The sequence below is a fragment of the Lolium rigidum genome, chromosome 7 (assembly GCF_022539505.1).
Source record: "Lolium rigidum isolate FL_2022 chromosome 7, APGP_CSIRO_Lrig_0.1, whole genome shotgun sequence".
Lineage (NCBI taxonomy): Eukaryota > Viridiplantae > Streptophyta > Magnoliopsida > Poales > Poaceae > Lolium > Lolium rigidum.
Window position 1 is genome coordinate 105,409,579 of NC_061514.1, and position 72,089 is coordinate 105,481,667.

A 72,089-nucleotide genomic window follows, 5' to 3' on the forward strand; every position below is an offset into this window, starting at 1 on the left:
ATAACATGTATATCTCATGGATATTGTCAACATAAAGTAATATAACAAGTGCAATATGCAAGTATGTAGGAATCAATGCACAGTTCACACAAGTGTTTGCTTCTTAAGGTGGAGGGAGATAGGTAAACCGACTCAACAATAAAAGTAAAAGAATGGTCCTTCAAAGAGGAAAGCATCGATTGCTGTATTTGTGCTAGAGCTTTTATTTTGAAAACATGAAACAATTTTGTCAACGGTAGTAATAAAGCATATGAGTTATGTAAATTATATCTTACAAGTTGCAAGCCTCATGCATAGTATACTAATAGTGTCCGCACCTCGTCCTACTTAGCTTGGACTACCGGATCTTTGCATGCCATGTTTCAACCAAGTGTCACAAAGGGGTACCTCCATGCCGCCTCGTACAAAGGTCTAAGGAGAATGCTCGCATTTTGGATTTCTCGCTTTTGATTATTCTCAACTTAGACATCCATACCGGGACAACATGGACAACAGATAATGGACTCCTCTTAAATGCATAAGCATGTAGCAATGATTATTATTCTCATATGAGATTGAGGATATATGTCCAAAACTGAAACTTCAACCATGATTCATGGCTTTAGTTAGCGGCCCAATGTTCTTCTCTAACAATTTTGCATGCTCCAATCACTAAAATGATAGATCCTTCGGACAAGACGGACATGCATAGCAACTCACATGATATTCAACAATAGTTGATGGCGTTCCCCGTAAGCATGGTTATCGCACAACAAGCAACTTAATAAAAGATAAAGTGCATAAGTACATATTCAATACTACGATAGTTTTTAAGGCTATTTTGTCCCATGAGCTATATATTGCAAAGGTGAATGATGGAATTTTAAAGGTAGCACTCAAGCAATTTACTTTGGAATGGCGGAGAAATACCATGTAGTAGGTAGGTATGGTGGACACAAATGGCATAGTAGTTGGCTCAAGGATTTTGGATGCATGAGAAGTATTCCCTCTCGATACAAGGTTTAGGCTAGCAAGGTTATTTGAAGCAAACTCAAGGATGAACAGGTGCAGCAAAACTCACATAAAAGACATATTGTAAACATTATAAGACTCTACACCGTCTTCCTTGTTGTTCAAAACTCAATACTAGATATTATCTAGACCTTAGAGAGACCAAATATGCAAATCAAATTTTAGCAAGCTCTATGTATTTCTTCATTAATGGGTGCAAAGCATATGATGCAAGAGCTTAAACATGAGCACAACAATTGCCAAGTATCACATTATCCAAGACATTTTAGAATTACTACATGTAGCATTTTCCAATTCCAACCATATAACAATTTAACGAAGAAGAAACTTCGCCTTGAACATTATGAGTAAAGCCTAAGGACATATTTGTCCATATGCAACAGCGGAGCGTGTCTCTCTCCCACAAAGTGAATGCTAGGATCCATCTTATTCAAACAAAAACAAAAACAAAAACAAACCGACGCTCCAAGTAAAGAACACAAGATGTGATTGAATAAAAATATAGTTTCAGGGGAGGAACCCGATGATGTTGTCGATGAAGAAGGGGATGCCTTGGGCATCCCCAAGCTTAGACGCTTGAGTCTTCTTAAAATATGCAGGGGTGAACCACGGGGGCATCCCCAAGCTTAGAGCTTTCACTCCTCTTGATCATAGTATATCATTCTCCTCTCTTGACCCTTGAAAACTTCCTTCACACCAAACTTCAAGCAAACTCATTAGAGGGTTAGTGCACAATTAATAATTCACACATTCAGAGGTGACACAATCATTCTTTACACTTCTGGACATTGCATAAAGCTACTGGACATTAATGGATCAAAGAAATAAATCCAACATAGCAAAAGAGGCAATGCGAAATAAAAGGCAGAATCTGTCAAAAACAGAACAGTCCGTAAAGACGAATTTAAAGCTGGCACCAGACTTGCTCAAATGGAAAAACTCAAAACTAATGAAAGTTGCGTACATATCTGAGGATCACGCTCGTAAATTGGAAGATTTTTTCGAATTTTCTACTAAGACCTGTGCCCAGATTCGTGACAGACAGCAATGCTGTTTCTGCGCAGCGATCCCAAATATAACATCAACTTTGACATAGAAACTTTACTTGGCACAAAAACATGATAAGGAGAGGTTGCTACAGTAGTAAACAACTTCCAAGACTCAACAAAACAAAAAATTGCTGTAGTAAAAACATGGGTTGTCTCCCATAAGCGCTTTTTTTTAACGCCTTTCAGCCTAGGCGCGAAAGTGCAAATCAAGTAACATCGAGAGTAGAAGCATCAACATCATAACTTGTTCTAATAATAGAATCAAAAGGCAACTTCATTCTCTTTCTAGGGAAGTGTTCCATACCTTTCTTGAGAGGAAATTGATATTTAATATTACCTTCCCTCATATCAATAACAAGCACCAACGGTTCGAAGAAAAGGTCTTCCCAACACAATAGGACAAGATGCATTGCATTCGATATCCAAAACAACAAAATCAACGGGGACAAGGTTATTGTTAACCGTAATGTGCACATTATCAATCCTCCCCAAAGGTTTCTTTTTAACATTATCGGCAAGATTAACATCCAAATAACAATTCTTCAATGGTGGCAAGTCAAGCATATCATAAATCTTTTTAGGCATAACGAAATACTTGCACCAAGATCACATAAAGCATTACATTCAAAGTCATTGAATTTCATTTTAATGATGGGCTCCCAACCATCTTCTAACTTTCTAGGAATAGAAGTTTCAAGTTTTAGTTTCTCTTCTCTAGCTTTTATGAGAGCATTTGTAATATGTTTTGTAAAGGCTAAATTTATAGCACTAGCATTAGGACTTTTAGCAAGTTTTTGTAAGAACTTTATAACTTCAGAGATGTGGCAATCATCAAAATCTAAATCATTATGAGCTACAGCAATGGGATCATTGTTCCCAAGGTTGGAAAAAATTTCAGCAGTTTTATCACAAGCAGCTTCAGCAGTTTTAGCAATTTCAGTGCAGTTTTGTATCGCTTTGCACTAGGAGTAGAAACATTGCCAACACCAATTATTTTACCATTGATAGTAGGAGGTGCAGCAACATGTGAAGAATTAGCATTACTAGTGGTGGTAATAGTCCAAACTTTAGCTACATTATTCTCTTTAGCTAGTTTTTCATTTTCTTCTCTATCCCACCTAGCACGCAATTCAGCCATTAATCTTATATTCTCATTAATTCTAACTTGGATGGCATTTGCTGTAGTAGTAATCTTATTATCAATATCATTATTAGGCATAACTTTCAATTTTAAAAGATTAACATCGGAGGCAAGTCTATCAACTCTAGAAGCAATAGTATCAATTTTATCAAGCTTTTCCTCAACAGATTTGTTAAAAGCAGTTTGTGTACTAATAAATTCTTTAAGCATAGCTTCAAGACCAGAGGGTACACTCCTATTATTGTTGTAAGAATTCCCATAAGAATTACCATAACCATTACCATTAGCAGAAGGATATGGCCTATAGTTATTACCGTAGTTGTTCCTATAAGCATTGTTGTTGAAATTATTATTTTTAATGAAATTCACATCAACATTTTCTTCTTGAGCAACCAATGAAGCTAAAGGAACATTATTTGGATCAACATTAGATCTACCATTCACAAGCATAGACATAATCACATCAATCTTATCACTCAAGGAAGAGGTTTCTTCAACAGAATTTACCTTCTTACCTTGTGGAGCTCTTTCCGTGTGCCATTCGGAGTAATTTATCATCATATCATCAAGAAGTTTTGTAGCCGCCCCCAAAGTGATGGACATAAAGGTACCTCCAAGCAGCTGAATCCAATAAATTCCGCGAAGAAAAATTTAGTCCTGCATAGAAGGTTTGGATAATCATCCAAGTAGTCGATCCATGGGTTGGGCAATTCTTTACCAAAGTTTTCATTCTCTCCCATGCTTGAGCAACATGTTCAGTATCTAATTGCTTAAAATTCATTATGCTACTTCTCAAAGATATAATTTTAGCGGGAGGATAATATCTACCAATAAAAGCATCCTTGCATTTAGTCCATGAATCAATACTATTCTTAGGCAAAGATAGCAACCAATCTTTAGCTCTTCCTCTTAATGAGAAAGGAAACACTTTCAATTTAATAATATCACCATCTACATCCTTATACTTTTGCATTTCACAAAGTTCAACAAAATTATTGAGATGGGCAGCAGCATCATCAGAACTAACACCAGAAAATTGATCTCTCATGACAAGATTTAGTAAAGCGGGTTTAATTTCAAAGAATTCTGCTGTAGTAGCAGGTGGAGCAATAGGTGTGCATAGGAAATCATTATTATTTGCATTTGTGAAGTCACACAACTTAGTATTTTCAGGGGTATTCATTTTAGCAACGGTAAATAAAACAAACTAGATAAAGTAAATGCAAGTAACTAATTTTTTTGTGTTTTTGATATAGAGAGCAAGACAAGTAAATAAAGTAAAACTAGCAACTAATTTTTTTGTGTTTTGTTTAGGTGCAGCAAACAAAGTAGTAAATAAAATAAAGCAAGACAAAAACAAAGTAAAGAGATTGAGAAGTGGAGACTCCCCTTGCAGCGTGTCTTGATCTCCCCGGCAACGGCGCCGTAAAAAGAGCTTGATGGCGTGTAACTCACACGTTCGTTGGGAACCCCAAGAGGAAGGTATGATGCGCACAGTAGCAAGTTTTCCCTCGTAAAGAAACCAAGGTTTAATCGAACCAGGAGGAGCCAAGAAGCACGTTGAAGGTTGATGGTGGTGAAATGTGATGCGGCGCAACAACAGGGATTCCGGCGCCAACGTGGAACCTGCACAACACAACCCAAGTACTTTGCCCCAACGAAACAGTGAGGTTGTCAATCTCACCGGCTTGCTGTAACAAAGGATTAAGCGTATCGAGTGGAAATGATTGTTTGCAAAGAAAACAGTAAACACAAGTATTGCAGTAGATTGTATGCTATGTAAAGAATAGGACCGGGGTCCACAGTTCACTAGAGGTGTCTCTCCCATAAGATAAAAGCATGTTGGGTGAACAAATTACAGTCGGGCAATTGACAAATAGAGAAGGGCATAACAATGCATATACATGATATGATAAATATAGTGAGATTTAATTGGGCATTACGACAAAGTACATAGACCGCCATCCAACCGCATCTATGCCTAAAAAGTCCACCTTCAGAGTTATCATCCGAACCCCATTCAGTATTAAGTTGCTAAGCAACAGACAATTGCATTAAGTATGGTGCGTAATGTAATCGACAACTACATCCTTAGACATAGAATCAATGTTTTATCCCTAGTGGCAACAAGCACATCACAACCTTAGAACTTTCCGTCACTGTCCCGAGTGTCAATGAAGGCATGAACCCACTATCGAGCATAAATACTCCCTCTTGGAGTTAAGAGTAAAAACTTGGCCAGAGCCTCTACTAATAACGGAGAGCATGCAAGATCATAAACAACACATAAACAATAGATTGATAATCACCATAACATAGTATTCTCTATCCATCGGATCCCGACAAACACAACATATAGTATTACATATAGATGATCTTGATCATGTTAGGCAGCTCACAAGATCCAACAATGAAGCACAACAAGGAGAAGACGACCATCTAGCTACTGCTATGGACCCATGGTCCAGGGGTGAACTACTCACTCATCACTCCGGAGGCGACCATGGCGATGAAGAGTCCTCCGGGAGATGAATCCCCTCTCCGGCAGGGTGCCGGAGGCGATCTCCAGAATCCCCCGAGATGGGATTCGCGGCGGCGGCGTCTTCGGAAGGTTTTCCGTATCGTGGCTCTCGGCATCGGGGTTTTCGCGACGGAGGCTTTAAGTAGGCGGAAGGGCAACGTGGGGGCCACACGAGGGCCCCACACCATAGGTCGGCGCGGCCGAGGTCTCGGGCCGCGCCGCCCTATGGTGGCGGCGCCTCGTGGCCCCACTTCGCTTCCCTCTTCGGTCTTCCGGAAGCTTCGTGCAAAAATAGGACCCCGGGCGAAGATTTCGTCCAATTCCGAGAATATTTCCTTACTAGGATTTCTGAAACCAAAAACAGCAGAAAACAAAGAATCGGCTCTTCGGCATCTTGTTAATAGGTTAGTTCCAGAAAATGCGTAAATACGACATATAATGTGCATAAAACCTGTAGGTATCATCAATAAAGTAGCATGGAACATAAGAAATTATCGATACGTTGGAGACGTATCACCAGCTCTTATTGCAAAATTATTGAATAAGCGGATGTGCCACTAGTCCATTGGTGAAAGTCCGCCCAACAAGATTGAAAGATAAAACACCACATACTTCCTCATGAGCTATAAAACATTGACACAAATAAGGAGTAGTATAGTTTGAATTATTTAAAGGTAGCACATGAAGTATTTACTTGGAATGGCAGCAAAATACCATGTAGTAGGTAGGTATGGTGGACACAAATGGCATAGGTTTGGTCTAAGGTTATGGATGTATGAGAAGCATTCCCTCTCGATACGAGTCTTTGGCTAGCAAGGTTTGATAGCAAGCATAAAGGTTGAGGGAAACAAACAAATATACATATGATAGAGACAATCATGCATCTTTCTCATAAGCACAAGCAATTTTAACTTCGAATACTAAACTCATTAGCATAGAGATAATAGAGTAATATATCTAAGTGTATTTCTCTCTTCTATTTAAACATCATGGTGTTGTTGCTATTGACCAATGCTAAGTTTGCCAAAACCAAATAGATTTACTTGATGCTCCCAAAGTGATATCAATACTCATGTCAAGAGTAATCATATAATGGAGATTGCAAACTAAAATAAGGTGTGCAAAAAGTAAATGATAAGACTTCTCATTAATATTCCATAACGATAACTCACACCAACGGATACATAGATAACCAACTAAGAGAGATACTTCCACATTGCATACTATTCCATATGATAACTTCCCTACTCATGATATGACACTACTTGATAGTAAAAGATAAAGGTAGTGATGATGTGATACCGCGGCACTCCCCCAAGCTTGGAACAAACCAAGGGGATGCCAATACCGATGATGAATTACTCCTTCGGTGGTGATGGTGATGGATTCTTCTCGACAAGCTTCTTAACAAGCTCCTTTAAATCTTCAATCTCATAGGTGAGGTTGCGAATCAGCTCTGAGTTGTGCTCAACGCGGCTCATAATCATGTCAGGTGGTGAATCCCAACTCCTAGAGTTGTTTCCCCATCCTTCAGCTTCAGATTTCATCTCTCCTGCAATGTTAGAACGATCTATATCCCAACCACTTGGCAACACTACCTTGGGGGTTCTTTCAGTTTGACGATCGTAGATTAGGTTGCGGAAAGGGCTGTAATTGCTCGGAGAAGATGTCCTTGGAGCCAAGTAATGACGTGGAACCGCTCCTCCGGTAGCGATTCGTGCACTCCTCTTGGTGTTGGATGGATTTGATATCACGCCAATACTTGCAATGGTGGCACGCTGGTGTACTCGCGGAGCTTCCTCCACTTCTTCCTCATCCTCTCTTGCGTCTTCTTCCTTCAGTTCCGGGTCTTGAATATCTTCCTTCAAAGGTCCCTTGTCCTTGTTGTTGGAGACCATGGTGCTTCTAGATCAAAACAAATCTGGCAGAAAACAGCTCGAAACAAAACACAACGAGAAAACGATATACGGACCTCCAGGGGTCCGGGGGATTATATAGCAAATATTTTTACGACAAAAGGAAGGTTCCAGGCCGAAAACGAGTGGAAACGGGACGCCGAGGGGCTGTCACCATAGGTCGGCGCGGCCGGGTGGGGCCCGCGCCGGCCTATGGGGGCAGGCCCTCGCGCGTCTCCTCCACCCCGTTTCGATCTCGTAATTTTTCATATTTTCCATAAATAGCAGAAATATTGTTCGAAAGTTAAACGCGGAGTTTTTATTACTAGTATCGTTACCTATTCAAAGTCGAGTTCTGGCGGACTGTCAATTTGTCCTTTGATGAAAGCCTCCGGTGTTTCCACTTGAATAATATCAATATCAACATTATAAGAATCACCCGAGATATAATGCTTGAGTCTTTGTCCATTCACCACTTGTGTGGCATTGCCTTGGAGAGAGCTAATTTTAATTGCTCCCGAACGATACACCTCCTCAACAACATATGGTCCTTCCCACTTCGAGAGTAATTTCCCGCAAAGAATCCGAGACGAGACCGATACAATAGAACTTTATCTCCAATATTAAACTCTCTTTTGATAATCCTTCTATCATGCCATTTCTTAACTTTTTCTTTAAAGAGTTTAGCATTTTCATAAGCTTCACTTCTCCATTCATCTAGAGAACTTAATTGCAGCAACCTCTTATTACCGGCGAGTTTAGGATCTTTATTTAGTTCTCTAACAGCCCAATAAGCTTTGTGCTCTAGTTCTAGAGGTAAATGACAAGCTTTTCCATAAACCATTTTATAAGGTGACATTCCCATAGGATTTTTATAAGCAGTTCTATAAGCCCATAGTGCTTCCTTCAATTTGCTAGCCCAATTCTTTCTAGATTTATTAACAGTCTTTCCCAAAATAGATTTAATCTCTCTATTTGATAATTCTACTTGACCACTAGTTTGAGGGTGATAAGCTGAAGCAATTCTATGATTAATACCATACTTAGCAAGAGTTTTTCTAAAACCTCCATGAATAAAATGAGAACCTCCATCAGTCATAATATATCTAGGTACTCCAAATCTAGGAAAAATAATATCTAAAAGCATTTTTAAAGAGGTCTCACCATCAGCACTTTTTGTAGGTATAGCTTCTACCCATTTAGTAACATAATCAACGAGCGACAAGTATATGAGTGTTACCTTCCGAAGAAGGGAAAGGACCCATGAAGTCGAATCCCCAACAATCGAATGGTTCAATAACAAGAGTATAATTCATAGGCATTTCATTGCGTCTAGAGATATTACCAACTCTTTGACATTCATCACAAGATAAAATAAACTTCCTTGCATCTTTGAAAAGTGTTGGCCAATAAAAACCTGATTGTAGAACCTTTTGCGCGGTTCTATCTCCAACGTGATGTCCTCCATAAACACTACCATGACATTTACTCAATATCTCCTGTTGTTCATATTCAGGAACACATCTTCGCATAATACCATCCACTCCTTCTTTATATAAGTGTGGGTCATCCCAAAAATAATGCCTCAAGTCATAAAAGAATTTCCTCCTTTGCTCGAGCTGAAAAGGTTGGAGGCAAATACTTCGAAACAATAAAGTTAGCATAATCTGCATACCAAGGGCTCTCTCGTGAGCTCACCTTTATTACAGCCAATTGTTCATTTGGAAAACTATCATTAACAGGAACAGGATCATAAGCAATATTTTCCAATCTAGACAAATTATCAGCAACAGGATTATCAGCACCTTTCCTATCTATAATATGTAAATCAAATTCTTGCAACAGAAGTACCCATCTAATAAGCCTTGGCTTAGCATCTTTCTTTGTCATAAGGTATCTAATTGCATGATCAGTATGAATCATAACTTTTGAATCAACAATATAGGGTCTAAACTTGTCACAAGCAAAGACTACAGCTAACAATTCCTTTTCAGTTGTAGCATAATTTCTTTGAGCAGCATCAAGAGTCTTACTAGCATAATGAATAACATTTAATTTTTTATCTACTCGCTGTCCAAGAACAGCACCTACAACAAAATCACTAGCATCACACATAATTTCAAAAGGCAAATTCCAATCGGGAGGTTCGACTACAGGAGCAGTTGTTAAGGCTTTCTTTAGAGTTTCAAAAGCTTCCTTACAATCATCATCAAAAACAAAAGGTACATCTTTTTGAAGAAGATTAGTAAGAGGCTTTGAAATTTTAGAGAAATCTTTAATAAATCTCCTATAAAACCCAAGCATGACCAAGAACACTACGAATACCTTTAACATCCCTCGGATAGGGCATCTTCTCAATTGCTTCAACTTTAGCTCTATCAACTTCAATACCTCTCTCGGAAATTTTATGTCCCAATACAATTCCTTCATTAACCATAAAATGGCATTTCTCCCAATTAAGAACAAGGTTAGTTTCTTCACATCTCTCGCAAAACTTTATCGAGGTTTCGCAAGCAATTATCAAAAGAATTCCCATAGACAGAAAAATCATCCATGAACACCTCTACAATACTTTCGCAAAAACCATGAAAAATAGCAGACATGCATCTTTGAAAAGTAGCAGGAGCATTACATAAACCAAAAGGCATACGCCTATAAGCATAAGTTCCATAAGGACAAGTGAACGTGGTTTTCTCTTGATCTTTAGCTTTAACAGCAATTTGTGAAAACCCAGAATAACCATCAAGAAAACAAAAGTGAGTATTTTTAGATAACCTTTCTAGCATTTGATCAATAAAGGGTAAAGGGTAATGATCTTTCTTAGTGACTTTATTAACTTTTCGGAAATCAATGCACATTCTATACCCTACAACTACTCTTTGAGGAATAAGCTCATCATTATCATTAGGCACAACAGTCATTCCTCCTTTCTTAGGAACACAATGCACAAGACTAACCCATCTACTATCGGCAATAGGATATATAATACCAGCTTCAAGAAGTTTTAATACCTCGTTCCTTACCACCTCTTTCATCTTCGGAATTAGACGACGTTGATGTTCAACAACAGGCTTTGCATCATCTTCCATATTGATAGCATGTTGGCAAATAGAAGGAGAAATCCCCTTCAAATCATCAAGAGTATAGCCAATAGCTCCTCGGTGTTTCTTCAATATTTCCAATAACCTTTCTTCCTCAATCTCTCGAAAGCTTAGAACTAATAATAACAGGATATATTTTCTTATCATCAATATGAGCATATTTAAGATTATCGGTAAAGGCTTTAAATCAAAAACAGGATCTTCCTTTGGTGGCGGTGTTGTACCCAAATCTTCCACCGGTAAATCATGCTTGAGAATAGGTTGTCGACGAAAAATTTCCTCAAGCTCATCTCTTTCTTTCCTAAAAGCTTCACTTTCACTATTCTCCAAATGTTGCTGCAAAGGATTATTAGGAACAAGAACAATAGATGCACACTGCTCCATTTTAAAATCATTACTAGGCAAGTCAGCTTTATAAGGAGTTTTAGTGAATTTAGAAAAGTTAAATTCATAAGGTTCACCAGCAAATTTAGTCAAAATTTTCTCTTTCTTACAATCTATAATAGCTCCACAAGTATTTAGAAAAGGTCTACCAAAAATGATAGGACAATGATCACTAGCAGCAGAACCAAGTACTAAAAAGTCGACAGGATATTTAATCTTACCACATAGAACTTCCACATCTCGAACAATACCAATTGGTGAAATAGTTTCTCTATTAGCCAACTGAATAACCACATCAATATCTTCAAGTTCACAAGAATCAATTTCGTGCATAATCTCCGTATAAAGCTCATAAGGAATAGCACTAACGCTTGCACCAATATCACATAAACCATAATAGCAATGATCACCAATTCTAACAGTATAGCATAGGAACACTAACTTGTTTGGGTTTATTAGGATGTGAAACAATATTAGAAGCATCTTCACAGAAAATAATATGACCATCCTCCACATTTTCAGTCACAAGATCTTTAACTATTGCAACAGCAGGTTCAATTTTAATTTGTTCTTCAGGTTCTATGGGTTTCTTTTCACTTTTATGAACCGCACTAGATACGACAGAGTACTCCTTCATTTTAGCAGGGAAAGGAGTTTTTTCAATATAAGCTTCAGGAATAACATGATCAACAGTTTCAATCACTACACATTTGTTTACAGATGAATCAATTTTATCTTTATACGGTTCATGATACTTATCAAAATTCTTCTTAGGCAATTCATAATAAGAGGCAAAAGCTTTGTAAAGATTTGCAACAACTTGGGAATCAAGACCATATGCAGCACTCATATTACGAAATTTATCAGTATCCATAAAAGCTTCAATGCATTTATAATCATAAATTATACCTGATTCTCTATCTTTGTCGTTCTCCCATCCTTCAAGTATTTTCTTGGATCCGATCAAGAAGGTCCCTTTTAAACTCTTCTTTGTTGCGTGTAAATGATCCAGAACAAGAAGTATCCAAGCAAGGTCTTGTCTTGAAAAGAAAGTCTTGCATAGAAATTATCAATAATAACATTACCAGGAAGCTCATGAATGGGGCATTTGAGCATTAAAGACTTCAATCTCCCCCAAGCTTGGGCAATACTCTCTCCATCATGAGGCCAAAAATTATATATGCGGTTCCGATCTTTGTGAATTTCACTTGGAGGATAAAATTTGGAATAAAATAAAGGCACAATGTCCTCCCAATCAAGAGAATCACCATTCTTCAAGCAATTTATACCAGTTGCGCCGCTTTACCGTACAGACGATATAGTGAATAGTTTCTTTCTAACTTCATTCATAGCAATACCCGCACATTTGAATAAACCGCATAATTCATGCAAAAACAAGTAAATGATCACCAGGATGGACAGTTCCATCCCCTTCATAGCGGTTATCCATAACACGTTCAATAATTTTCATAGGTATTTTATATGGTACTACTTCCTCACCTGGCGCTTCATCCACTACCGTTGCAGTAGTAGTAGATTTCCCAAATAGAAATTGAAGAGAAGATCTCTCCATAATAACTTATAGCAGCAGGCAGAAATAAAATCAGCACAAATAGTAAAGGTTTTCCTTACCAATTCCACTTACCAATAGCGCTTCACTCCCCGGCAACAGCGCCAGAAAATAGTCTTGATGACCCACAAGTATAGGGGGTGTATCGTAGTATCTTCGATAAGTAAGAATGTCGATCCCAACGAGGAGCAGAAGGTGTTGACAAGCAGTTTCGATGAAGGATTCACTGTAAATGCTCACAGACAAGTATTCAAGGGGTTTTGATGTAACAGATGAATAAAGTACGAGTAAGTAAAATGCGAGAGAAATAATTGCAGCGAGTGGCCCAATCCTTTTTAGCACAAAGGACAAGCCGGTTTGTTTACTTATAATGACCAAACGTTCTTGAGGACACACGGGGATTTTAGTCTAGTGCTTTCGCTTCATGTAGCTAAATAATCTTCATTGTTTTGATAAGTGTTGTGTGGGTGAACCTATGCTAATGCACCGCCCTTCCTAGGACTAATACATACTTGTGATTATACCCCTTGCAAGCATCCGCAACTACAAGAAAGTAATTAAGATAAATCTAACCACAGCCTTAAACTCCGAGATCCCGCGATCCCTCTTGCATCGATATACTAACGGGGGCTCAGGTTTCTATCACTCCGGCAACCCCGCAATTAGCAACCGAATACAAGATGCACTCCCCTAGGCCCATAAATGGTGAAGTATCGTGTAGTCGACGTTCACACGACACCACTCGAAGAATGACACCACAACTTAAATATCATAACATTGAATATTACTCAACCATAATTCACTACTAGCATTTAGACTTCACCCATGTCCTCAAGAACTAAACGAACTACTCACGAGACATCATATGGAATACAATCAGAGGTGATATGATGATGAATAACAATCTGAACATAAACCTTGGCTTAATGGTTTCACTCAATAGCATCAATAACAAGTAGAAATTAACACCGGGAGAGTTTCCCCTATCAAACAATCAAGATCCAACCCAAATTGTTACAGCGGTGACGAGGTGCAGCGGTGATGATGGCGGTGTAGACGGTGGAGATGATGATGATGATGATGGAGATGATGTCCAGCTCGATGACGATGGCGATGGCGTCGATTTCCCCTCCGGGAGGGAATTTCCCCGGCGGATTCCCGCCCGCCGGAGAGCTCTTTTCTCTCTCGGTGTTCTCCGCCCCGCGAGGCGGCCGTAACTCTTCCGCGAGGTACCCCCGTGGCTTAGGTTTTCGGGACGAAGGAGTACGCGAAGAAAAGGAGGCGAAAGGGGCTGTGGGGCCCCCACACCACAAGGTGGCGCGGCCGGGCCATGGGCCGCGCCGCCCTATGGTCCGGGCCCACCTTGGGTCCAGCTCGGCTCCCCCTTCCGGCTTCCTTCGTCATCCGGAAAAATAGGATTTTTGGTATAATTTCCTTCCACAGCTTGATCTTCCGAAATATTGTGTTCTGGCGGTGCTTTTTCCAGCAGAATCCTGGCTCCGGTGCTCGATCCTCCAATAATGATGAAACATGCAAAATAGATGAAATAACATAAGTATTGTGTCCCAATATGAAATATATCAATGAATAACAGCAAATTATGATACAAAATAGTGATGCAAATTGGACGTATCAGTATGCCGGTGGTGGGTGGTTTCGATGCTCTTGCGGATGCGGCGGTGGTGGTGGGGCCACGGCGGTGTTTACCGGTGGGTTGGGGAGGTGGCGGTGCTTGCCGGCGGTGGAGAGGAGTGGTGGTGGTCGGCGATGGTGGTGGTGGTGTGGCGCCCGGCCTGGGACCCGGTTGGCCGGCCCTGGGGCCGGTTGGGCCGGTCCGTCGCCCGGTCGACCGGGTTCTGGGCCGGTTTGCGTTTCTCTCTCTTGTTCTTGAGCCAAACCAAACCAAATCGACCCAAATCGAAAGAAACGATGGAATTGGAGGCTAAAAGGTGGGGGAAATAGTAGATCAAGCACAACAACACCGAATCCATGGACCAAAACCACTCAAAACGCAACAAAATCGCAGATCCATCAAAAGGCAAATTAGGGCTATTTTTGGGGAATTTTTTGGGAAATTTTTTAGAGACGAAATTAGGTGGGTGGGGGTCAAATTCGCGGTAACCAAGAGTTGCTGATACCATATGATGAGGTCTAAGACCTAGTTTGTGGCCCGATCTCGCGATTGACCCAAATCCAAAAGGGGAAAAGAGGGAGAGGCCGAAGAACGCGAAGAACACGAATAACAAACACACGCACGCCAACCCGATACAATCGAATCTTACCCCCGTGGTTCGATGGACCACGCCAATAGAATCAACCCGGAAGAGACGTGCGGCAGAATTCCGATGTGAGAGATCGGTGTAGAGAGATGAATCAAGGAGTGGGAGAGAGAGTGGGTAACACTATAATCTCACACATCCAAATGCATACATCCTACAAGGGTAACCTTGATACAAAGGGGATCTAACCCTAGGGAGACAAAGCTCAAAGTTATGTTTAAGCCTAAATCTTGTCTAAAGAGTAAAGGGGGCGACCTAGGTGCTTATATAGAGGTACAAGGCGACTTGGGTCGAACAGGTATGCGGTGGACCGACTCGGGCAGATCCGGTCGAGTCAAACCCATGAAATCCGGTCCAGGGGCCGGTTTGACCGGGTCTGGGGCCGGCCCATCCGGTCCAAACCGGATGCTGGGCCGAACGCTGACCGGGTGGGGCTCCCGGAGCCCCGGGAATGCTTCCGGTTGGCACCGGTGCGCATTCCGGTTGACACCGGGGAGGACCCGGCCCAGGGCCCGGTCTGACCGGCCCTGTGACCGGCTGGTCCGGCCTGGGGCCCGGTTGGCCGGCCCCTGGGCCGGCTGGGCCTCCTCCTCCCGCCTCTTCTTCCTCTTCCTTCTTCTCTCCTTTCCTCCTTCTTCTTCTCTCTTCCTTGCACCATGGGAGTTCCTTCTCTTTTGGTCCTTGTCGACGTCGGTACCTATAAACACCATGATGATAGGCATGAGGTAGCATACCATTCAAGTTGGTGTTGAGGTCGACCATAGAGAGGATAGGGTTCACCTTGACATATATGGCGGGGTTTTGCGTTGTTGGTCCACTTGGGGGACTCCTTGGCCATGGTGTAGCATCGACGATAGGCTGGGCTGCATCATAGTGAGTCTTGATGTGTCAAACACAAGCATACATGACATGTTACCAGATTGGTTTTGGATATCAGCTTCCTCGGTACAGCATCTGAATATTCGAAATAATCAGATTACAGGAGTCCTCCCATCAACAATGGAATTTATGAGAGGAAAAGAAATGGATTTCAGTTCTAACCAGCTTGGTGGTCCAATACCTAAGCTTCCCATCAGTCTAACCAGCTTAGATCTCAGTCGGAACTATGTAGTTGGGCCACTACCGTTGGACTTTGGGGCGCCAAGGCTTACAACACTTCTTCTATATGACAATATGATCTCTGGTGCCATTCCATATTCTTTGTGCAAGATGCACTCATTGCAGTTGTTAGATCTATCAAGAAATAATCTCAACGGATCAATTACCGATTGCCTAGACAATCAATCCAGCGCCAACATTACAGGTCTGAGTATCGTTAACCTAAGCTTAAGCAACAACAACCTCTCTGGTGAATTTCCATTGCTTGTCCAGAAATGCCCACGGCTCATCCTTCTTGATCTGGGACATAATCAATTCTCTGGGACCTTGCCAACATGGATTGGGGAGAAGGTATCGTCTTTGTCATTCTTACGACTCAGATCCAATATGTTTTATGGTCACATTCCAGATGAGCTTATGAAGCTTGTTAATCTTCAATACTTGGACCTATCCGGTAACAATATATCAGGAAGCATACCGAGATCTATCGTTAATTGCACAGGCATGATACAAACAAGAGACTACTCTTATGATCTTCAGTACGCATTCACTTCTAGAAATTTTGTATGGTGAAAATGAACTAGTTGATTATACTGAGAATTTGGCGGTACTGACAAAAGGACAAGAGAGATTATATACCGGAGAAATCGTATATATGGTGAATCTTGACCTATCCTGTAACAGTCTGACCGGAGAGATTCCTGCAGAAATAAGCACTCTTTTCACATTGAAGAGCTTGAACTTATCATGGAACAACTTCAACAGAAAAATCCCTGAGCATATTGGCGCCTTAATGCAAGTCGAGTCACTTGACTTATCACACAATGATTTGTATGGTGAAATCCCTTCAAGCTTTTCAGCTCTCACCTCATTGAGTCGCTTGAACCTGTCCTACAACAATCTGAGTGGAAGGATTCCTCCTGGAAATCAACTGCAAACACTTGAGGACCAGGAATCTATTTATATTGGCAACCCTGGCCTGTGCGGTCCTCCTCTCTCGCGGAAGTGTTCATCCCAAACCGAGACAACTCCAGAACACCATGAAGATGCAAGTGACGATGCGGTATCGTTTTTCCTCGGCACAGGTTTTGGATATGTGATGGGACTCTGGGTGGTCTTGTGCACCTTCTTATTCAAGAGGAAATGGAGAGTTCTGTGGTACGCGCTCTGGGACCGGTTGTATGACCAGGCTTTTGTGCAAGCGGCTGTTACCTGGACTTCCTTGAGATAAAATTATTGGGTAGAAGCTGCGGTCAGCAGCACTAATTCTTTGTTTGCTCTCATGTTATGCTCTGGAGATTTATCATGTATCAATCGATGTTCAAATGTATTGTACCAGAACTAGTCACAGATGTGAGATATGTATTCAAGGTGCATGCCATCGTCTGAGCTATGCATTGGTGTTTTGTATTCGTAACTTGTTGGTATGATGGCATACCAGTTTGATCAGTAATGCGCAATTCGAGGCTACCAGACCAACAACATCGAGCACCGGAGGAAGATGTTCATTGTGCTGGAACGAGTCAAGATGTGTATTCAAGGTGCACGCCATCGGCTGTAATTGGTATGATGTTTTCTGTATTGTACTGGAATTGGTATGACGTTTTCTGTATTGTACTGGAACCAGCAATGGTTCCTGGTTTGCTTTGGACGTGCAGTACTCTGAGTCTGTGTGGAGATCTAAGGATTTAGTACTGTCTATTGCCATCAACAGTAATAGTTTCTGGTGTGAGATCACTTCAGGTGAATCTCCGGTGCAGTTTATGTATTTGTTTTGTAAGCGACTCAGCAGAATTAATAAGCTATAAAATAATCGCAATACAAATCATGTCATCAGAGGTTTCGTGGTGTAGTTGGTTATCACGTCAGTCTAACACACTGAAGGTCTCCGGTTCGAACCCGGGCGAAGCCATAATTTTTTCCTCTTTTTTCCCAGACGCAAAGATGTAGCAGGTCCTTTTTTATGAAAACGAGCCGGTCACGGCCACCGCTTCCTGGCATCTCCGTATCATATGTACCGTGGATGCTATCGCTTCTGCAAATGCCAGCAGCCCAGTGCCATACCACTGCTGCCCCGGCCACTGGCTGAAGACATCATGCTCACCCTCACGTTTTTTTTTTGGAGGAACAGTTGCTGACCCTTCAATCTCGGCCCATAAACTCGCGAGTAGGGGGCACTGATTTCCGAGCGCGCAAAACTGGAATTAAGAAATCATTTTGCTTATATGTTGGAAGTATTTATACCCAAACTGGCCTGCACCAAATTCAGGAGTTTTCCGCATTCAGGATGCCATTGCTAGATTAAGAGCAGCCATTCTCCATGGACATTGTTATGCTTGTTTGCTGGGCTATCTAGACTAAAAGAAATGATTTCATTTTCTAGAGCATTCCACCTAGCATTTACAGATGCAGAAAGAAGTTTGAGATGACTTTGCTAGTTTGCAAGGCCAAGATGAAAAATGATGCTGGATTAGCAACTTGGGTGCAAGCTTTCATTTAACTTGGGAGTAGTGGCCTGAGTCTTGTATTAGCTAGTAGCTCTAACCCTATACTTTGATGGTTTATAAATAATAAAAAATACGCAGTATGGAAACCTACTGTATATATATAACTTAAAAATTGTTTGGTATTCGGCTCGGTTTGGTCATTCTATCCGTGCTATTTGGGTATTTGGTAGATTCAGAAACCAACCGACCGCCGACACAGGGCATGTAGGTAGGCTACCAGAAGTCCAGAACGCTGTGCAGGTTCTCAGTTTTCCGCGCACCGACGGAGATGCAGAGGACTGCGCACCTGGATTCAAGGCCCAGCATTCGCCGAGAGACTGGCATCGAACTGCTGATTTTAATTAGTCAGCGACAGCAACAGGTCGCTACCATGTTAAACCACAGAGTTTACACAGACACACACAGGTCGATCGATCGATCGTTCGGCGGTGCGTCGTTTCGCTATATACTTAGGATTACACATTACTACTGGCGCCAGGACAGGGTACGTTCAGGATCAGAGAAACGATTTGGTGCTGCCGTCGTCGTCCAGGCTCTATTCTTGGCCGGTCTGCGAAGATAGAAGCGCGCTAGCTTGGGTTTATCTGCGCCTGGTGGTGTTGGCCGGCGCCCAGAGGTCGGCGCCGTTGCTCTGGGTCAGCTGCAGCGTCTCTTCCACCGGCACCAGGCAGAGCCCGCGGTTCCGCAGGCTGTAGTGGTCTGGGTCCTGCATCAAGCATCGCAAATCGATTACACGACGCGTTCACTGAGTGCAGAAGAATTGGGGTATGCACTTGCAGTTTATACTTCTCTCAGAGTATGCAATGTTCATATTTTTTTCAGTAGATTTTCGGAATAGTGTGAAACAATGAGCTACTGATCTCACCTCAGGCTCGGCGCCGGGCGCCGGCGGAGCGCGCATGTACGGAGAGCTAAGAACCTGCATCGCATTGCGATCAACAGAATAGAAGGATAAGCAAACGCAGGATCAAAATTGATGCGACGTGCCGCGAATGAGGATAACTAACCTCCAGCTGCTGGTGCAAGAACTTGATGTAGCCTGACGCCTCCTGAAGAACAGAAGCAGTGTCCGTCTGCCAAACGTGCCAAAGAGGGTTAGGAACACAATTTCGCAGAGCTGAAAATGCTCAATCTTTCATCTCGAATGATCTGCTACTCTGCAGAGACGAGAAGTGAGAAAGACATTGCAGAGCCAAACAAGCACCTTCCCGAAAGGCGACACCAGCTGCTGCAGCGCCGCCACTCTCTCGCCGACCTTGTCCTTCTTCTCCTGCTCAGTCAGCCATAGCAAAATCACTTCAGCACGGTACACCATCCAACTCACAGGCAAAGAGCTCGATGCGCAAGCTTAACAGTGAAGAATACCTTTGGCGATATGGGACCGCCGCCGCCCCTCGGGCTCGCGTTCCTCGGCTTCTTCGACCCCATGCCCACGAACTCCTCCGAGCCGCTGCTGGTGGCGACGGCCTGCTTCCCACTGAAGTAGCTGTCGGTGTGGTTCCTTTTGCTGTGGTTGGCCACTTCGGTCATCATCATCTTCCTCTTCTCCTGCGACCACTGCTCACAATCCCCTTGCCCTTTTTTCCCTGCTGAAAACCAGGAGAGTTGATGTGTGAGCTAGCTAGCTAGCTAGCAAGCATTCGGCCCCGAGTAAAAGGCGACTTTTACAGCTGTGGTCGTCGGTTCAGAAGTCGGTTTCATGGAAAATCACTCTCGCCTCTTCTATTCAAATCAGAAGGCTGGTCTCAGACAAACAAACATATGGAGTGGTTTTATGAGCTTCTACTCAACTGCTACGGATGTACCAATAATGGAACGGTTGTGACAAGACACAGTCAAAGGTATCATGAGCACCAAGAACACTTATTTTTTTCCGGCCGAAAGCCAGAAATTTTCTGTTTCTGGCCTTCTGAGGAAGTATTATTATATCCAAAAACTGACAAGAAAAATGGAATCTGTTGATTAGTAGCTGCCTCCAGATTGCTCTCTTGTTCTTTGGCTGAAATGTTTTCTCTCCCATGCAGCCGCGTGCAAAATCTTTCGTCAATTGACAACTTTGTCTGTTCCCAGTGCTGCCAGTTGGGCCTTATCCGAAGGTTCTTCTTTGTGAGATAGAATAATAGTTAGACGCCATCGTATTGAGTTTGAGTCATAGAGGGTAGGACAAAGATCTATACATTGCAGAGAAAACAATGGTACCTTGCTTCCAGTTGAGCTAAGAAATGGTACGTACAGTCTACATAGCAGATTGGGTCAAAGCAAATTTATAATCTACTGTAACCCTTATCTATGAGCATTCGAAACGTGTTGGTTACAAACACTTGCAGGGGCATCACGAGCCTTTTTTGGTTTCAACGGTACATGTCATTAAAGCCCAGGAAACCAAGGGCGACGATATGGAACCTGAGCTCTAGGAAACATACTTCCTCCGATCTAAACTAATTAACTCAATTTTATCTAAATACGAATGTATGTAGATACATTTATTGACTAGATACATGTATATCTAGACAAAGTTAAGTCAATTCATATGAATCGAAGGGAGTATTTAAAAATTCAGAATTATTTTATAGATACATACAACTGTTTTCTATGAATTTTTAATTTTAAATAATACTATGTAATTTACCTTAAACGTAAATCATAAAAATGTGGTTCTAAAAAGGAAAAAAATACTCGAATCTCACGTTCATGTTTGTCTTTTTGTGTAGGTCACATCTGGAAAGATAATTCTACCAAACTTAAATTGTACATGCCAGACATCTATGTGTACTCGCATAATCTTTTATAGAGTTTTTTGAAATGTAAAAAAATGAAATATTGACTTAAAAACAGTCCCATTGTAGCGAAGATTTTGCCGGGACCCACCTTATTAGAATAGTCGCAAGAAACAAGAAAGAGTTTCATCTATGACACAAAGAACTTGCGCAGATGGTCATCACCATTTGTAATTTCCAGCTTCCGAATAGGCCAGAAAAATCTTGCACGAAAGTAATATAAAATGTTTGGAGAATTGCCACAACCTGGCCTTCCCCTTTTCATGAACCGCTATACCGTCATATTTAAGAATCGTCACCGCATCTTCTCTAGAAATCCCAGTACACGATCCGTGTTTTGAATGATATACTATCTTGGTTTCAGGCCAAGATATAGCATTAGGAAGGCCATGGCCCAATGCTCATTCTTGTGTCTTGGGAAGTTTGGAAAGATAGAAATGCTAGGGTCTCCCGCAACCACGCTTCACCGACAACGACAATTATCATTAAGATCGAAGATGAGGCTACCTTGTGGATATAAACATGGCAAAATTTGTGTGTAATGCTTTACCGGGAGAGCTGTCCCTAGGTGAAGTCTTAGGCTTTTCTCCCTAGGCATTTGTTTGAAACATCTAAACTTGTTCTTAATTAATAAATAAAGATGGCAAATCTCTTGCCTTACTTCAAAAAAAAAAAAATAATGTCCAGCATGAAAAAAGATGCAAAGTTTCGGCAGCGTACCATCTTGGCTGACAAGTTTTAATGGTTGTACACGATCAATGCCGTCAACTGGCTGTAGTGGTTAATTTGTTCCCGGTGCACATTTTATGTGGTATACTCTACCTGGAAGCTGAAAAAATAAATTGGTAGGAGTACACACTAATGATGTATGCAATGAACTAGTACGACCAATCTCCACCGATCGTGTATACGGCACAGGCAAACCCGGTGTCCTTTGCGTGTGTATCGTCGCTTGTGATGATCAACAACTAGCTAGTACCACATAGGATGGGAGTACGCTTTGTCATCACATCCTGCACAGTTGCAGGGTCCCATCCTTTTCTGTTGGGAAGACAACAAGGCGCCAGCTATATCGTTCAGAGTGGTCGCTAGTGACATTGGCGTGCCCGATTTCTTCCATTTGTGAGCCGTTCCGGAGATTCTGTGTACAGGCCCATTGACTAAGTACAGGAGCAAAGGGCTTTGTTTGGATCCTGTCAAAGTTAACTCTAGTTGCTAGGCCGGCGCAGCTCTTTGCTAATCATTCCATTTGGAGAGGAGTCTGGCAACCCTAGTATATATACTGTCTATGCACCTGCGTTGAAATTTCTTCTACCGTACTAGCAGCTTTGTTTTGTTTCACTTTTTTGGTGGGAAAAGAAATTCCGGGTTTATGATATGCGTGGGTGACTTGACCTGACCTGGGTCTGCATGCATGCATGAACCATGGTGCAGATACTCTTTGCTCAAAAGAAAGAAAGAAAATGCATCGACTTGTACTTGTGGTACTATTGCACTCCAAAGCTTTCATTTTAGCTTGGCAAAAGTAAAAGAGCCAGGTAGGGTGTGGAGCGAAGCTAGGGAAAGGAGAAAGGACAAGACGCTTTGTCCCGTCGATGATGATGATGCGATGTTGGTAACAGAAACCATGATTGATGAGTTTGTCAACTACTCCACTCCGTAGCATGCATGCGCCGATCGCAGCAGGCGGTTTCCAAGCAAAGCCACTCATTTTTCCATAGTCCATACTACTCCATTCATCTCAAAAAGTTGCTTGACATTTATCTAAATTTGAATGTATCTAGACAGTAAATAGTATCTTAATACATCTAAATTTTAACAAATTTTAGATTTTCATGGGACGGAAGGATTACTAGGGATGCGAATTTTTGGTACATGGCTGCTATGCAATTCTAAAATTTATAGTAATTTTAAATATTGAGAAAAACGAATCCTCTTGAAAATAAAAGATGGTCAAGTTTTGTATTTGTATAAAAGAATTGGGTTTGAAATGATTTCCATATTATTCTAGGCAAAAAAAAATTTATGACGAACATATCGTGGATAGTATATGGACATGGGGCTTTTCGATTTGGTCTGTTTTACCCATGCATGATACAATGATAGTAGTTCTCTCGATTTTTTAATACAAGTATAATATTTGATCATCTTATTCAAAAAAAAAAATCGATCATCTTGGTTCCAAAAGGATTCAGATTTTTTTTTCTAATTATTGTTCGTTTTTATGTATGGGGGTGCTTGGCACCCATAAGAATGAATGTATTTTCCATACTACTGGACGCCAGCCCATCCATAGTACTCCTGGTACTGTTGGTAACAGTTCTTTTACCTGTACTACCGGTGTTACTGTCGGTAAGAGTACATTCAGTGTCAGTTAATTACTGCTCACCTAGTATTAATTTCCTTCACTTTAATTTAACGAGTCATAACCGAATACTCGACCGAGTAGCCTGGTGGCGACGCAATCGCAGGCTAATTAAGCAAGCAGCCGTGTGGTCAGGTGTGGTCGGGTCATGTCAGACTAATAAATCCGGTCGCCGACGTAGCTAGACATCCAGCCAGGATCCAGCTGTAGACGCGCGCGCGCCAACCCGAGCCTCGCCGTCGCTCGCGCGCGCGCGCGGCGCCTACTGACACGTACGTACGTACGATGCGTATACGCGTCTGTACCTGGCGCCATACGCACGCCACCTCCTCGTCGCCCTGCTCTCTCTTTCTCTACAAGCGCTTTCTCTCTCAAAAAGTAGGAAGAAGGCGAAGAAGACGGCCATGGCTTCCGGCCGTTCCGCCGATGCACGCGTCGCCATGGTCGGGTTTAAGCCAAAGACAGAAGGAGGGAAAGCGGTAACTATGGCTAGCCTAGCGTTCGATCGGTTTACTAGTTCTTGGAAGGAATTAGTACTAGTATTTGTAGATGAAATTGGCTAGAGCAGAGAAGAGTAGCTATGAAGCTATCCATCTGGAGTAAGTATAAGTAACTGCATGCATGGTGACTGCTGATGAGGGGGTCGGAAAAATACATGGATGGGAAGGGGCCTCTTACCGGTGAAACCTTGTGCAATAGAGGTGGTCTAGTAGCAGCAGAAGGTATCTTTCTCCGGCTTCGACGCTCGCTCCAATGGCAGAATCCCGGCGCCGCGGCAGCTGCGCGCCCGCGTCTCTCGCCTCCCTGATCCGGAGACGGAGGAGAGGCCGGAGCAGGTTGAAAGGAAGAGAAGGAGACGAAGGCTTATGGGAGGTTTAAGGATGTATCAGGGGCCGGGGACAGGCATTTGGGGATCAGGGAGGCCCTCCCCTGACCATCTATATATACACAGAGAGACACAGAGCTGGTGGTGGCCGCGTACGCTAGCTCGCTGCTTGAAGATAGATCGCTCTTTTTCTAAGACAAGGAAACGGGGCACTATCTATCTATCTGCTCTAGAACAGCGGCGCTCTACCTGTCCGAGCGCGACGACGCGAGAGAAATGGAGAAATGGTTAGCCGCACGTCGAGTACATACCAAAAATACACCGAGCATACGGGAAGAGGCCGCGGATGGGTGACGTGGAAATGTACGTATTGAGCGGCGGGAATTTGGTTGCGTACGCCTGCGTGCGCGTAGCCGTTTGCTGGGTCGCTCACTTTCCATGCCAGCTAATATCCAGAGCGGAGAGGAGAGGACAGGAGGTGACGCCATATGCGCAGCCCACAGGGATGGACGGCGACAAACGGCTCCGTCTACTTCCGCCGCCCGCCCGCCGGGCCTGGCTTTTTCCTTCGCTTGGCTCGCCGTGCGGTGCCGTGCGGCCGTGCGCGCGGCGCGGCGGGGAGCGGAGCGGAGGAGCGGTGGCGTGGGCGCGTCGCGCGCGCGACATTTGGGCGGGGCTGCATGCGCCGAAAGGGACCGGCGCCGATCGGCCTGACGATATTCGGCCGGGGTCGACATGTCTACGACGACTTGTCCACGTCCCTCCAGGCCAGGGGAAATACAGGGCTGGAGTACGCGATGCAATACAGCGATGTATGTACAGGGATGGTATGGCCGTGTCTGTCAGACATCATTACTGACACTGGCTGCAGGCGTACGTTGCGTGCCGCTCTCGACAAAGTTGCTGCGCCTTCGGGCGTGTCTCAGGGCAAACAAATTCAAGTGATGGGTTTCGGTCGAGTGGACAAGAGATGGTAAAACTCATATCCAAATTTCTCCTAGAGGCTTTTGCCCCGCCCAGTTTTCACGCGGAAGCATTCGCGCAATGCATCCGAAATGCAGCCGCCCACTGTCTCCAAATTAATTTAGGCTTCCGAAAAACGATCTGGGAGTTACCGTCGATTTCAACAAATTTAACCCTTTTTTGAAAGTTCAGCACGATTTGAACTATTTTGAAAAATATTCAAAATCTGATCTTTTTAGTAGCGCCTTTCTCCGGGGAGCTACCCTCTTCGCCGTAGCGCCAGCTGGCGCTGAACATGTGCCAGCGTGGCGAGGCTGGGCCCACAATTCGCAAGATCAACTCCATTCCTGGGGGCGCTACCCTTTTGAAGTTCAACTCCCTTCCGAGTGGAGCTACCCTTTTAAAGTTCAACTCCCCTCGCAGGGGCGCTACCCTTTGGAATATGTTAAGTCGCGTGGGCCGCCCCATCCCCTCCACCTACCACTTACCCCTCACACCCCGACCTGGAAGAAGCTAGGGCGCATCCCATCTCTCCCCCCTCTCAAATCCTTCCCCAAAATCGCCTAGATTTGAAGATTTCTTTGGTGGATTTTGGTCTTCATTCCTCCCTTAGGTACGTTCTTTCGATCCCACCAAATTTATTCGAAAATCTTGAGTCATTAGACCCAATTTTGAGTAGTATTGGTGAAACTCTAGATCATCACAAATTTCGAAATTCGTGTGGTCTTGTGGATTTTATTTTAGTTTGATAGTTTTATTATCCTCTAGATTGGCCTATTTTGCTAGTTAGAGTTATGGTGTGAGGTTGGAAAAAGCGCTAGGCGTAAGCGAGGCGATTGGCATTCGCATAGTGCCTAGGCAATGCTTAAGCGGCCTAAGCGGGGATAGTTTATACCATCAAGTGTGTATATTTGTTATTATATGTGAATAAACATCATTTTGAGCATATAAATGTGTAAATTTGCAATAACTACCTTTATAATAATGCTCATCTAGCTCGATCGTGAAGTATGACATGATTTTTTATAGTGGAAGATATTTTTTTGGTTACACTGCCTAGACTTCCGCTTATGTCATAGGCGAGGCGTTTGTCCATCGCCTAGGGCCTAAGCGTGCTTAAGCGGTGCCTAGGCGTCGCCTTGTCCAAGAGAGATTATGATTTGTTGTCAATATTGGCATGTATAGTTTGAGCTTGGTATTGTAGATCTAGATGAACTTGGAATTTGAAGATTATAATTGATATACTTATTGTTTATGCATTTGTTTTTTATAACTATTTGGTAGATGGCAAAACATTGTTGTAGGCATTCTATGTTCTCTTTTTGTCTTAGAAATTTTTGCTTATCTTAGTTTGGAATATCGTTCATAGTAACTTTAATATAAAATTGTTGTAGGTATGGTGTCGTCCGATCCGAAGGAGAACCCAAAGAAGTGGAAGCACACCGCTGTTGGCTGCCAAAACTCACCGGCGAGCGGCGGTCGACAACACGTAGAGCCGGGAGGCTCCCAAGACTCGCTGGTGGGCCTTGGTCCCTCGGGCGACGGCCCGCAGGTGCTCGGGCACACGTCCCGACGGTCGCAAGGGTGTGCCACCCGACCTATACCCGGTCGGGGAGGTGTTGGATCGCTTCGATTAGTTTCCTGCATGGTAGACACGTAAACATTAAACGAGCCTCGATCGGCTCTCAGGTTACCCTGTGAATCGGCTCCGGGAGCCGATTAACCCATGGTTCATAAAGGATATGCAATAACATGGGGTTTCTGCTTTATCAAAGCTAAGCTAAATCGATCTACGACAGTTTAGGGTTTTCACCGCATAACCGGAACATCCTACACGTAGTTGAGCCTGGCAGATACGAAAGATAACGGCAAACTAACCCAAAACGAGGCCTAAAAACCAACACGGAGTCAATTCCCGGAACATCCCTTCTTGGATCGGCAAACCGCACCTTACGCACTACAGGATCATTCAACCCGTTTGCAAGGCCTAACCATACGGATATCAAACTAATCCTTGACGAACAAGGACAACTATAACAGATCGAATCTACGAAACAAAGATAAAGCAGGATGTTGCCCTTACACCTAAAATAGGTGTAAGGACAGCTAGATATTCAAGGGCAGCACAGCTACGTAAATATATCTAGAAAGCATCGATGCAAGCCCTAAAACATATACGATAAACAGTATTGCTCGCCATCAAAAAGGCTTCAGTACGAGCAACACCAAACAACGAACAAACAAATACTGCCTAGATCGCAAGATGCGATCTAGGCAGCATGATGCTTACCCGGAAGAAACCCTCGAAACAAGGGGTGGCGATGCGCCTGGTTTGTGTTTGTTGTGAACGTGATCGTCCTCCTTTCTCAATAACCCTAGGTACATATTTATAGTCCGTGGACTTTCTATCTTTGGAAGTACACCTAACCGTGCACGAGCTAAACTCTATCTCTTAATTCTAAACTAAGATGCAATCTACTATAATGTACATATACACGGGCAATTTAGCCCAAATCCTCGTACAAGGCCGATTCAGAAACACATTACGTGTATATCCTTCAAGCCCATCTCCATCACGGCCCATCTCCTGATTTGGCCAAAATCCGGTGATAACACATGCCCCCCTGGTTTTGGAAATAATAATTCCAAAACCACTCTCTTTTTTTCTTCACCATGATTTGACATAACAGAGCAAAACTGCGTTGCAGAGCCAAACCGCTTCAGTGCCCTTCCATCATGATGCCTCGCCTTCTTAACTTCTCCGTATTGCACGATTTGACAGTTTTGGCAACGCATCCTCGAAACTGCCACAACATTGGACCGTTTTCATTATATCCCTTTATTTAAACTCGTCCAAGCAGTTTGCTTCTTCATCCCCCTGCTCCACAGTAGCCATCGGCAAACAAAAAACCCTTCTCAGCCGCCATGGATTCCTCCTCCTCCTCTGTCTCCTCAGGCCTGTCCTTCCAGTCCTCCTCCTCCTCCAGCGAGCTTGAGCCGGAGGTCAATTTGATGGCCATCTACGAGGCCCGCGCCCCAGAATACTGGGACGCGAGGGACTGGGACACCTCCGTCGAGTCGGAAGAAGACGAGCCCCTCACCGACGGGGAGGAAGACCTCTAGTTCCTCGTCGACGGGGAGCTGGAGGCAGCAAGCGACGACGACCTCTTCTCGTGGGAGGGGAATCTCTCCTCCGACGAGGAGGAAGAAGAGGTGGAGGGGGACTCCTCCTCCGAGGAGTATCCACCGGCCAAGCGCTTCCGCGCTGGGTCGGATGTCGACGACGACGACGACGAAGAGGAAGATGAAGCCCCTGTCGGCGGCTTCATCAGCAGCGACGAGGACCCCACCGGAAGCAGCGCCGAAGGTAGCTACGACAGCGACGACGAGGGCAGCAATGGCCCTTAGATTAGGGACTAGCAATAGGGCTAATAGTAGCACATTAGACCCTAGATCATCCTTTTGAGAGCAATCGGCTCTGATTGTAAAGCCTCTCTTTGAATTAATGAAAATTGTTCCCCAATTTGCTCTTTCAATTGTCCAATTTCAAATCTTCCGATGGTCAAAGCAGGTCAACGCACCAAGAACCGATAACGACGTATCGGTCTTTCACCATCAAACGCTCATAAGGCCAACCCGAAAACCGAATTAGACAAGTTTAAGCAGACATTTCCAAAATTCATATGATAACTTGATGTCTGCTCATAATATTTTGAACCTCTATAGTCGATGGCTGCGCATCAGCTGTTTTTATTCTAAAGTCGATGTCCGTGCATCGGCTGTTTCCCAAAAAAAAATTACTGGCCGATTTCATGAATCGACCCCCATATTTCACTGTCCCTCATCCCACATACTTGGGAAATACTTCTTGAGATGCTGACCATTGACAGCCACTGGGAATTTCACGCCATCCAGCTGCTCGAGCATGTATGCATTACCCTTTAAAACTTGGTCGACTCTGTACGGCCCGTGCCAATTTGGAGACCATTTGCCATATACTGCATCCTTAGTTCCCAATGGCAATACAGCTTCCCACACCAGATCACCAACGTGAAACTCCTTCGGTCTCACCTTCTTATTATATGCACGAGCTACCTTAGCTTTGTTCTCCTTAATCTTCTCAAGCGACCACAGCCTGAGCTCCGTCACATCCTCAATGCTATCGCTCATCAGGGCTGCATATTCTTCAGATGTTAAATCATTCTGAAACGCAACACGTCTCGATCCAGCTGTGATTTCCCAGGGTAGTACAGCTTCATGTCCATAGACCAGATGATATGGCGAGGTTTTGATCGCTCCATGACACGACATACGGTAAGCCCACAAAGCTTCTGACAATACCTCATGCCAACGTCTAGGAAACTCGTCGATCTTTCTCTTAATCAGCTTGATGAGGCTTTTGTTGGACGCTTCAGCCTGCCCATTCGCTTGAGCATAGTATGGAGATGATCGGATCAGCTTAATTCCCATGCCCTCACAGAATTCTCTAAACTCATGAGAAACAAAGACCGAACCTCCATCGGTCGTGATAGTCTGGGGAATCCCAAATCTGTGAATGACATGTTCCTTCACAAAACTGATAACATCTTTTGATGCCACTGATCTCAGAGGGACGGCCTCCACCCATTTAGTGAAGTAATCTGTAATGGCCAACACCCATGCATGGCCTTTGCTCGAAGGAGGATGTATTTTGCCGATAATATCCATGCCCCACCCTCGAAACGGCCACGGCTTGATGATGGGATTCATTGCTGATGCAGTACCATCCGAATGCTCCCAAACTTCCGACATGCTTGACACCCTTTATAATAATTAAAACAATCCTCAAGCATGGTGGGCCAATAAAACCCCGATCGCTCGATCAGCCATTTCACCTTATGATCCGATTGGTGAGTTCCACAGGCACCTTCATGTACCTCGTGTAAGAGCCGATTCGACTCGGCTGGTCCCAAACATTTGAGAAGTAAGCCTTCCAAAGTCCTATAGAACATGTCATCTCCAATCAGGACGTACTTCATGGCCTTGTATCTTATCCGTTTAGGTGCCCCCCGAGCCGAATCTTTCAAGTAATTGAAGATATCGGCTCTCCAATCATCTGGCTCCATGAACTGAACCTGAACATCGGCTCCATCTGCTACGTCCTTGTAGCCTGACGCCATCTGTGCTAGATCATTGGCCTCGGCATTCTGCAACCTTGGGATCCAATTGAAGTTTATATACTTAAATTGTGCCATCAGCTCACGGCATTGCATCCATAATGGGAAGAGCGACTCGCTCTCACATTTGTATTCCTCCGTGAGTTGAGAAATCACCAACTTGGAATCTCCAAAAAGTTCCACCGCTTCTGCCCCGGCTTCTAATAGCAACTCCATTCCCTTGCGTATGGCTTCATACTCGGCAACATTGTTGGTGCAAGGGGTAGGTAACCTGATGGAGAAGGAATATGTTGCCCCCCGGGGCGACACGATTAAAATGCCGATGCCACAACCACCATCACAAACCGATCCATCGAAAAACATAGCCCATGCACGTACAGACAGTGCAGCTATATCAGTGTTGATTCGTTCAGCAATAAGATCGGCCAACGCTTGTCCCTTGACTGCTTTTGCAGGCTGATACCGGATATCAAATTCCAATAATGCAAACATCCATTTACCGAGTCGGCCTTTCAAAACAGGAGCCGACAGCATATGCTTGATGACATCAGATTTGCAGATGACGACAATCTCCGCAGTCCACAAGATGTGGTGAAGTTTGGTGCAGGTAAAAAATAGGCAAAGGCACAACTTCTCGATCTCAGGGTACCTCGTTTCTGCATCCAACATCCTTCTGTTGAGATAGAAAACAACTTTCTCCAGGCCATCATAAACTTGCACCACCACTGAGGCAATGGACGTGTCAGCTACTGACAAGTAAATGTAGAATGGCCTGTCTTGCTGGGGTGGCACTAACACAGGTGGCTTCGTCAGATATTCTTTAATCTCGTCAAACGCTCGCTGTTGTTCTGCCCCCCAGTGGAACTCGTCATCAGATTTAATTTTTACCAGCCCCATGAACGGCTCAATTCGTCCCGACGGGTTGGAGATGAACCTTCTGACGAAGTTGATCTTGCCGATTAGACGCTGGAGTTCCTTCTTCGTGGTAGGTGGCTGCATTGTCCGCACTGCCTCCTGACTTTTCAGGCCGATCTCAATTCCGCGTTCATGAACCAAGAAACCCAAGAATTGACCGGCCGAGACACCAAAGGCACACTTCTTTGGATTCATTCTCAATCCGAATTTTCTAGTTCGGTCTAGGACGTGTCGCAGATCCTCCAAGTGTCCTTCCACTGAGACAGACTTAACTACCACGTCATCGATGTAAATCTCCACCAATTTGCCGATTAGATCATGAAAGATGTAATTCATGGCCCTTTGGTATGTTGCGCCGGCATTTTTCAGGCCAAACGTCATGACTACATATTCAAACAAGCCCACCGATCCTGGCACTCTGAATGCAGTCTTGTGTATATCTTCCGGAGCCATGAAGATCTGGTTGTAACCGGCATTGCCATCCATGAAACTTAAGACCTTATGACCAGCAGCCGCATTGATCAATGTCTCTGCTACTGGCATTGGATACTCATCCTTTGGAGTGGCACTATTGAGATTCCGAAAATCTATGGCAATGCGCCATCGGCCATCTTTCTTCTCCACAGGTACGACATTAGAAATCCATTCCGCATACCTGCATGGCCTGATGAACCCCGCGTTCTGTAGGATAACGTAGCATAGAAAAAAAATTCCTACCGCGAACACGAAATCCAAGCCAAGATGCAATCTACAAGACGGTAGCAACGAGGGGATTGTCGAGTCTCACCCTTGAAGAGATTCCAAAGCCTACAAGATGAGGCTCTTGTTGCGGCGGTAGACGATCACTTGCCGCTTGCAAAAGCGCGTAGAAGATCTTGATCACGGCGCCACGAACGGGCAGCACCTCCGTACTCGGTCACACGTTCGGTTGTTGATGAAGACGACGTCCACCTCCCCGTTCCAGCGGGCAGCGGAAGTAGTAGCTCCTCTTGAATCCGACAACACGACGGCGTGGTGTCGGTGGTGGTGGAGAAATCCGGCGGAGCTTCGCTAAGCGTGCGGGATGTGGTGGAGGAGAGAGAGAGCCGCTAGGGTTTGGGAGAGGGGGGCGCCGGCCTCAAGGGGTGCGGCCACCTTGGTGGTTGTTTGGGTGGCCGGCCCCCTCCCCTTGGTCCCTCTTTATATAGGTGGAAGCCCCAAGTGTTGGACTACAAGTCTCCGAATAAGACCCGAACCCAAAACCTTCCATGTGATAGGGAAACCTAACCAAGGTGAGAATCCCACTTGAGGTGGGATTCCCCCCTTCCATGTGAGGGTGGCCGGCCCCCTTGGGGAGTCCACTTTGGACTCCTCCCCTTAGGGTTGGCCGGCCATGGGAGGTGGAGTCCCTCCGGGACTCCTCCTTCCTTAGCGGTTTTTCCGGACTTTTCTAGAACCTTCTAGAACCTTCCATAGAACCTTCCGAATCATTTTCAAACACATAAAATGTCATCCTATATATGAATCTTATTCTCCGGACCCTTCCGAACTCCTCGTGATGTCCGGGATCTCATCCGGGACTCCGAACAAATATTGGAACTCCATTCCATATTCAAGTTCTACCATTTCAACATCCAACTTTAAGTGTGTCACCCTACGGTTCGCGAACTATGCGGACATGGTTGAGTACTCACTCCGACCAATAACCAATAGCGGGATCCGGAGATCCATAATGGCTCCCACATATTCAACGATGACTTAGTGATCGAATGAACCATTCACATACGATACCAATTCCCTTTGTCACGCGATATTTTACTTGTCCGAGGTTTGATCATCGGTATCACTCTATACCTTGTTCAACCTCGTCTCTCGACAAGTACTCTTTACTCGTACCGTGGTATGTGGTCTCTTATGAACTTATTCATATGCTTGCAAGACATTAGACGACATTCCACCGAGAGGGCCCAGAGTATATCTATCCGTCATCGGGATGGACAAATCCCACTATTGATCCATATGCCTCAACTCATACTTTCCGGATACTTAATCCCACCTTTATAACCACCCATTTACGCAAGTGGCGTTTGATGTAATCAAAGTACCTTTCCGGTATAAGTGATTTACATGATCTCATGGTTATAAGGACTAGGTAACTATGTATCGAAAGCTTATAGCAAATAACTTAATGACGTGATCTTATGCTACGCTTAATTGGGTGTGTCCATTACATCATTCATATAATGATTTAATCTTGTTATTAATAACATCCAATGTTCATGATTATGAAACTAATCATCTATTAATCAACAAGCTAGTTAAGAGGCTTACTAGGGACTCTTTGTTGTTTACATATCACACATGTATCAATGTTTCGGTTAATACAATTATAGCATGGTATATAAACATTTATCATAAACATAAAGATATATAATAACCACTTTTATTATTGCCTCTTGAGCATATCTCCAACAGTCTCCCACTTTCACTAGAGTCAATAATCTAGTTTACATTTGTTAAGATATAACACCTTGGCCTTCTGGTGCTTTATCATGTTTTGCTCACGGGAGAGGTTTTAGTTAACGGATCTGACACGCTCAGAAACGTATGTACTTTGCAATTCATTTGCGTCTCAACGCATCACTCATTTTCCAAATGAGTCGGCATATATGCTTAGTCCTCTGGTGGAACCTTAATTCCGCGGTCTGAAATATGTCACTAATATTGTCACATACAATATAGCTTCAAAGTTCTGACACTATCGGAACTACACCAAGTTCTCAAAGAACTTTTTAACTTAACATCTTTAGTCATTGTCAAAATAATGACATACTCTGCCTTCGTTTGTAGAATCCGTCACAACATTTAGAACTCTTCTAAATCTAGTATTGTGCTACCTTTTAAACAACACTTAGCTTAATTGAGATTTGAAATTCATTTTTATATGTGACCAAACTAATATCGGTGCAGCACTTTACAGCGATTTGTTTGTCATTACCCCATACAAAAATATATTTATATATCCTTGGTTCTTCTAAAGTACTTAAGGATAATCTTACTGTCGTCCAATGATCATTACATGAATCATTCTGGTATATGCTCATAACACTTAAGAGCATAGGACATCTGATTATGTACATATTATACGTGATCTATAATCACTCATGCGCCGAAGGTAGCTACGACGGCGACGACGAGGGCAGCAATGGCCCTTAGATTAGGGACTAGCAATAGGGCTAATAGTAGCACATTAGACCCTAGATCATCCTTTTGAGAGCAATCGGCTCTGATTGTAAAGCCTCTCTTTGAATTAATGAAAATTGTTCCCCAATTTGCTCTTTCAATTGTCCAATTTCAAATCTTCCGATGGTCAAAGCAGGTCAACGCACCAAGAACCGATAACAGACGTATCGGTCTTTCACCATCAAACGCTCATAAGGCCAACCCGAAAACCGAATTAGACAAGTTTAAGCAGACATTTCCAAAATTCATATGATAACTTGATGTCTGCTCATAATATTTTGAACCTCTATAGTCGATGGCTGCGCATCAGCTGTTTTTATTCTAAAGTCGATGTTCGTGCATCGGCTGTTTCCCAAAAAAAAATTTACTGGCCGATTTCATGAATCGGCCCCCATATTTCACTGTCCCTCATCCCACATACTTGGGAAATACTTCTTGAGATGCTGACCATTGACAGCCACTGGGAATTTCACGCCATCCAGCTGCTCGAGCATGTATGCATTACCCTTTAAAACTTGGTCGACTCGTACGGCCCGTGCCAATTTGGAGACCATTTGCCATATACTGCATCCTTAGTTCCCAATGGCAATACAGCTTCCCACACCAGATCACCAACGTGAAACTCCTTCGGTCTCACCTTCTTATTATATGCACGAGCTACCTTAGCTTTGTTCTCCTTAATCTTCTCAAGCGACCACAGCCTGAGCTCCGTCACATCCTCAATGCTATCGCTCATCAGGGCTCACTACAAGGAAAAGGCCTACCGCCGGCGAACCTAAATGGCCCATTGCCGGCGCACCAAGAGCCCGCCGGTGCGAACGGGCCGGTGATAACTGGCCATTGCCGGCGCACCATGCTGTTCGCCGGCGATAGTGTGCTTACTGCCGGCGCGCCATCGCTTATTCGCCGGCAAAGGAAACGTTCCACCGGCGCGCTAGCAGCTGCGCCGGCAGTAGTGCGTCGAGCAATGGCGCATGCCTTGTGCGCCGGCAGTAGGTCATTTAGGTGCGCCGGCAATAAATTCGAAAATTATTTTTTCAGCTTTTTTCCAGCATATTAGAATACATATTTGACAGCAGTATATATTTATAACACAGTTCATATTTTGACAACAGAACATGCAATATGAGAAGCACATAGAGAGCCAAGTCTCATTTCGGTATCAATACACAAATACGCTAGTCTCGTTTCGGAATGGTGATTCATACAACATGTGCATATGCAACACCAAAGGACTAAGTTTCACAAAGTTAGAAGTCTCGGTAGTCGTCACAAGTGTCGTCATACACCTCACAATGTAGCTCCTAACCTAAACTACAATCACATAGAACATGAACAACATGGTCACGATGACCATCATCACGAAGGCCATGGTCTTCATCCGGTTCCTCCTCATGTCCCTCATCTCTCCCGCTAGATAACGGGCGTATCTTCCTTCCGCCTCCACCCTAGTGGGGTATCCCTTGTAGCCGTTGCCGCTGAAGCGGTGCACCTGTCTCCGACGAGTCCTCCCGACCGTCGTAGACTCCAGGAACCCTCCCCTTGTACACGACATATGTCGTCGGCATCTCCATGCACAAGACAAGTAAAACGTTAGTACCAATGCAATGAACAAGTTCCAACTCAAATAAGAGACAAGTAGTATGAACTAAATAGCATGTGCCTCATACTTTGTTGGTCGAAATAAATAATAACATACAGGGATGGGGTCAGCGAGGCTAGGTAGGATGCACAATAGATTGATATTTGTGGCCATCACACCAAGCCTCACCGGCCCCACCCCGAGTGTACAAGTGACCAAACATTTTAATCATCGGCCAATGCAATTAAGAAGTGCGAACTCAAATAAAAGAAAAGTAGTACGAATTAAATAGCGTGCCTCATACTATGTCGGTCGAAACACATATTAACATCCAGGGATGGAGTCAGTGAGGCTAGGTAGGATGCACAATAGATTGATACTTGTGGCCATCGCACCAAGGCTCACTGGCTCCACCCCCGAGTGTACTAGTGACCGAACATTCTAATCATCGGCGAACTCCAAATACGAGGCAAGTAGGGGTCGAGTAAATGCAAATAATTATTAAGGTATCTATGCCATAATCTTGAAATATATAGCAAAGTAAATGAAACTATAGACACATGTTCACATGCACATCCATACAACTAAATAAAAGCAACAAGTCGATTCTATGGGAATATGTAGCAAGTATTACAATACGGAAGTTCAAAGACATATCGTTCAAGCTTTAGCAATAGTGTTCACGTCGTAGGATCAGGTTGTACGCCTAGGGGGGAATGGACGGCAGCCCTCAAGCGTGTTGAACGGCCTCTCATCACGTGACATCTCCAAGCGGAGTTCTATCTCGTCATTAGGTGGTAGACCGTAGCCGTAGAAGAACTCGCCAGACCTATTGTTGACATCATGCACGATTATCGTGCAAATGAACTGCTGGATGCGACCCCAGTTCTTTCTAATCTCTCTATCGTGGGCATCCGCCATGTTTACAAACCTCTCTCTCGAGACTCTCTCGGCAGCAACATGTCATCTCGCGTACTTTATGTACTCCCGCATCCGAAGGATGGCGTACCACGCGTCCATCCCATTGTCTTCATTCGACTGCCTGAGGCAGGGGAAGTTGGTTGTGTGGGTTAAGACCAAGCCTCCTTGGGATTTCCTCTCTACTTTGAGGGGGCCTGCCTTGTTGGCGAAGCCGGTGAGAGCATCATTGAGAAGGGCCCTGATGTTGGTGTAGTCTTTCTTCTTGTCCCTACCCGAGTCGAGATAGACTGCATGCGAGTGTTGCGGGTGCACGACGATGAGGGTGCAGTACATGTCTCTGCGGAAAACACACAGATTAACCTTTGGAAATGCAAATGGAGATATAGGATAGAATGGTGATGGGGACTAGCGAGTGATTACTTACTCGGGGAAGTAAGGGATGAGAATGGCGCCCTTCTTAATGTTCGCCAGCATGAAATCCTCGACCTGCCGGGTGGCAATCGCCCGATCCCCGGCGTTGCGATGATGCTCTCCCGCATATAGAAGGGGTCCATTATCGCGATGGTCGGCGTCCCCTCCTTAACGATCTGGGAAGACAAGCTAAGAGCAACTAGGCGAACCACACTAAAGTGGAGCATTTGCATGCGATAGATGCTGAAAATGTCATTGTACCGGATGAAGCACAAGTCCGCGGGGTACTTCTCGACGAAGTTCATGCCAGTTGGCACCTTCGCCACGAAGAGAGGGTAACTAGGATTTTTTGATTTGAGAAGCTGCTTCTCCAAATACAGGACTTGGTTATGCAAGCTCGCCATATCCCCGGTGAGTAACTTGAGGACATGCTCCAGCAGCATCGGTTCACCCAAGTGATGCAGAGGTCGCCAATTGTTTGGCAACTTGTCAAGGAGTGCCACCTTGTCCTTGTCTTTGGCCGCCGCCTTGTCTTTGGCGTCCTTCTTAGCTGGCCTCTTCCTCTTCTTGGGTTGTAGTACTGGACCATCTCCCACCGCCGTAACCGTAGCACGGAGTGTGTTAGGGCTCAAGCATCTTCTTGACGGCGGCGGCGGCGACCTCCTCGGGATTTTCCTCCTCAGCCGTTTCTTGAGAATCGAACGCCTTCTTGGAGCACCCATATTTTGAGGCCGGCTGATCCTCATGGACAACTTGTGAAGACGTAGGAATATCCCATTGGAAGTCGTCACGTTCGTATTCCTCGGCCTCCGGCGCCGCTGGCTGTTGTGGTGGGGCGCCGACCACCGGCGCCGCCGGGCTGTTGTGGTGGGGCGCCGACCACCGGCGCAGCTCGGCTGTTGTGGTGGGGCGCCGACCACCGGCGCCGCCGGGCCGTCGTGGAGGGACGCTGACTCGTGGCGCCGCAAGGTGCTTGTCTTTGCTTGCCGTCGACCCCGAGTAGGTGTTGATCCTAATTAGGGTCTTCGGCCATAGCAGTACCCAACCCTTCAAAGTGAGGCAAGATTCAACGGGTCTTCGTCATCGGCACCATGCGGTTGATTAGGAGGAAACAAATCCTCATAGCCCGGTAACGCCCGATCCACTTCAACCCGGTAAACGCCATCCTCCATATCTCGTGTGTGCCACTTCTTATCCAGGGGCCGAAGGATGGACCCCTCGCGACGTCTTTGAGTTCGCCGTTTACTCTCATCGGAAGGTGCATGGCGTTGAGAGCGCCTGCGAGAACATGTGTATGGCGTTAGAGAGAGGGCAAGGATGACGAAACTAATATATTAACTTGATGGACACATGGGTTAATTACCGTGAGGGCGTTGAGCTCGGCTAATGTCGACGGGCCGGCACATGCGGCGGCGGGCGTGCAAGTGACGGAGGGGCTGCTACCCGGCATGGACGGTGAATCCCTAGCACCAGCGACATTGCCGGCGGCCGGAGGAGTCTCCATTATAACATTGTCATTGCCGGCGGACGGCGGCGCCATCGAGTTGCTGCCGTCGAAGCTAACCACTTGCATTTTCGGTGGGGGGCCTTGTTTGCCACCCTCATACCACGCGTGTAGAGCGTTGAAATCTGCTTGGACCGAAGCGGCGACTTCAGCTTTGACTTCAGGTACGAGCGTAGCTTTGAGTTGCGGTACCGGCTTGCGGTACCAAACCAGCTTGGACTTCGGCTAGGATTGACTCCCTCATTTCCTCCGCCTCCCGCTCGCTTCCTCTCACCGCGCGCATTTTTATCGTCCGCAGACGACAAGCCATAGTGACCATGCTTGTAGCCTCGTACCGGCGCCAGCCACACGGCCTCTATGCGGCCTTCTCGTCGGTGAATGCTCATTAACGATGTTTAGCGCCCGTACGAGAGGCTTGTCCCAGGCTACCCTGCCCGTCGACGCCTGGGAGGAGGAGCCTTCGTCACATTGAGAAAGCTTTTGTCTTTCTTCTTCCTGCGGAAGAAACCCGAACCATTTAGAAATGTTGCTACTATTATATGAACGATACTTGATCTAATTAAACCGGTAAATTGCTTACCAGTTTTTTCTCCAACGCCAGGACCTTCTTGTCGTTCGTGAACCAAATTATGTCGGTTACGACCTTCGGGTCCGTGACAAGTTCCCCGGGTAGTTTCTTCTTATGGTACCGGGACTCCGATGAATCTTCTTTCAAGCGGGTCCTTGTATTTGAGCCGGGGGTTCTCAATGCCGGCATTTACATACGCCTCGTCCTCCTTCGCCCAATAGGGCTCCTTTCCCTCGTACCCATGGCTCCCAAGGTTGTGGTTGCCGATGTTAAGCTCCCGCATTTCCTTCCCCCACAACTTGCGATTCTTGGTTGCTTGTAGCTCTTCATTGGCCACAAAAGCATCAAAGTCCGCCTGGGAGACATGCGGAAAGGCGGAGTGGACCTCTTCGAAACCTTTGCCCTCGGCAATCAGCTTCCGCACCATGTACTTGTAGCTGCTGAGGTGTTTGGTGAACTTCGGGAGGGCTTGTGAGTTCACAATGTTATTGGTTTGATCGGTGGAGGCGTAGTCGCCTAGGAACTTGTATCGTGAGTGCAACCTCGCAATGAGCCGGGCTCGCAGAGGCGCTTTGCTCTCAGCTCGGAGGTCCGTCTCGTTGAGATTGACGACCTCTCGGAGGATACATGCCGCTTGGTTGCCGTACCCCTTGGCAACATCCTTAGGCTCCTTCGGCAATCCACCGGCGGGGTCCACCTCTTTGACCGTGTTCTCGCCGGTGCCGACCGTGTTTTGGCGCCTTGCCTTCCGCGGCCTCTTGGAACCACTTGTCCCGGTGCCACTACTCCCGGCGGCGCCGCTAGGATCGTCGCCGCTTGTCTCGCCGCCACCCCCGGCGGCGCCGGTTGCCTCGTCGCCGCTTGGCGCGTAGGTACTACCCCCGGCGGCGTCACTTGCCTCGTTGCCGCTTGGCTCGTCGCCACTACCCCCAGCGTCATCCTCCATCTCATGATCCTCGTCGCCGCCAACACCAGCCGGCCTCGGCATCCTCCTCCGTCCTAAAGAAGTGCCTATTGTAGTGCTCCTCTAATTGTTCTTCGTACGCCATGGTGGCTTGCACTAATAGAAGATGAAAAAGAGTTAGAATTCACGGAAAAATTCGGCATGACCTTTGCTAAAAATTGGTCATGCCGAGTGCTAGAATTGCCGGAACGGAAATGAATCGACATTCCGGCACTCAATAGCAACTCAATCCCCGTAACAGTAAATGCAATTCACATATATATAGCCATGAACACCATAACCATCACCATAAACGAGAGACAGTATAACTTGACCATTACAGTAGGGGGAGCAGCTTCATTTTCATTTTCATTTCACAATAACCATCAGTAATAGCACTACAGTAGCATTACAGTAGCACTTAGCATTACAGTAGATGAATGTAAATCAAATTCTCACACTCAGACAACAACAGCTTTAGAGCCCTGGACACTTACAGTAACTACTGACTATGTTCTCTGTATTAAGAAAGAAATATTCCAGTTGAGTCGCTGATAGAATTTCATCATGCTAGCCCCGGATTCAAACCAGAATTCAAACACTAAAATAAAAACCAGAATTCAAACACTAAAATAAAAACCAGAATTCAAACCATCTTTAGCATTTTACACCTTAACCATTTTACATCAACACCATGCTACTCTCTGGCTACATAATTAAAATTGGTTTAGTGTCATTTCTCATTTGTGGATTATCGAAAGCTCCAATTATATTTCCTTGATGTGAAAAATGAACTAAATGAACTAAATTTCAAACCAGAGAACAAATTCATTTTCTTTTCTTTTTTTCAAACCAGAGAATAGCACTTGTTCTTTTTATGAACTAAACCTACTCGCTAGCACTTGTTCTTTTTAAATTAAGTAAACCTATTGCTAGTGAACACTTGACAACATCCATTGATATAGCACATTTTTTCAAACCAGAGAATAGCACTTGCTCTTTTTTCAAACCAGAGAATAGCACATTTTTTCATTAAGCATTATTAAACCAGATAATAAATGTGAGGCATGCCTAACCCTAACACTTGCTACTGGTGGCATTTGATGCTTGGCAGTTCTTGGCAGTAGGCATTTAAATGAACCGGATCATTTTTTCATTTTATATATCAACCAATGAATTTTATATATCAACCAATTCTTGGCAGTAGGCATTTAAATGAACCAGATCCATAAGAAAAATCAAACTGACCAACCAATGAACAAAAACACACTGAACAGCCATGCTCTTTAAGCAGGTGACCAAAAAAAATGATGAGGACATACCACCCAAATTCTTGAGAACATGTTCAAGATTTAACTAAACCAATTTAGCTAGCAAACCCATTTTCATTTTCATTTTCATTTTCATTTAATGAAGAACCAACATACTGCCTAGTGCCCATTTTCATGTAAACCATCAGCACAAATCATTTATGAACTAAATAACCATAATCTAAAGCTCACAAGAATCCATCAAATAAATTTGCTAAAATTTATTTACAACCAGTGAGCATGCATGAATATATGTATACAGTTAACATCAAATCTGGCCCAGTATTTGTACAAGGAAATTGCAATATGGTTCATTTAAAATTTGAACCAGAGAACTCCACCTAATGAACTAAATACCACCGAGTAGCATTTTACATTGTAATCCTCATAGTGAAGCTCTCTGCCTAGTGGTCATTTTTATTTTGATCAATATATAAAACAATAGGAGCCTAGCTAAATGAACTAAATTTCAAACCAGATAACAAATTCATTTTCTTTTGTTTTTTCAAACCAGAGAACACTTGTTCTTTTTATGAACTAAATGAACCTAGCTACCGCAAGAAAACTAATTTAGCCTTGCTACCGCAACAAAACTAATTTAACTAAATGAACCCATTTCATCATTTTTTAAATGAACCAGAATGAACCTATTTCTTGTACTGCTACATCGCTCAATTTGGGCAAACTAGAAACAAAACATTTAATACACAATCTTCTCAATTAGAATCTTGCAGATCGGTTGTATGCATGGCACAGATTCAATACACAATCTTATCGTTGTTGCAAAAAGCTTAACATTGAAATATGTATGAACCCAAAATCATCAATTTTTTATAAACCAGAGAATTGATGGACAGAACAGGAGGGGATCGAGCATACTGCAAGCATTTAAATGAACCCTAAATCACCAATTTCATAGCAATGCAGGGTACAAGAGGGGATCGAGCATCAGTTTGAACCAATTTCATAGCAACTAGAAGCAATTTGAACCAATTTCAGGGAAGGGGGAGGGGAGAGGGAAGGGGAGAGGGAAGCTCACGGTGGCGGCAGCGTGGTCCTCCTCCAACGGCGGCGACAGAGTGTTCCTCCTCCAACGGCGGCGGCAGCGTGGTCCTCCTCCGACGGCGACGGCAGCGTGGTCCTCCTCCGACGTCCCCTACTCCAACGGTGGCGGCGGCGTGTATGGGGCAGGTGGTGGGGGCTGGTGGAGGGGGATGGTGGCGAACGGTCGAGGATGGCGTGGCGGGGCAGTGAAGCTCACGGCGGCGCTCACGGTGGCGGTTAGGGTTTGTCGTCGATGAATTGGGAATGGGGAGGGAGAAAGCTAGTCTCGCGTGCGGTTAAGTCCCAAGTATACACGGGGTACACTTATTGCCGGCGCACCAGGGCTTTGGTGCGCCGGGGACAGGTGGACCCCCGGCGAACCAAAGCCCTGGTGCGCCGGCAATAAGTGTACCCCGTGTATACCCGGGACTTGGCCCGCATCACATGCAATGACCTCCCCAACTCATATTTTCTTTTGTTTTTCTTTATTTCTTTTCTGGCCTTTTCTATTATATTTATGTTCTTATCTTTTCAAGATAATAGCCAAGAAATATGCATGAGTTATATATGCAAAAACAATTTCAAAATCTTAATTAGGCATTACAAAAAAATATGAGTTATATATACATACACAAAATATTGACCAACACAATATTAACTAGTCATACATAAAGTATTGGACATGACCATATGAGTAGTTATGAATTACACAAAATCCTATATTATTTTCTGTTTTTATTTTCTTTTTCTTCATTTATTTCTTTATTTTCACTTTCTTTTATGTTCCTTTTCTGTTTTTATTTTCTTTTTCTTCATTTATTTCTTTATTTTCACTTTCTTTTATGTTTCTTTTATTTTCCAACAAATCCTATATTATTTTATTTCCTTCTCTTTTCAAGATAATAACCAAGCAATTAATATTAATTAGGTATACATGCATGCCTAAAATAATGACCAACACAATTAATATAAGTTATACATAAAATATTGGCCATGACCACATGAGTAGTTATGAATTACACAAAATATGAGTTATAGATTGCAAATAAAGTTTTACATCATCGATTGAGAAGAGTGTTTCACTTTCTTCTTGCTTTTCTTGCTCGTCGTTGAATAATTTAGCCCCGTGTCGTGACTTCTTCTTTTGAAGGGTCGACCCGACCTCGGTAGCGTGGTCCTCGCTTCTTCTTGTGGTGTATGTTGTGTCTTCGTCCTCGGATTCTTCCATCATTGGGTCTCCGACTTGTCCTTCGAAGTCTTCCTCGTTGGCGACTCCATCCATTCCGACGATGGTCCTCTTGCCTCTCCTCACGATAACACGGCTAGGCCTGGATGGGTCGGTTATGAAGAAGCATTGGTGCACGTGTTCTCGCCGCACCCATGGCTCATTCTGCGCGGTGGCGTTCGTGGACTTTGATTTGTTGGCTTCGGGTAGAAACATGGTGGTGAAATACCGGTCTTCTTTTGTGACGTTCTTAGCCCATCCGATACGGAACATCGGCACTTTCTCCCCAGCCGTAGCTAAGCTCCCGGATTTCCTCGATTCTTCCGTAGTATCTAGTCTTTACGTCACCCGTCCAGGAATCCATCGTTACCCCCGAGTTCCGTGCTAACTCGTTCTTGTCTTTTTCTTCCGTGTAGAATGTGTACCCGTTGATATCGTACGCTTGGTAAGTCATGAGGTTGGGCGCGGGGCCATGTGACAAGGCCAATACTAGTTTATCCTTGTCAGAATCCATTGGTGGGGGATTAGCATCAATGTGGTCTTTGAACCGCGCGCGAAAGAGGAGTTGTGCTCTCTCGTATATTTCTGCTTCCGTCATCATCGGCTTGCCACTGTTCTCTATCATGGTTTTGTGCTCTTTCAACCAAGGATCGATCAAGTCAATGTGTTGTAGCGCTACTAAGTTGGCCCCGTCAAAGTCGGAAGTCCGACTCGTACATGTGCACGTGCAGTTCCTTCCTTCCATTTTTGTGGCCTACTCCCTCGAACCTCGCGGAGGTGCTTGTTTTGAGGCAAACCAACAGTGGTCCTCGATGTCTAGATAATTCGTGCGTAAAGAGATGCACTCTTCGGTGAGCCAGCCCCGTACGATGCTTCCATCCGGATGTGACCTGTTACGAACGTATCCTTTAATGACCCCATTCATTCTTTCAAACGGCATCATGTTGTGTAAGAATGCCGGCCCTAGATCGACGATATCATCCATGATATGGACCAACAGATGGACCATCACGTCAAAGAATGCAGGCGGGAAGTACATCTCAAGCTCACATAGGATCACCACGATCTCTTCCCGGAGCCTTGCGAGTTTCTTCACGCTTATCGACTTCCGAGTTATGACGTCGAAGAAGTTACAGAGCCCGATCAGCGTTGCACGGACATGGTCATCCATTATACCTCGGATTGCAACCGGAAGAATCCGCGTCATCATCACGTGACAGTCATGAGACTTCATGCCGCTGAAGTTTCGTTTCTTGGGGTCCATGTATCTGCTTATTAGCCCGGAGTAACCGAAGGGCACTCTAACTCCTAGAAGGCAATTGAAAAATTGATCGACCTCGGCCGGACTAAAAGTGAAGCAGGAGGGGGACGAGAATAGTCCGGCTGCTTAATCCTTTTGCGCTTCCGACCGCCGTCCGCCTCCTCCTCCGATCGTCCCTCTTGGGCCGCCGGGATCTGAAGCTCTTCCCTGATGCCCAAAACTTTCAGGTCGTGTCTTGCTTTCGGCCCATCTTTGGTCCGGTCCGGCATGTTGAGAAGAGTGCCAAGCAAGCTCTCGCACACGTTCTTTGTAATATGCATGACATCAAGGCAGTGAGGTGTATCGAGAATTTTCCAGTACGGCAAGTCCCAAAACACGGACCTCCTTTTCCATACACCAATGAGCGGCGTCGTCACCGTTGCCTTTTTCTTCTTCTTCTCTCCAGGCTTTTGACGTATCTTTCCCGGCGGAGGGCACTCCTTCCAACCTTTCGGTAATGTATCGATCTCTTCGCCGCTCTTCTTCCGTGGAGGTCCTCGGGGTTCATTTGTACCATCGAACAGATCTCCACGCTTTCTCCACGGGTCGGTCTTCCGTAGCCACCTTCGATGCCCCATGTAAACTGTTTTCGAAGAGCCGGGATCCTTACCAAGCTGCAAAAACATCGTCTCTTCCATGCACCCGACACATGCCTTGTGTCCATGGCACACCCGGCACGAAATGTAACCGTATCCGAGGTAGTCCTGCACCGTCGTGATCAACGCGGCTCTCAAAGGGAAATATTCTTCCGCGACGGCGTCCCATGTATCTACCCCTTCCTCCGCCCACAACGTTTCAAGCTCCTCCTTTAATAGTTCGAGATACATGTTGATATCGTTTCCTCGGCTGTGTCGGCCCTTGAATTAGCATACTCATCCGTATGTACTTCCTCTTCATGCACAGCCAGGGCGGGAGGTTGTAGATCCATACAAACACGGGCCATGTGCTATGTGTGCTGCTCCGGTTTCCGAACGGATTGAATCCGTCCGTGCTCGCACCCAACCTCGATGTTTCGGGTTCCGCCCCAAAACTTCCGAATTCATTGTCTAATGCTTTCCACCGGCTTGCATCCGAAGGGTGTGTCAAGACTGGGTGCTCAATCCGATCTTCATCATTCAACACTGCCTCCTTTCTTTCAGCGTGCCAGCGCATGAGCTTTGCTTCCTTGCGGTCCGCGTAGAACCGTTGCAGCCGGGGGGCGAGCGGGAAGTACCACACAACTTTCCGAGGAGCTTTCTTCTTCCCTTTCTTGTACCGTTCAGCGTCACACACAGGACATTTGGTCTTGTCCACGTGCTCCTTGCGATACATGATACAGTCGTTGATGCAGGCGTGATACTTTTCGTGGGGTAAGTCGAGAGGGCACGTGATTCTCTTGGCCTCGGCTAGACTACCAGGACACGTGTTCCCGGCAGAAGGAGATCTTTCACGTATTCCAGGATGTCGTCGACGCTTGTGTCCGTCCATCCGTGTTTCGCCTTCATCTGCAGCACATCGAGAGCTACTCTCAAGCGAGAATCCCCCAACCCGCGACCTGAGTCGTACAACGGAGTATTCGAGTCTATCTCCAGTTGCTCAAGCTTTGATTTCCGCTTGGCGCCCTTCGTCTTTTCGAGAAGCAGATCTTGAAGATGAGGGTCCCGCACGACAGAAGCTAGCGGCACCTCTTCGTCGTCGTCAAGGTTATTGTCATCGTCAAGGTTATTATCGTCGTCAAGGTTATCGTCTTCTCGCGACAAACTCTTCATCGTCATCAATGTCATGATGCCCTCCTTCTTGCCGGCCATTTTTACCAACTGCCGCCGTCGCCCCATTGACCTCCGCGCCATCATCGCTCATCCATTGAGTGTGTCCATGCATGAAACCATTAGTGAGCAGGTGCCCCTGCAATTTGCCTGAATACGGGTCAAACCATTTCCCTCGTTTGCATCTCCGGCACGGACACAATACCTCCGTGCGGTTATTTTCATACATGTCGATGATCGCGTGTTTCGGATATCTCATCACGATGCTTTCACTCATCTCGATAACCATTATCGCCCGCATGGTAAGATTACATAATTCATTAGAACCATGCATCCGTCGGTAGTTTTCACGGAAAATTTCGGCATGACCTTCCTACACGGTAGGACATAGGAGCGCCAGAAATGTGCCGAAACGGAAACTTGAAGAATCAACATTTCGGCGCAACGTTGGCAACTCATTTTCAACGCCAACACACACACAAGCACAAGCACAACATATATATATGCCACACACGAGAGCTTTTCTTCAAATGTCCAACATACATTGATACATTCCTTAATTTGTTCATTAATCACCTATTTGTTTGATATATTCGTCGATAAGATCGAGACGACGCGCCGCGATAATGGCGTATGGAAGCCGAGTTTCTAGATCTAGATCTAGATTGAGCGGTCAATGCGGGATAGTAGATCTAGATCTACATAGGGGGATGTGGGAGATGCATGTAGGAAGGGAAGATTTGCTCAAAAAATATGATTTTGTTTGGTCAAATTGGTGAAATTGGGGATAGAAATGGGCAAAAATGAGCTGGGTTGGGAGAAGGCTCGGGTTTGTGTGGAGAAGTGGAGTGTAGTGAGTGTGTGAGTGAGTGTGCTGGTTGGTGGCTGAAATAACTCCCGAGGTTATTGCCGGCGCACCTGGACCATGGTGCGCCGGCAACATATACCCCTTTCGGCTATATCACCCTCGGGCCAGGCCCAAGAATCATTGCCGGCGCACCGGCCCGAGGGGTGCGCCGGCAATAGCAACTTCTCCACCGGCGCACCACTGGGCCGGTGCGCCGGCAATGATTCCTGGGCCTGGCCCGAATCGGCCGGGGCCATGCCAGGAAATAGCGCCGGCGATCCCTTACCCGAGGTGCGCCGGGAGTAGCCCTTCATCGCCGGCGCGTCTGAAATGTGGTGCGCCGGCAATCCTTTCCACCGGCGCATGTCCAAGGTGGTGCGCCGGCACCACTTGCCTCCACCTATAGGCTTTTCCCTAGTAGTCCAAGAGAGATTATGATTTGTTGTCAATATTGGCATGTATAGTTTGAGCTTGGTATTGTAGATCTAGATGAACTTGGAATTTGAAGATTATAATTGATATACTTAATGTTTATGCATTTGTTTTTTATAACTATTTGGTAGATGGCAAAACATTGTTGTAGGCATTCTATGTTCTCTTTTTGTCTTAGAAATTTTTGCTTATCTTAGTTTGGAATATCGTTCATAGTAACTTTAATATAAAATTGTTGTAGGTATGGTGTCGTCCGATCCGAAGGAGAACCCAAAGAAGTGGAAGCACACCGCTGTTGGCTGCCAAAACTCACCGGCGAGCAGCGGCTGACAACACGTAGAGCCGGGAGGCTCCCAAGACTGCTGGTGGGCCTTGGTCCCTCGGGCGACGGCCCGCAGTGCTCTGGCACACGTCCTGACGGTCGCAAGGGTGTGCCACCTGACCTATACCTGGTCAGGGAGGTGTTGGATCGCTTCGATTAGTTTCCTGCATGGTAGACACGTAAACATTAAACGAGCCTCGATCGGCTCTCAGGTTACCCTGTGAATCGGCTCCGGGAGCCGATTAACCCATGGTTCATAAAGGATATGCAATAACATGGGGTTTCTGCTTTATCAAAGTTAAGCTAAATCGATCTACTGACAGTTTAGGGTTTTCACCGCATAACCGGAACATCCTACACGTAGTTGAGCCTGCGGATACGAAAGATAACGGCAAACTAACCCAAAACGAGGCCTAAAAACCAACACGGAGTCAATTCCCGAACATCCCTTCTTGGATCGGCAAACCGCACCTTACGCACTACAGGATCATTCAACCCGTTTGCAAGGCCTAACCATACGGATATCAAACTAATCCTTGACGAACAAGGACAACTATAACAGATCGAATCTACGAAACAAAGATAAAGCAGGATGTTGCCCTTACACCTAAAATAGGTGTAAGGACAGCTAGATATTCAAGGGCAGCACAGCTACGTAAACATATCTAGAAAGCATCGATGCAAGCCCTAAAACATATACGATAAACAGTATTGCTCGCCATCAAAAAGGCTTCAGTACGAGCAACACCAAACAACGAACAAACAAATACTGCCTAGATCGCAAGATGCGATCTAGGCAGCATGATGCTTACCCGGAAGAAACCCTCGAAACAAGGGGTGGCGATGCGCCTGGTTTGTGTTTGTTGTGAACGTGATCGTCCTCCTTTCTCAATAACCCTAGGTACATATTTATAGTCCGTGGACTTTCTATCTTTGGAAGTACACCTAACCGTGCACGAGCTAAACTCTATCTCTTAATTCTAAACTAAGATGCAATCTACTATAATGTACAGATACACGGGCAATTTAGCCCAAATCCTCGTACAAGGCCGATTCAGAAACACATTACGTGTATATCCTTCAAGCCCATCTCCATCACGGCCCATCTCCTGATTTGGCCAAAATCCGGTGATAACACATGCCCCCTGGTTTTGGAAATAATAATTCCAAAACCACTCTCTTTTTTCTTCACCATGATTTGACATAACAGAGCAAAACTGCGTTGCGAGCCAAACCGCTTCGGTGCCCTTCCATCATGATGCCTCGCCTTCTTAACTTCTCCGTATTGCACGATTTGGACAGCTTTGGCAACGCATCCTCGAAACTCGCCACAACATTGGACCGTTTTCATTATATCCCTTTATTTAAACTCGTCCCAGCGGCTTGCTTCTTCATCCCCTCGCTCCACAGTAGCCATCGGCAAACAAAAAACCCTTCTCAGCCGCCATGGATTCCTCCTCCTCCTCTGTCTCCTCAGGCCTGTCCTTCCAGTCCTCCTCCTCCTCCAGCGAGCTCGAGCCGGAGGTCAATTTGATGGCCATCTACGAGGCCCGCGCCCCAGAATACTGGGACGCGAGGGACTGGGACACCTCCGTCGAGTCGGAGGAAGACGAGCCCCTCACCGACGGGGAGGAAGACCTCTAGTTCCTCGTCGACGGGGAGCTGGAGGCAGCAAGCGACGACGACCTCTTCTCGTGGGAGGGGAATCTCTCCTCCGACGAGGAGGAAGAAGAGGTGGAGGGGGACTCCTCCTCCGAGGAGTATCCACCGGCCAAGCGCTTCCGCGCCGGGTCGGATGTCGACGACGACGACGACGAAGAGGAAGATGAAGCCCCCGTCGGCGGCTTCATCGGCAGCCGACGAGGACCCCACCGGAAGCAGCGCCGAAGGTAGCTACGACGGCGACGACGAGGGCAGCAATGGCCCTTAGATTAGGGACTAGCAATAGGGCTAATAGTAGCACATTAGACCCTAGATCATCCTTTTGAGAGCAATCGGCTCTGATTGTAAAGCCTCTCTTTGAATTAATGAAAATTGTTCCCCAATTTGCTCTTTCAATTGTCCAATTTCAAATCTTCCGATGGTCAAAGCAGGTCAACGCACCAAGAACCGATAACAGCGTATCGGTCTTTCACCATCAAACGCTCATAAGGCCAACCCGAAAACCGAATTAGACAAGTTTAAGCAGACATTTCCAAAATTCATATGATAACTTGATGTCTGCTCATAATATTTTGAACCTCTATAGTCGATGGCTGCGCATCGACTGTTTTTATTCTAAAGTCGATGTCCGTGCATCGGCTGTTTCCCAAAAAATTTATCGGCCGATTTCATGAATCGGCCCCCATATTTCACTCGTCCCTCATCCCACATACTTGGGAAATACTTCTTGAGATGCTGACCATTGACAGCCACCGGGAATTTCACGCCATCCAGCTCGCTCGAGCATGTATGCATTACCCTTTAAAACTTGGTCGACTCTGTACGGCCCGTGCCAATTTGGAGACCATTTGCCATATACTGCATCCTTAGTTCCCAATGGCAATACAGCTTCCCACACCAGATCACCAACGTGAAACTCCTTCGGTCTCACCTTCTTATTATATGCACGAGCTACCTTAGCTTTGCTCTCCTTAATCTTCTCAAGCGACCACAGCACCGAGCTCCGTCACATCCTCAATGCTATCGCTCATCAGGGCTGCATATTCTTCAGATGTTAAATCATTCTGAAACGCAACACGTCTCGATCCAGCCGTGATTTCCCAGGGTAGTACAACTTCATGTCCATAGACCAGATGATATGGCGAGGTTTTGATCGCTCCATGACACGACATACGGTAAGCCCACAAAGCTTCTGACAATACCTCATGCCAACGTCTAGGAAACTCGTCGATCTTTCTCTTAATCAGCTTGATGAGGCTTTTGTTGGACGCTTCAGCCTGCCCATTCGCTTGAGCATAGTATGGAGATGATCGGATCAGCTTAATTCCCGTGCCCTCACAGAATTCTCTAAACTCATGAGAAACAAAGACCGAACCTCCATCGGTCGTGATAGTCCGGGGAATCCCAAATCTGTGAATGACATGTTCCTTCACAAAACTGATAACATCTTTTGATGCCACCGATCTCGGAGGACGGCCTCCACCCATTTAGTGAAGTAATCTGTAATGGCCAACACCCACGCATGGCCTTTGCTCGAAGGAGGATGTATTTTGCCGATAATATCCATGCCCCACCCTCGAAACGGCCACGGCTTGATGATGGGATTCATTGCTGATGCAGGTACCATCTGAATGCTCCCAAACTTCTGACATGCTTGACACCCTTTATAATAATTAAAACAATCCTCAAGCATGGTGGGCCAATAAAACCCTGATCGCCTGATCAGCCATTTCACCTTATGAGCCGATTGGTGAGTTCCACAGGCACCTTCATGTACCTCGTGTAAGAGCCGATTCGACTCGGCTGGTCCCAAACATTTGAGAAGTAAGCCTTCCAAAGTCCTATATAACATGTCATCTCCAATCAGGACGTACTTCATGGCCTTGTATCTTATCCGTTTAGGTGCCCCCCGAGCCGAATCTTTCAAGTAATTGAAGATATCGGCTCTCCAATCATCTCGGCTCCATGAACCGAACCTCGAACATCGGCTCCATCCGCTACGTCCTTGTAGCCTGACGCCATCTGTGCTAGATCATTGGCCTCGGCATTCTGCAACCTTGGGATCCAATTGAAGTTTATATACTTAAATTGTGCCATCAGCTCACGGCATTGCATCCATAATGGGAAGAGCGACTCGCTCTCACATTTGTATTCCTCCGTGAGTTGAGAAATCACCAACTTGGAATCTCCAAAAAGTTCCACTGCTTCTGCCCCGGCTTCTAATAGCAACTCCATGCCCTTGCGTATGGCTTCATACTCGGCAACATTGTTGGTGCAAGGGGTAGGTAACCTGATGGAGAAGGAATATGTTGCCCCCGGGGCGACACGATTAAAATGCTGATGCCACATCCACCATCACAAACCAATCCATCAAAAAACATAGCCCATGCACGTACAGACAGTGCAGCTATATCAGTGTTGATTCGTTCAGCAATAAGATCGGCCAACGCTTGTCCCTTGACTGCTTTTGCAGGCTGATACCGGATATCAAATTCCAATAATGCAAACATCCATTTACCGAGTCGGCCTTTCAAAACAGGAGCCGACAGCATATGCTTGATGACATCAGATTTGCAGATGACGACAATCTCCGCAGTCCACAAGATGTGGTGAAGTTTGGTGTAGGTAAAAAATAGACAGAGGCATAACTTCTCGATCTCAGGGTACCTCGTTTCTGCATCCAACATCCTTCTGTTGAGATAGAAAACGACTTTCTCCAGGCCATCATAAACTTGCACCACCACTGAGGCAATGGACGTGTCAGCTACTGACAAGTAAATGTAGAATGGCCTGTCTTGCTGGGGTGGCACTAACACGGGTGGCTTCGTCGGATATTCTTTAATCTCGTCAAACGCTCGCTGTTGTTCTGCCCCCCAGTGGAACTCGTCATCAGATTTAATTTTTACCAGCCCCATGAACGGCTCAATTCGTCCCGACAGGTTGGAGATGAACCTTCTGACGAAGTTGATCTTGCCGATTAGACGCTGGAGTTCCTTCTTCGTGGTAGGTGGCTGCATTGTCCGCACTGCCTCCTGACTTTTCAGGCCGATCTCAATTCCGCGTTCATGAACCAAGAAACCCAAGAATTGACCGGCCGAGACACCAAAGGCACACTTCTTTGGATTCATTCTCAATCCGAATTTTCTAGTTCGGTCTAGGACATGTCGCAGATCCTCCAAGTGTCCTTCCACTGAGACAGACTTAACTACCACGTCATCGATGTAAATCTCCACCAATTTGCCGATTAGATCATGAAAGATGTAATTCATGGCCCTTTGGTATGTTGCGCCGGCATTTTTCAGGCCAAACGTCATGACTACATATTCAAACAAGCCCACCGATCCTGGCACTCTGAATGCAGTCTTGTGTATATCTTCTGGAGCCATGAAAATCTGGTTGTAACCGGCATTGCCATCCATGAAACTTAAAAACTTATGACCAGCAGCCGCATTGATCAATGTCTCTGCTACTGGCATTGGATACTCATCCTTTGGAGTGGCACTATTGAGATTCCGAAAATCTATGGCAATGCGCCATCGGCCATCTTTCTTCTCCACAGGTACGACATTAGAAATCCATTCCGCATACCTGCATGGCCTGATGAACCCCGCGTTCTGTAGGATAACGTAGCATAGAAAAAAAAATTCCTACCGCGAACACGAAATCCAAGCCAAGATGCAATCTACAAGACGGTAGCAACGAGGGGATTGTCGAGTCTCACCCTTGAAGAGATTCCAAAGCCTACAAGATGAGGCTCTTGTTGCGGCGGTAGACGATCACTTGCCGCTTGCAAAAGCGCGTAGAAGATCTTGATCACGGCGCCACGAACGGGCAGCACCTCCGTACTCGGTCACACGTTCGGTTGTTGATGAAGACGACGTCCACCTCCCCGTTCCAGCGGGCAGCGGAAGTAGTAGCTCCTCTTGAATCCGACAACACGACGGCGTGGTGTCGGTGGTGGTGGAGAAATCCGGCGGAGCTTCGCTAAGCGTGCGGGATGTGGTGGAGGAGAGAGAGAGCCGCTAGGGTTTGGGAGAGGGGCGCCGGCCTCAAGGGGTGCGGCCACCTTGGTGGTTGTTTGGGTGGCCGGCCCCCTCCCCTTGGTCCCTCTTTATATAGGTGGAAGCCCCAAGTGTTGGACTACAAGTCTCCGAATAAGACCCGAACCCAAAACCTTCCATGTGATAGGGAAACCTAACCAAGGTGAGAATCCCACTTGAGGTGGGATTCCCCCCTTCCATGTGAGGGGGTGGCCGGCCCCCCTTGGGGAGTCCACTTTGGACTCCTCCCCCTTAGGGTTGGCCGGCCATGGGAGGTGGAGTCCCTCCGGGACTCCTCCTTCCTTAGCGGTTTTTTCCGGACTTTTCTAGAACCTTCTAGAACCTTCCATAGAACCTTCCGAATCATTTTCAAACACATAAAATGTCATCCTATATATGAATCTTATTCTCCGGACCATTCCGGAACTCCTCGTGATGTCCGGGATCTCATCTGGGACTCCGAACAAATATTGGAACTCCATTCCATATTCAAGTTCTACCATTTCAACATCCAACTTTAAGTGTGTCACCCTACGGTTCGCGAACTATGCGGACATGGTTGAGTACTCACTCCGACCAATAACCAATAGCGGGATCTGGAGATCCATAATGTCTCCCACATATTCAACGATGACTTAGTGATCGAATGAACCATTCACATACGATACCAATTCCCTTTGTCACGCGATATTTTACTTGTCCAAGGTTTGATCATCGGTATCACTCTATACCTTGTTCAACCTCGTCTCCTGACAAGTACTCTTTACTCGTACCGTGGTATGTGGTCTCTTATGAACTTATTCATATGCTTGCAAGACATTAGACGACATTCCACCGAGAGGGCCCGAGTATATCTATCCGTCATCGGGATGGACAAATCCCACTATTGATCCATATGCCTCAACTCATACTTTCCGGATACTTAATCCCACCTTTATAACCACCCATTTACGCAGTGGCGTTTGATGTAATCAAAGTACCTTTCCGGTATAAGTGATTTACATGATCTCATGGTTATAAGGACTAGGTAACTATGTATCGAAAGCTTATAGCAAATAACTTAATGACGTGATCTTATGCTACGCTTAATTGGGTGTGTCCATTACATCATTCATATAATGATTTAATCTTGTTATTAATAACATCCAATGTTCATGATTATGAAACTAATCATCTATTAATCAACAAGCTAGTTAAGAGGCTTACTAGGGACTCTTTGTTGTTTACATATCACACATGTATCAATGTTTCGGTTAATACAATTATAGCATGGTATATAAACATTTATCATAAACATAAAGATATATAATAACCACTTTTATTATTGCCTCTTGAGCATATCTCCAACAGTCTCCCACTTGCACTAGAGTCAATAATCTAGTTTACATTTATTAAGATATAACACCTTGGCCTTCTGGTGCTTTATCATGTTTTGCTCACGGGAGAGGTTTTAGTTAACGGATCTGACACGCTCAGAAACGTATGTACTTTGCAATTCATTTGCGTCTCAACGCATCACTCATTTTCCAAATGAGTCGGCATATATGCTTAGTCCTCTGGTGGAACCTTAATTCCGCGGTCTGAAATATGTCACTAATATTGTCACATACAATATAGCTTCAAAGTTCTGACACTATCGAAACTACACCAAGTTCTCAAAGAACTTTTTAACTTAACATCTTTAGTCATTGTCAAAATAATGACATACTCTGCCTTCGTTTGTAGAATCCGTCACAACATTTAGAACTCTTCTAAATCTAGTATTGTGCTACCTTTTAAACAACACTTAGCTTAATTGATATTTGAAATTCATTTTTATATGTGACCAAACTAATATCGGTGCAACACTTTACAGCGATTTGTTTGTCATTACCCCATACAAAAATATATTTATATATCCTTGGTTCTTCTAAAGTACTTAAGGATAATCTTACTCGTCAGTCCAATGATCATTACATGAATCATTCCGGTATATGCTCATAACACTTAAGAGCATAGGACATCTGATTATGTACATATTATACGTGATCTATAATCACTCATGTGTTTTAACTCATTGAGTGTCATATACACTCAAGTCTTGTTAATCCTTCACATGAAAAGAACACCTTCTTAATATTGAACTACTTCAATATTCATTCTATGTACCTTGACTTAAACTTATTATGTGTTTCAATCTATCTTCATAGATCTTTGACACTAAATATGTTTCAGTCCATATCCTTTCATTGAAGCTAATTCTCAATGAAACTTTTAAATCAATTATATAATTACAATATTTATAATCAACGATATGTCAGCTACATAAAGTATTACAAAAATGTCTCAGCGCTCCCACTTAATTTCTTGCAAATGTAAGCATCGTCATCGTTTCTGATGAAATCAAAAAATCTTTGACTATTTCATCCGGTGAAGATTCCAACTCCGCAATACTCACTTCATCCAATTGAAGTTCGTATTCCTATCTAGTATTCTACGGACTAGCAAAACTCTAGGTTGTATCTTGTATACACCTTTAATACATACTTCTGTTAAGTAATATATTTTGCCATCCTACTAACATATCTCATAAAGAAATATGTAGCGATTACTAGAATAATCCACATAGACTATAAGCATTGCTACGGAAGATCTAATCTTATTGTAGTCAACTCTTTGAACTTTGTCGTAAACAATCTTTTCGACAAGTCGTACTTATTAAAGGATATTGCATCCAAGTCCATCAATTTTATAGATCCATTCACTTTCAAAAAGTATTCATCTATCTTGGATTTCATGGCGCATAGCCATTTTAACTGAGTCAGGGCCCATCATAACTTCTTTGTATGTAGTTGGTTTATCATTGTTCAGATTCAATCCTTTGTCCACAAATCACAAAGTAAACCAAACCTACAAGGTTCAATAGTTTCTTCGATCTCCATGGCTAAAACACTTTGTAGTCATGGGAGCCATGATTGCCGTAGCCGCTTCCGGAACCATTTCCGATGCTGCGCTACTCTGATCATTATGCTCAGGTTCATAAACCTTATCAAGTTCTATTGTCCTCCCACTCAAATATTTCGCTAGAAAACAATTTCTTGGAAATAAGAAAGTAACATTAACAAACACTTTTGTCTTTTACTTCATAGTGGAAAGAATTCCCAATCAATTCTCTGGGATAACTAACAAAGACATTCATCCGATTTTGGTTGTAAACTCATTTACTTATGCTATGCATACCAAAATTTAAGTAAAGACTATTAGGGTTCATACCCATGCCATAACTCGTATGGTGTCATTTCAACGGATCATGATGATGCTCTATTTAGTGTAAAAGCGGTAGTCTCTAAAGCATAATCTACAAAAATATAATGGCGTCATTTTATATTATCTCATCATTAATCCAACAAGGTTTGGATACATCTCTCGGATACTCCATCATCATTATGATACTCCAAGAAATGTGAGTTGTAGAACAATTTCATAACTCTCTTAGATGTTCGCTAAAACTCGTAATTCAAATATTTCCACCATGATCCAATCATAGATATTTGACTTTTCTATTATGATGATTTCTACTTCATGCTGAACTTTATTTGAATCCATTCAAATGTTTCAAACTTCTTCCTTATCGAATATATCCATAAATATATATTCAATTCATTGTTGGAAGTTATCATGAAGTAGAAAAATCTCCCGCACACAACTATGCCCAGTGAACCACATACATCATCATGTATGTTTCCACTAAGTTAGTTGTCCGTTCAACTCTTGGCCTATGAACGGTATTTAAGTCATTCTCTTTAGAAGAGATTTGCAAGCGCCAAATGATTCAAAAATCATGTGACTCCAAAAATCCATCTGCATGGAGTTTCTTCATGCATTCCTTTCTAACATGACCTAAATGGCGGTTCCACAAATAAGTGGAATTCAAATCATTTGCCTTATGGCATTTTAGCGTCAGTGTTATGTATGTGTGTTTCACCATTAAGATTTATAATAACTTATCCATCGTACATGGAGTAATGTCATAATTTGAACAACTCATTGTTTTCATTTGACTAGAGCAAAATAACAATTATTAAGTTCTTTATTATAAATTCTAAGGGCTAGGTATAATGCCAACGACAAACATAATAACACTTTATTATGTTCCAGACGTGCATTATTACCATATTCCTTATCAGTCACTTAGGCCATTGTATTCTTGTATTACGTTGTATTGTATGACATCTCATACCAACCAATCTGGTACAAATACCCAAGAATTTCATTGTGTGACAAAACAAGGAATACATCCATAACATGTATATTATGTATATACACCTGAGCTAGACTTTCTAGTCTTTTCTTTTCTTTCTATCTGCCAAAATATCTTTTATAGTTTCTCTTTTAGCTTTCCTCATTATTCAGAAAAACACTTCAACATCATAGACTTCTAGATTTGTTGGTCAAATACCAATAACCTTGAGGTTCTTACTTTGAAGTTGATCATCATATGACAAGTGTTCCTGATTTCACTATTAGTAACTTTGTAATATGATGAACAATTTCACTCATAATTTTATCATATCATGATGACTTTCCGACACCATGTCTGTACATATTAGGCTCGTAAAGTTTAACCTTAGTATTCGCATGTGCAAATCTGGCTTGCACCCGTTGTATGCACTCGTGGAATCTATGACACCCGATCATCACGAGATGCTTCGAAACGACGAGTCTTAGCAACGGTGCATACGAAGGACGATCACTTCATGGATATGCGAATATTGTTAGTGCCCCAATAGTTGGAGGATTGGAACGCCTGGCGTCTTCAACCTTCGTACATTCCCATAAAACTTATGAGTTTATGTACTCTCACCAAATTATATTCTATCACCTTGCAATAAGGTCTTAGATATCACATATATCGCATACCTCGCTTATTTCTGAAAACAAAATTTCCAGCTCCTTACTTTAATTTCAAACGGATTTGAACTTCAAGTTTCATGGAGACAAGATGATTTTAAGTACTAATTGAAACCATTGTTCTTTGAATCAACAATGTGAGGTTTACTAAAAGTTTGCAATAGGACTTAATCATTTCTTGATTCTTTAACAATACAGTACCAGTCCGTAAAGTTATTTGTCAAACTTAACAGTATTTCAATCTCAATAACAAGACTAACGCATGGTAGAAAACGGATGCCAGTTCTACAAATTTTAATTCAAAATACTATTCAGACTATGTTCATGATAATTAGTTCAAGTTTTAATCTAATTACTAATGAACTCCCACTTAATACAACATCCCTCATAGTTGTTAAGTGGCACACGATCCACATCCACTACACCAAAACCGATCATCACGTGAGATGATGTAGCTTCAATGGTGAACATCAACATGTTGATCATATCATCCATATGACTCGTGTTCAACCTTTCGGTTTCCGTTGTCCCGAGGCCATGTCTATACATGCTAGGCTCGTCAAGCAAACCCAAGTATTCCGCGTGTGCAACATGGCTTACACCCGTTGTATGTGAACGTTGAGTCTATCACATCCGATCATCACGAGATGCTTCGAAACGACGAACTATATCAACGGTGCATACGAGGGGAGAACACTTTATTATCTTGATATTAATGTGAGGGATCATCTTATAATGCTACCGTCGTGTTCTAAGCAAAATAAGATGCATAAAGGATTAACATCACATGCAATTCATATGTGATATGATATGGCCATTTAGTCTTTGCGCCTTCGATCATCATCTCCAAAGCACGGACATGATCTCTATCATCAACGGGCATGATCTCCATCATCGTCGGCGTAGCGTCAAGGTCCATGGCGCCGTCTTCATGGTTGTTCACCTCATGTAGCAACTATTACAACTACTTTGAAATACTACTCGACATGAAATTTATATAGGTGGAAGGTTTGGGTGGCGCCGGCCTCAAGGGGTGCGGCCACCTTGGTGGTTGTTTGGGTGGCCGGCCCCCTCCCCTTGGTCCCTCTTTATATAGGTGGAAGCCCCAAGTGTTGGACTACAAGTCTCCGAATAAGACCCGAACCCAAAACCTTCCATGTGATAGGGAAACCTACCCAAGGTGAGAATCCCACTTGAGGTGGGATTCCCCCCTTCCATGTGAGGGGGGGCCGGCCCCCTTGGGGAGTCCACTTTGGACTCCTCCCCTTAGGGTTGGCCGGCCATGGGAGGTGGAGTCCCTCCGGGACTCCTCCTTCCTTAGCGGTTTCTTCCGGACTTTTCTAGAACCTTCTAGAACCTTCCATAGAACCTTCTGAATCATTTTCAAACACATAAAATGTCATCCTATATATGAATCTTATTCTCCGGACCATTCCGGAACTCCTCGTGATGTCCGGATCTCATCCGGGACTCCGAACAAATATTCGAACTCCATTCCATATTCAAGTTCTACCATTTCAACATCCAACTTTAAGTGTGTCACCCTACGGTTCGCGAACTATGCGGACATGGTTGAGTACTCACTCCGACCAATAACCAATAGCGGGATCTCGGAGATCCATAATGGCTCCCACATATTCAACGATGACTTAGTGATCGAATGAACCATTCACATACGATACCAATTCCCTTTGTCACGCGATATTTTACTTGTCCGAGGTTTGATCATCGGTATCACTCTATACCTTGTTCAACCTCGTCTCCTGACAAGTACTCTTTACTCGTACCGTGGTATGTGGTCTCTTATGAACTTATTCATATGCTTGCAAGACATTAGACGACATTCCACCGAGAGGGCCCAGAGTATATCTATCCGTCATCGGGATGGACAAATCCCACTATTCATCCATATGCCTCAACTCATACTTTCCGGATACTTAATCCTACCTTTATAACCACCCATTTACGCAGTGGCGTTTGATGTAATCAAAGTACCTTTCCGGTATAAGTGATTTACATGATCTCATGGTTATAAGGACTAGGTAACTATGTATCGAAAGCTTATAGTAAATAACTTAATGACGTGATCTTATGCTACGCTTAATTGGGTGTGTCCATTACATCATTCATATAATGATATAATCTTGTTATTAATAACATCCAATGTTCATGATTATGAAACTAATCATCTATTAATCAACAAGCTAGTTAAGAGGCTTACTAGGGACTCTTTGTTGTTTACATATCACACATGTATCAATGTTTCTGTTAATACAATTATAGCATGGTATATAAACATTTATCATAAACATAAAGATATATAATAACCACTTTTATTATTGCCTCTTGAGCATATCTCCAACACGTTCAGCATTTTCTCGATCTCTTTCTTGACTTCTTCTAAAATTTCGGCCTTAATTTGTCGTGCTCTCTGCTGGAACGGCCGAAATCCTTTCTTCAGAGGAAGCCGATGCTCGATGATGCTCCGGTCTAACCCGGGCATCTCTGTGTAATCCCAGGCAAAGCAATTTGGGTACTCCTTCAACAAAGCTATCATCGGGCCCCTCAGATGCGGTTCTAACTTTTTGCTGATAAATATTGGTCGTGGCTTATCCCCAGGACCAATGTCAATCTCTTCTAGCTCATCAGCCGATGTAAACCCATATCCTAGCTTTCCGTCGCCTGCTAGATCGATGCTGAACACAGGCAAAACGTATGGAGAGGATAATTTTGGCCGATTGCTGGAATCGGCCTCCTTGTCAATGAAGGTTTACAACTTATCTGTGCTCTACGACTACGTGACATGTTTGATGTGAGATCCTTGCTTTTTATTTTTTGGGGCCGATCGCAGGGATCGGCCTTGCCACGTACGTCTGTCGACTTTGTTCGTGCTACTCTGTCAGGCCGGTGGATAAGACCAGCCTCACCCCGTTTTTTGAAACCTCGATGCGCTCACAGCCGTCCAAACTGACTCCAGAGATCGGCTCTTGGTCGTCTGCGTCCCAAATATTCATGCCAGCTATCGAGATATCGATCGAAGACCTCCACTTCATCTCCATCCCACTATATCAGGCATTGGTGCATTGTGGATGGAATGCAGCAGTTGGTGTGAATCCAATCCCTCCCTAGCAGGACAGCGTAGGTGCTTTTGCTGTCGACAATGAAGAACGATGTAGGGATGGTTTTTCGGCCGACGGTGAGGTCCACGTTCAGAACGCCTCGCGCTTCTGATGCTTGGCCGTTGAAGTCGCTTAGTGTGACGTTGGTCTTGATCAGATCTTCAGTAGAGCGTCCCAAACGTCGTAGCATGGAGTACGTCATTATGTTGACTGTCGCTCCCGTGTCAACCAACATCTTGCCAACAGGCTGCCCGTTGATGTAACCTCTTAGATACAGGGCCTTCAAATGTTTATAGCTCTTCTTCTGTGGCTTCTCAAAGATGACTGGCCGTGGGCCACAGTCAAGCTAAGCTACTGGCACTTCTTCGGTCCTTGGAGCATAAAACTCCGATGGCAGTATGAACACCATGTTTGTGCCAGCCGATGCCTTTGCATCGGCCTTTGCTTGCTTGGGGCGCCATTCCTTCTTTGGTGGACGTGTATCCGCCTCCAAAGTTTGCTGAACTTTCACGGCCAGATCGGGCTGAGCTTTCCTCAACGTGTACAGGTACTCTGCCTCGGCTTCCTCCAAACTACGTAGCCGTTGCACCCTGCGCTTTTGGGAGTGACTGAGTCCATCAGGGCACCACCTTGGCCGGTGGTATCTGCCTTCTTCTTCGTCATCTGACTCCTCAAGATCTTCCCTTTGAGATGACTCAGCTCTTCTGTTCTGGGATGGGAGAGGCCCTAGATGCCTGAACACTGAAACGCCTTCATTGTCCTTCTTCTGCTGTCTGCACTCCGGGCAGTTGTCGATTGTAGGCAATCGGCTCATTCCTGAATCCCAGCAATGCCTGAAGAACGGACAATCCCAGTGTCTGTCCATGTCTTCTTGATTCCTTGACCTCCCACTAGCGCGGCGTTCGTAATCTCCGTCGTCCCTATCGTATCGACGAGATTTTCTGTTGTCTGCATCAGACCGACGATATCTTTTGTCATCTGTATCGTATCGTCGACGTCGGTCGTACTGATGCTCATACTTGTTAAGGAGGTGTGCGGAGAGTGGTCGTTGATACCGCACACTTCTCACTTGTTCTTCGGTTAAGTACCTCTTTTCATCACGTCGGGGCCGGTCGCGTGGACCGGCCTCCTCCTTATCCTTGCCACGGGAGTGACCGATTTCTTCTTTATCGCTACCCTGGTGGCGTACAGGCCCTGCCATGTTAATACTAAATGAGAAATCTGGCCGACGCTGCACAGGGTGACCTAGTTCCACCATGTTGACGCTAGGGAACGGTTGCGTGTCCACTTTCATGGCAAACTGGCTAAAGATCAAACGGCCTTGCTCTATTGCCAACTGGATCTGTCGACGCAACTCTTTGCAGTCATTGGTGACATGGGTGAACGAGTGATGCCACTTGCAGTATGGTCTCCCGTTTATCTCTTGTGCTGTGGGGGTTTTATGGCCTTCGGGCAACTTCAGCTGTTTCTCCTTGAGCAATAAATCGAAGATCTGCTCAGCTTTGCTTATATCGAAGTCAAACCCCTTTGCAGGCCCTTGTGGCTTCACCCACTTGCAGGACACAGGGACTGCCCCCGAGCCCATTCAGCCACGGCTACTTCCTGGTCTTCAGGGTCCTCAACATCTGCTGTCTCGGCCAGGGTGATCAGGCGCTTAACGAACTTGTCTTGGTACAATTCTGGATGGCGCTGCTCATACAAAGTTAATTTCTGGACCATGTGCGCCAGTGAGTTGTACTCTGCTTGTAAAGCCAGATCCTTGAGCGGCGCGGCGAGGCCCAACGCTGCCAGCTCGACTACTTCCTTTTCGCTCAAACGAACCGAATAACATCGGTTCCTGACAGTCCTGAAGCGCTGAATATACTCTGACACTGTTTCTCCTCGCTTCTGCCGTACCTGCGTCAGATCGGCAATGCCAGCCTCGGTAGCTTCTGAGTGATATTGCAGGTGAAACTGCTCTTCGAGTTGCTTCCAGGCCCGGACTGAATCTGGTGGCAACGAGGTGTACCACCCAAAAGCCGGTCCAGTGAGAGACTGTGCGAAAAACCTCACACGTAACTGGTCTGATGCTGAGATCATGCCCAGTTGCGCCAAATATCGGCTCACATGCTCAATTGAGCTTGATCCTTCTGACCCACTGAACTTTGAGAACTCAGGGAGCCGATATTTGGGTGGCAGTGGAATCAAATCATATTCATTGGGGTACGGCTTGGAATAGCCGATTGTACTCCTCTTTGGCAGGATGCCAAATTGGTCTCTCAAGATTGTACTGATCTGTTCCACTGTATGTGTTGCAGGGGCCGAACTTTCATGACTCGTTCCGGTGGCATATTTAGCTAGGCACGCCTGTTTATCGGCCTCTGCTCCAAAACTTCCTCCTGCAGAAATCCCTGCCGCTGCAACCTGGTTTGTCCGCGTGAAGTTGTTGCAGTCAGGCACGTATGTGCACACGTATCCATGTGGGATTTCCTTGGGCGGCTCAGACAGGAATTGGCAATCTCCAGGATCACCTCTGACCTTGTAGACGACGTATGCCGGTGAAGCCTGTTGCTCTGGGGCGGCAAGCGTGAATGGCAGCTGCGGTCTGGTGTAGAACGGTATCTCTCCCTGGTGAGTGCCTAGGGTAGGTCCTGACGGAGAGTGCTGGTGCTTGGCGATTTCCTGCACCACACGAACCGCAATGCGCTCGAAAGCGTTCACCAGGCTCTCAGAGTGACGGTGCAAAGAGTGAGCCACCATGTAGTTGACTTCCTAGCGCAGAGCTCTGGTGCGCTCCTCTGAAGGGAGAGACAGGTCTACCCCATCGAGAACGCCTTCAGGTGAGAAACCCTTCCACCTAATGCCATGTGAACGGGTTCTCTCGAAAGAGCCGATGAGATCGGCTTCGAACTGGGACTTGAGCTCATCGCAATTCTTCTTGTGATCCTCAGTGAGCTCATCGTATGTGGCTGGTGTGCCGGCCATCTCAGTTGCAGAAGTTGACGCCGTTGTCGTAGAGTGTCCTACTGGGCGTGCCAGAATGTGTTGGCTGCCAAAACTCACCGGCGAGCAGTGGCTGACAACACGTAGAGCCGGGAGGCTCCCAAGACTGCTGGTGGGCCTTGGTCCCTCGGGCGACGGCCCGCAGTGCTCTGGCACACGTCCTGACGGTCGCAAGGGCGTGCCACCTGACCTATACCTGGTCAGGGAGGTGTTGGATCGCTTCGATTAGTTTCCTACATGGTAGACACGTAAACATTAAACGAGCCTCGATTGGCTCTCAGGTTACCCTGTGAATCGGCTCCGGGAGCCGATTAACCCATGGTTCATAAAGGATATGCAATAACATGGGGTTTCTGCTTTATCAAAGCTAAACTAAATCGATCTACGACAGTTTAGGGTTTTAACCGCATAACCGGAACATCCTACACGTAGTTGAGCCTGGCAGATACGAAAGATAACGGCAAACTAACCCAAAACGAGGCCTAAAAACCAACACGGAGTCAATTCCCGGAACATCCCTTCTTGGATCGGCAAACCGCACCTTACGCACTACTGGATCATTCAACCCGTTTGCAAGGCCTAACCATACGGATATCAAACTAATCCTTGAAGAACAAGGAAAACTATAACAGATCGAATCTACGAAACAAAGATAAAGCAGGATGCTGCCCTTACACCTAAAATAGGTGTAAGGACAGCTAGATATTCAAGGGCAGCACAGCTACGTAAATATATCTAGAAAGCATCGATGCAAGCCCTAAAACATCTACGATAAACAGTATTGCTCGCCATCAAAAAGGCTTCAGTACGAGCAACACCAAACAACGAACAAACAGATACTGCCTAGATCGCAAGATGCGATCTAGGCAGCATGATGCTTACCCGGAAGAAACCCTCGAAACAAGGGGTGGCGATGCGCCTGGTTTGTGTTTGTTGTGAACGTGATCGTCCTCCTTTCTCAATAACCCTAGGTACATATTTATAGTCCGTGGACTTTCTATCTTTGGAAGTACACCTAACCGTGCACGAGCTAAACTCTATCTCTTAATTCTAAACTAAGATGCAATCTACTATAATGTACAGATACACGGGCAATTTATCCCAAATCCTCGTACAAGGCCGATTCAGAAACACATTACGTGTATATCCTTCAAGCCCATCTCCATCACGGCCCATCTCCTGATTTGGCCAAAATCCGGTGATAACAACCGCTGACCTTTAGCCATCCAATTTTCACGAAGGGACGGAACAAGCTCGTTGTTAGTGCGGTGACCTTTGTGTCTCCAAGCGATGTGATGATTGGGATGCCAAACACGGAAGGAGGTTTTGGATGTGTCCTAACTATGCACATGACAAGGCCAAGCCAAGAAACCCATATGACTACCCACCGGTATGTGCCTCCACTTGTAATTATTTTTTCTCAAGTGTTTGCCGTTAATAATATTAAGTGTGTATTTGTAGTCTTCTCCACCTCTTTGTCAATTCGTGAAGTCGATAGATTTGGAGCAATCAACTTCTCACAAGGAAGAGGTTGCATATGAGGAGGGAAGGAAGTGGAACTATATGTTTAATTTGATTCGTGAGGAGGAGCTGGAGAAAAAGATGAAGATTAGGCTTGAGAAACAACGGTTGAAGAAAGAGAAGAAGGAGCAAGAAGAGAAGGACCTCCGTGAGGCGGAACGGGAGAAAAATAGAGAGAGGGCTCGTCATGCAAGGGAGGATGCGGAAGCGCAAGAAGATGCAACCAAACGGAAGGGAAAATACCCCCGTTGGACTCAGTAGATTAATGTGTTGAACTATAAATCCTTAGAATTTGTTTTTGTGAACTTGTAGGCTCAATGCCACCTATTTGATGAACTTTTGTTTGTATCGTGCACTTTAATCTTGTAAACCTTGAAGTCGGGATTTTGTTGTTATATGATTTTAAGATCGGAGAATTTACTGTTGTAAACATTATTGATTTTTAGATGTGTAGCATCGGTTATAAGGTATGTCATGGTCCATGTCCTGTTGTGCATAATAAACATCCAAATCACCAACCTCATTGTCATTGGGATCACCCTCGGACCCTTCGCCCTCGTAGTCATTATTATCTTATTCCATTGCTTCATAATTGCCATTCGAATCGGGCTCGGTGGTTGGTTGATTTCTTGTTGGGTCATGACATCTTGTGTCATAGGAGGAGGACTACTTGTTGAGATGTCAACATCGGGTTCAACAAACGGGCTCCTACCATGCACTGGGGAGGCATGCCGGTTCAAGTCCAAGTGTGGCCGCGACGATACCTTCTTTATGGCAAATAACTCGAGAGCCTTGTCTTGCGATTCGGCCACCACCTCCTTGTATGCACTCCACCTTTCATCTGAGTTGAGCTTCATTATCTTCCAATGATTGTGCATACCAAAGGAAACATTATACCTTCCCTCTAATTCTATGTCATCGGTTGGGCTCATCCATTTCAACTCAATCCTCACTTTCTCCACAACCTCGGCATAGTTGGTACTTCTTTCAAACACCATCACAACCTCATCGGGGTCTAACTCGACATTGCCTTTCATGAACTCGTCCTTGTCCACATAGTGGACACTCACAATTCTCGCCATCTATAACCAAATTACAACAACCCAAATGTATCAACTATACGCATATTACATTATATCATATGCATTTCAACAATAAAATAAGAAGATAGAATGGTGGCCAAATAGATCTAGGGATAACCCTAACTACATCTATGTCACAAAATAGATCTAGGGTTACCCAGATTTACCCATAAACTACAAATATACATAGACAACATACAAACCACCAATGGACTATACAACAACAATAGAACATAGAACATGACATCAATTTTTCTAGGGTTACCCAGATTTACCAAAATAGAACCAAAAACATGACATCAATTGGACAAAATGAAGTGGATGGGAGAGAACACCTCTTTGCATCAAGGGGGACCAAAATCCACCAAAGAAATCTTCGGATCTAGGGGATTTTGGGGAAGGATTTGAGAGGGGAGAGAGAGGGGGACGCGCCCTGGCTTCTTTCTGGTCGGGGTGTGAGGGGTAAGTGGTAGGTGGAGCAGATGGGGGCGGCCCACGCGACTTAACATATTCCAAAGGGTAGCTCCCCTGCGAGGGGAGTTGAACTTTAAAAGGGTAGCTCCACTCGGAAGGGAGTTGAACTTTAAAAGGGTAGCGCCCCTAGGAATGGAGTTGAGCTCGCGAATTGTGGGCCCAGCCTCGCCACGCTGGCACAAGTTCAGAGCCAGTAACGCTGGCGCTACGGCGAAGAGGGTAGCTCCCCTGGGAAAGGCGCTACTAAAAAGGGTCAGATTTTGAATATTTTTCAAAAAGAGGTCAAATCATGCCGAACTTTCGAAAAAGGGTCAAATTTGTCGAAATCGACGGGAGTTGCCAAAGTCGAAGCGCCGTCAACACTAGGATCCACCATCGTTGGCTCCTCACCATCCCCATGACCGAAGAGTGAGACCACCACAAGCCACGTTGCCCTCCGTAGAGCCACCAGTGCAGTCCACCTTACGGGGCCACCGCCCCGGCATCCCCACGAACTCGAGCCCATGGCTTGACCAGCACACCACAATGCTAAACGGGTAGGATATGACGGCACCATAGCATGAAACCATCAAAGAAGGCGGCAACCTAGGGGAGGGCATCCGCCCACTGCCACCTGAGGAGCACGCCGTCCGGACGCAGTAGCATGGCCGAGTAGGCCTAGATCAGGCCCGGCCATATGCCAAGCCACGATCAAGCCCCTTAGCCAAGTCGTCGCACTCCTGCGCCTAGGCTGCCGCTACCATCCAGCTGCAGCTTCATGCGAGACCTACCCAAGCCACATCCGAGCCGCCATGTGCTACCCATATACCATGAACAGCATCGCCGCAACCTCACTCCTTGCAAGACAGCCCCGGTCGAGACCGTGCACCACCGCAAGGATGCACCCCCGCCACGACGCCCGGGGAAATAGCCCCGGGACATAGCCACGCCGTTAGTGACGCCACCACGTCGCCGGTCAATTTGTCGGCCCCATTGAACTCCCCACCGTAAAACAGCCAGAGCATCGCCTCCACCTTCTCGGACGTAGGAGGAACCTCACGGGCCGCTGCCAAGGGCCGCCGGAATTGGGCCCAGCTGGCCCAGATCTGGTAACAGCAGTGGTGCAGCATGGGAGGGCCTCCACCGGTGTTGGCCGCATCCATGCCCTCTGTTGGAGATATGCCCAAGAGGCAATAATAAATGGTTATTATATATCTTTGTGTTTATGATAATGTTTACATACCATGCTATAATTGTATTAACCGAAACATTGGTACATGTGTGATATGTAGACAAACAAGAAGTCCCTAGTATGCCTCTTAAACTAGCTTGTTGATTAATGGATGATTAGTTTCATAATCATGAACATTGGATGTTATTAATAACAAGGTTATGTCATTGTATGAATGATGTAATGGACACACCCAATTAAGCGTAGCATAAGATCTCGTCATTAAGTTATTTGCTATAAGCTTTCGATACATAGTTACCTAGTCCTTATGACCATGAGATCATGTAAATCACTTATACCGGAAAGGTACTTTGATTACACCAAACACCACTGCGTAAATGGGTGGCTATAAAGGTGGGATTAAGTATCCGGAAAGTATGAGTTGAGGCATATGGATCAACAGTGGGATTTGTCCATCCCGATGACGGATAGATATACTCGGGCCCTCTCGGTGGAATGTCGTCTAAATAGCTTGCAAGCATATGAATGGTTCATAAGAGACTACATACCACGGTACGAGTAAAGAGTACTTGTCGGAGACGAGGTTGAACAAGGTATAGAGTGATACCGAAGATCAAACCTCGGACAAGTAAAATATCGCGAGACAAAGGGAATTGGTATTGTATGTGAATGGTTCATTCGATCACTAAAGTCATCGTTGAATATGTGGGAGCCATTATGGATCTCCGGATCCCGCTATTGGTTATTGGTCGGAGTGAGTACTCAACCATGTCCGCATAGTTCACGAACCGTAGGGTGACACACTTAAAGTTGGATGTTGAAATGGTAGTACTTGAATATGGAATGGAGTTCGAATATTTTTTCGGAGTCCCGGATGAGATCCCGGACATCACGAGGAGTTCCGGAATGGTCCGGAGAATAAGATTCATATATGGGAAGTCATTTTATGTGAATTAAAATGATCCGGAAGGTTCTACGGAAGGTTCTAGAAGGTTCTAGAAAAGTCCGGAAGAAATAAGGATGGAAGGTGGAGTCCCAAAGGGACTCCACCCACCTTGGCCGGCCAACCTAAGGGAGGAGGAGTCCCAAGTGGACTCCCCACCATAGTGGCCGGCCACCCCACCAAGGAAAGGGGGGAGTCCCACTTCCCCTAGGTTTGGACACTTGGAAGGTTTTGGTTGGGGTCTTATTCGGACTCTTTGACCTAAGCCTTGGGGCTTCCACCTATATAAAGAGGGGGAGAGAGGGGCTGGCCGGCCACTCAAGCCACCACCATGGCCGCACCCCTCAAGGGTGCTCTAGCCAGCGCCCCTCTCCCCAAACCCTAGCGGTCTCTCTCTCCTCCACCATATCCCGCACGCTTAAGCGAAGCTCCGCCGATTTCTCCACCGCCACCGACACCACGCCGTCGTGCTGTCGGATTCAAGAGGAGCTACTACTTCCGCTGCCCGCTGGAACGGGGAGGTGGACGTCGTCTTCATCAACAACCGAACGTGTGACCGAGTACGGAGGTGCTGCCCGTTCGTGGCGCCGGAACCGATCGTGATCAAGATCTTCTACGCGCTTTTGCAAGCGGCAAGTGATCGTCTACCGCAGCAATAAGAGCCTACTCTTATAGGCTTTGGAATCTCTTCAAGGGTTAGTCTTGATCATCCCCTCGTTGCTACCGTCTTCTAGATTGCATCTTGGCTTGGATTGCGTGTTCGCGGTAGGAAAATTTTTGTTTTCTATGCTACGTTATCCTTCAATGGTATCAGAGCCGTGTCTATGCATAGATGGTTGCACGAGTAGAACACAATGGTTTGTGGGCGTTGATGCTCTTGTTATCTTTAGTTTGAGTACTTTGCATCTTTGTGGCATAGTGGGATGAAGCGGCTCGGACTAACTTTACATGACCGCGTTCATGAGACTTGTTCCCCGTTCGACATGCAACTTGTATTGCATAAGAGGCTTTGCGGGTGTCTGTCTCTCCTACTATAGTGAAGATTCAATTTACTCTTCTATTGACAACACTAGTATCACCGTTGTGGTTCATGTTCGTAGGTAGATTAGATCTTACTCGAAAACCCTAAACCACGTAAAATATGCAAACCAAATTAGAGACGTCTAACTTGTTTTTGCAGGGTTTGGTGATGTGATATGGCCATAATGTGATGATGAATATGTATGAGATGATCATTATTGTATTGTGGCAACCGGCAGGAGCCTTATGGT

General features: G+C 45.0%; 1 protein-coding gene and 1 non-coding gene across 2 annotated transcripts; one reads left to right on the forward strand and one right to left on the reverse strand.

Annotated features, from left to right (window-relative positions):
* The first annotated feature begins 17,887 nt into the window (after positions 1-17,887).
* On the forward strand, positions 17,888-17,961 carry TRNAV-AAC. The gene has a single exon. It is a non-coding gene; the product is annotated as a tRNA-Val (tRNA).
* Positions 17,962-18,874: 913 nt separating this feature from the next.
* LOC124676484 (transcription factor bHLH153-like) lies at positions 18,875-20,122 on the reverse strand. Its single transcript, XM_047212532.1, has 5 exons — positions 19,922-20,122; positions 19,761-19,826; positions 19,564-19,629; positions 19,422-19,475; positions 18,875-19,262 (listed from the first exon to the last, which is right to left on the reverse strand). The coding sequence occupies exons 1-5, from the start codon at positions 20,090-20,092 to the stop codon at positions 19,137-19,139; spliced, it is 483 nt and encodes a 160-aa protein (XP_047068488.1). The 5' UTR covers positions 20,093-20,122; the 3' UTR covers positions 18,875-19,136.
* Positions 20,123-72,089: the final 51,967 nt, after the last annotated feature.

What these genes read in the sequence shown, in the direction of transcription:
- LOC124676484 (XM_047212532.1), bottom strand. Translation starts at nt 20,092, where the DNA reads ATGATGATGACCGAAGTGGCCAACCACAGCAAAAGGAACCACACCGAC. An exon ending in TCTTGCACCAGCAGCTGGAG is followed by an intron (nt 19,476 to 19,563) that starts GTTAGTTATCCT and finishes AATGCGATGCAG; the next exon opens with GTTCTTAGCTCTCCGTACAT. An exon ending in CGCCCGGCGCCGAGCCTGAG is followed by an intron (nt 19,263 to 19,421) that starts GTGAGATCAGTA and finishes TGCTTGATGCAG; the next exon opens with GACCCAGACCACTACAGCCT.